Here is a 72089-nt window from a genome sequence, read left to right as displayed (position 1 = left end):
TAATTGATTCACATATCATCGTTGCCATCAAGATTCGTATCCGATCTTGACATGGATATCCATCTATCGTAGTCGTCTCAGATTAGAAAATAAGATCGACTCAGATCTTGGCATAGAATCAATTCAATATCATATAATATCGTAATCATATCGACTCAAACTCAAAGATCCACTACCTGATATGGATCGAAAACATCAAAATCAAATCGAAAAGATAAACAAGTATGTGATTTTGGCGGGACAACTCAAGAAGCCTTATTCTCGAGTTTCAAATCCGTGACTCGCCATGTCGTCATTATACCTTCATATTTCTTCGGTTTTGAACGCTTCAAATCTAAAACATAGCATCAAGACATTCATATCAAACTTCATTCTATTCAATCATTTCAGAATCGAGTTAAAATCATCAATATATCTTCAATCAAAATCATTTCAAACCTCACTTCCTCTTCTTCGGTTCGAATTCGGAGTCTTGAGTCGTTAGCCTTCAAAACTAGTCTGAAACTGAGGAATAAAATTGTTATATCATCATTAACAGCTAAATTAATATCTCATCTCAATCATAGACTATCAAAACGGCTTCAAAACATTAATCGATGGCGAAGCGATTGAAAATCGATAACCGACAAAATATCGAATTTGAATCTAACTTATTTAACTTCATGAACGTGTGATATATCAGCACTATAATCTCATAAACCAGCATATCCAACACAATCAGCTGCTATAACTCTCGATATACATGCTGAAAATCATAACAAATTTATACCATAATCAATATTCGATCTGGTTTCGAATATATAAGCGATAACATGTAAAGAACATGATCAACCATAAGAATCTGATCTCTGGCCACATACTAATTTCGAAACCTATGAGAAACATACTTAAATCAAATCGAAGTCCTCGTTGCAAGGATTCCAGAACACTTTTTGGAATTGAAATCGGACAATCGGATCAAAAGTTACGGCAATTTAAAAATGGAAAATCAAATAAAAACGAGGAAGGTTTCGACCTCTGCTTCATGATTGCTGAATGGAATATGATATTTACACATATACTTGTTGATAAATCTGATTACAATCGGATATGTGTTGCATAATTGCATTTTAGTCCCTGAACTTCATAAATTGCAATTCAGTCCTCGGCCTTCTTTTAATTCAATTTCAATCCTAAATAATTTAAGAATATTATAATTTAAATCGAAACTCTAAATATTTCCAAATTAAATATACTCGTATTAAAATGAAATAAATTCGGATTAAATTACATAATCCCGGCCTTTTGCACTTTAGCCCTTGCAACTTCGATATTCTCAAATCAACCCCTGATCCGATTTTATTTTCAAATTAAATCATAATAATTCTCAAAACTTGGAATTTAATCTTAAATTCCATAAATATTCAAATCGAATATTTATTCTTTTAATTTTATGAATTCCCGGAATTTAATTCTCAAAATCCGTAAATTCTCAAATTAAATATTTTCGGCTCGAAAATTAAATCTATAATTTCCATCACTTCTCAAATCAATATTTGCCCAAAATATGGAATTTAATTCTCAAATTCCGTAATTAATAATTTGATATTTTCGGGCCTTACAATTCCTCCCCTCTAAGGAATGATTTCGTCCTCGAAATCGTATTCAATCGAACTATTCAATCTGATAGACTGAATGATTATCTGAAGTAATTATCACTTCAATCATCCAACTCTGATCTTCGTATCTCATCTCTTCATTTCTTATCAGACTATTTCTTCAAATCTGCTTCTATTTTCTTGTACTTTAATTAACTGAAAAGAATTCTTTCTGAGTTGTTTCTTTCCTCAATCAAGGATCTGTCAAATATTCAATTTAACTCATAATCTCGTCAATATCTCTGATTAAAGTACATAGAAAACAATCGAACTGATATTTCCTTATCTTAGATATGTGGAATGAATCGGATCCATCATATCAAACTGAAAAAAAAAATAAATCGTTCAATCAAATCATCAATTCTATCTGACATCTCAATCAGTGAAATTCAGCTTCAGTGACGACTTGTTTCTTTCTCTATATCATTCTATGCTTTGCATAGAAGATATATCAAGTCTACACTGTCATTATGTTCATCGCTTCACGATCAGTATCCAACATTATATTCTGAATTTGTAATTCATATACCACTCTTTCTCTATTCTGAATCGAAAGATGTTTCACGAATAACTTCTTCGCTGACCAATCAGTTCCAGATTTGACAAGTGATATCTATCATTCAATTGCTAACTCTATTTCTTCTTCTCTGTTCTCATTTTGTACATATTCATATTCGCATTCTCTATGTTTCTCAAATCAGGTCAGATCTGATGTCGGATATTTCTGAAATATCATTTCAACAAAAAGAAATCTGATTTCTTTCTCATCATATTATCACTGCATTATCTCAATATCAACTCGATAGATGTTACAAGAATCATCATAATCAAGTGGCAATACATCAATTCAGTTAATACCGAATCAGGTATTAAAGTTCTGAGAATATTCTCAAAATCTGGAAAATCAACTCAGATAATCCATCGATCAGATAATGGTATAATGTAATCACATAGAACCAAACACTCAGAACATCAATCAATCAATGCCACAATCTATCAAAGAAATCTAAAGTCTCTATCTTGACTATAGATTTCAATCATTCCTGTAATCTCATCATATCATTAACTCTTAACAGCTATCTATTCATATCTGTATCACCTCTCATTTCTAAAGCATCTGATTAGTCTGTTTGGACTATTCATTAATCAGAGAATAATATGTTGTATTTACAGATTTCAAAGTACTCAGAGCTTTTGATAATCTATATCATGTCCGATATAGTTTCTTCTTGAAATCCAATTTATCTGCCCTGCCTATCCTTCAATTCAAGGATAATATGTTGTACTCTCACATCAAAGAGTAATCAGAGTTTCAGATACTCTGAATCATAATTCAATAGTAACCTACTGTCTCAATATGAAACAATAATCCTTGGCTTACTATGTAATCTCACAACAATTTTGGTCACCAATCAGTGATCTGGTCATGATTATAGATCATCTTATTCAGTAATTTCAATCAATCTGATCATAAGTCATATCATAGTCTTCAGTAATTCAAATCAATTCAATCATCACTACCACAGTTTACATCATGCATACTGCTTCATCTTGGTAGTTTAGTAACGTAATCTATCAAATCATGACTTCACTCCAATTCTGGAGTCTCTAAACTGTCACTGAACCCATCTGGTCAATGCTTTTCAACTTTAATTGAAACTCTCTCTATACGTTTAGCTTCTAAAACGTACAAATTTTGTTACATCTGTTTGCTTTATCCGAGGATAAAAAAAATTATTGGATGAATATTGAATTCATGGTTATGCATTTCTTTCTCTGCGATATCTCAATCTGACATTATTTACGGAATTCTAATCATTTTGATTTACTTTTTGTGTTTCTTTCATCTTCTTAACAAATCTGGTTCATTTCCAATCGAAAATCATTCTGATTGGTTATGCATTCGTCTGAATATATTCAAACCAGAATACACAGAATCTGAAATTAATCGATCAAATGCCTATTTCATTTCTCATTTTTATTTCCAAATTACTGACAAATCATACAATCACTCCAAAATATGGATAGTAATCAAATCTTTCTATAAGTTACAAGCCAAAAATCTTAAAATATGCTGAAATATCCATCAATGGATCAATAATTCTCAAAATCAAAAGAATAAATCAAGATTGAGAAAATTTCTCAATCAAGGTCATCCAAAATCAAATTTTTTTGGATAACAAACTCTGCAAAGTGAAAACAACTCACTTGCATTTCATAACTCAGAATGAGTAAATCAACTAAGGCTCTATGAACAAAACAAGGAGAGCCACTCAATATCAAACATTTCAAGAATTATATCTCCAATTGATGTAATCGATTCAGCATAATTAAAGATGTGAGACCCCGTTTCTAATCTACTATTCTCGAATAATTAAACAAAATCAAACACGATGAGCCGCGAAAAAATGAATCAAAATTTTTTTTTTTTTAAGGAACTCACGCGCGCCCGCGCTTGCGCATGCCCCTCGGCCACCATGCGCGCCCGCGCGGTAAAACTCGCGCGCCCGCGCATAACCCTCGGGCAGAAAACCAAAATTTATGCACAATGAGGCGCGCCCGCTTGTCAAGTCGCGCGCCCACGCATACTACTCGGTCGGCCACGCGCGCCCGCGCGACATTGATGCGCGCCCGCGCGTAGTCCTCGGGTTGCTGAATCCTGGGCAAGAAAATATTGACTCTACAAGATCAAAATGATAATCTAAACAACCAAGGTTCCAATCAAAGCTTAAACATAAAATAAGACGTTCGAAACACCAACAGAACGATGTCTAACAATACAAGTTCGACGGTAGTAATCGTTCGACTAAACAAAATAGAATACAAGTCCAAAAGCAACCCTACGACACACGAAGTCTCACTCCTATCATCTCACCCCGAGCTAACCCAAACGACTAGGTCCAGCTCCTGATGCTCCTGATGCCAAGTACACATAAAAACAAAAACAACAGCCGGATAAACCGGTTAGAAATATAATTTCTAAGTAAAAGAGACAGGCATACAATATCGGTTAATCATCTCATATCGAAATGTAACAATCATCAATAACTCAAAATAAAGTGAATGTATGCATGGCTTCAAAGCTCGGGACTATCAAGTCAGATAATCGAAGTATCAATCGGTATTCGGTTGGGATCCCGGGGCCAAGTCTCCACAACAACTCACCGACACACCCATTCGGAGTGAAAGTCGTTCAACTCAACCCTAGACTTTAGAGCAACTATAAGAAGTATTCTGGCACTTGGAAAATCTCGAAATCCAAGACCACTTCAATATAGCTCCCTAAACCGTCTATTTCAAAACAAATCGAATATTCGGCTCAATATGAATGCAAGTGCAAATAAAATAATCAATCAAGTTCATATAAGCAAATAACATGCAGTATGTGATTTTCGGTGCTCGAGAATCAATCGAACTCGAGTATTCAACCCCATTCAATTCAAAGTCATCTTTTACCTTTCGAGTTCGTCGAGGATTCAAATCTGAAAATAACAACGAACTCAAATAAAAATCAATCGAATCACAACATTTCAAAACAAAGAAATTCAATCAATATACCGTCTTCAACTCTCGATTCGATTCAACTTCCAAGTTCGATTCAAACCCGAAACTCCAATCCAAAATCTGAAAATGAAGATCATACGGATTCGGTGTCAATCCAACTACTCAAACAAACCCGAAAATGAACCGAACAAACAAACGATAATCCAAAACTCGATTTCGACGGTATAACAGCTATAACCGGTCAAACCAAAAATCTCCAATAACAATAAACAACTCCAATCAACTCAAATCAACTTCTCAACTAACCAATCAATCAAAATTCCAACCAAAACCAAGACCCCATTCTCGAATTAATGCCTCAAAAATCATATAAAATCTAAAATTCGTTCTTTTTCCAAATCGACTTCGAATACACGATCTATACTAGCTCAAGAACGACATACTCCAAGATTATCAAATTCTGACAACTCAACAAAATCGAAGTTCAAGAGATCGTAGCAAAACTTACGTCTAAATGAAGTCCTCGTTGCGGTTATCGTGAATCTCAACTCGGAATGAAAATCTAACGGTCGGATCGAGCGAATCGGACGGATGAAAAGCTTGAGAAATGTGTCGGCTATGGCTTCGCTTCAGTACGTATGAAGATGGAGAAGAAAGGAGGAGGAGAGAAATGATGTGAAGTGATGGAGGGATTGGTCAACTTGCATAAGATAATATATTAAATCCAATTTTTGCATTTCAATCCTTTATTTATCCAAAGTTGCAAAGTAACCCCCTGCTAAATATTAAAACGATCCTCAATCACTAAAAATTATGATTATCTCGATTAAACTCAATAATAATAAAATTGGGGCATTACAATTCTCCCCCTCTAAGATCTGATTTCGTCCTTGAAATCTGACAGATCACAGACTGAACAAGAACGAAACAAACTGAAGACGAACTCACCTCAATCGAATAACTCTGGAAATCGCTGCCTCATATCGGATTCGGTCTCCCAGGTTGCTTCTTCAACTCCGTGATGACTCCACTAAATCTTCACTAATGGAATCGACTTGTTTCTGAGTTGTTTCTCTTTTTTGTCAAGAATCTGAATCGGTCGTTCGAAGTAACTCAGATTCTCATCAAGTTCGGCCTCGTCTGGTTGAAGAACATGGGACGGATCCGGATGATATTTCCGCAACATCGAGACGTGAAACACATCGTGGATACCTGAAAGAGACGGAGGAAGAGCAATCTTATAGGCAATATCGTCTATCTTCTCCAGAATTTCATACGGACCAAGGAATCTCGAAGACAATTTCCCTCTCTTTCCAAATCTGACAGTACCTCGGAACGGAGAAATCTTCAAAAATACACGGTCTCCCTGATCAAAAGACAGTGGTCTGCGTCGGACATTCGCATACTTGGCCTGTCAATCCTGGGTTGTCTTCATTCTGACTCTAATCAACTTCACCTGCTCTGCCATATCACGAATCATATCTGGACCCAACTCAACTGATTCTGAAATCTCATCCCAGAACAACGGAGATCTGCACTTCTTCCCGTATAAAGCTTCCAAAAGGTGCCATTCCAATGCTCGCCTGGAAGCTGTTATTGTACGAAAACTCCACTAGAGGCAAGGAATCTTGCCAACCTGAGCCAAAATCAAGCACTACAGCCCGAACCATATCCTCCAAAGTCTGGATCGTACGCTCGGACTGACCGTAGGTCTGAGGGTGATACGCTGTGCTCAAGTGCAAACGAGTACCCAAGGCCTCCTGTAGACTGTGCCAAAAGTGAGAAGTGAACCTCGGATCTCTATCTGATACTATCGACTTCGGCACGCCGTGCAATCTCAAAACCTCTCTGACATACAACTCGGCCATCTGATCGTGACGGTATGTCATACGGTAAGGAATGAAACAAGCAGATTTCGTCAACCGGTCAATCACTACCCAAATCGCATCACAACATCTGACTGAACGCGGTAGCTTCGTGACAAAATCCATTGAGATATGATCCCATTTCCATTCCGGGACAGGAAAACTGTGCAATAATCCTCCGGGCTTCTTCCTCTCAGCTTTCACCTGTTGACAATTCAGACAACAAGATACAAACCTCGTGACGTCTCCTTTCAACTGCTTCCACCAGAATTGAGTCTTCAAGTCATTATACATCTTCCGGCCTCCAGGATGAACACTGAACCGACTGCAATGCGCCTGTCGAAGAATACGCTGTCTCAACTCAGAAACATCGGGCACAACAATACGGCTATTCACAAATAACACATCATCTCTGACCTGAAACTCTGACTGGTGACCTGATCTGACCTTCTCTATCAAACTCTGAATGCTCGGATCAGATCTCTGAGCCTTTCTGATCGATTGAAACAACTCTGGCTCGGCCTGAATCGCAAAAACTCATATGGATCTCCTATCGGTCTCAAACTCCAAACCAAAAGTACAACAGTCTTCAATCAATCGAGAGACACCAATCGTAGAAAGAGACAAAGAACAAAGCTTTCGACTAAGAGCGTCTGCAGCTGCATTTGACTTTCCAGGATAATACTTGATCTCGCAGTCGAAGTCCTTAATAAAATCCATCCATCTCCTTTGCCTCATATTTAGCTCGGACTGAGAAAACAAGTATTTCAGGCTCTTGTGGTCAGAAAATATCTCAAACGACTCGCCATAAAGGTAATGGCGCCAAGTCTTCAAAGCAAAAACGATTGCAGCTAGCTCGAGATCATGGATCGGATAGCGAGTCTCGTGAGGCTTCAGCTTCCTCGAAGCATAAGCTATGACGTGCTTCCTCTGCATAAGAATACACCCGAGACCATGGTGTGAAGCATCGCAGTACACAGAGAAACCTCTAGTACCTGATGGAATATCGGAGCGCTCGTTAATCTCTTCTTCAACTCAATGAAACTGGCCTCACATTGCTCGGACCAAACAAATGGTGCATTCTTCTGGGTCAACTGAGTAATCGGCTTTGCAATTGAAGAGAAACCCTCGATAAATCTGCTATAGTACCCCGCTAAACCCATGAAGCTTCGGATTTCTGGCACTGATTTCGGTCTCTTCCAATTCATAACTGCCTCGATCTTACTGGGGTCCACAGATATTCCATCTCCTGATACAATGTGGCATAAGAAAACCACTCGGTCCAACCAAAACTCGCACTTCGATAGCTTAGCATACAACTGTTGGGTTCGCAAAGTTTGCAATACGATTCTCAAATGCTCGGCATGATCAGAACGGTTCTTCGAATAGATCAAAATGTCGTCGATGAAGATGATGACGAACTCATCTAGATACCGCTGAAAGATACGATTCATCAGATCCATAAAAACTGCTGGAGCATTGGTCAAACCAAACGGCATGACTATGAATTCGAAATGCCCATATCTGGTTCTGAAAGCTGTCTTCGGCATATCATCATTGCGAACTCTCAGCTAATGATACCCTGATCGTAGATCTATCTTCGAATACACTGAAGAACCTTGCAGTTGATCAAAAAGATCGTCAATTCTTGGTAGAGGATACTTGTTCTTGACCGTCGCTTGATTCAACTGGCGGTAGTCGATGAAAAGTCGCATAGAACCGTCTTTCTTCCTCACAAAAAGTACTGGTGCACCCCAAGGCGATACGCTAGGTCGGATGTATCCCTTGACAATCAAATCTTCTAATTGTTCCTTCAACTCTTTCAACTCTAACGGAGCCATACGGTAAGGTGCTTTCAAAATAGGCTGAGTACCTGGTGCAAGTTCAATGCTAAATTCGATGTCTCGAATAGGCGGTAAACCAGGAATCTCGTCTGGAAAAACATCAGGAAACTCGCTAACCACCGGTATCTCAGACAACTCAGGGCTAAACTTCTGAACATCCATTGCATAAATCAAGAATCCCTCTGCTCCTTTCTGTAGCAAACGTGACATGGATAACACATAAATCAACGGAATTTTGGATCGAGAACCCTTACCGAAAACTTCCAATCGTCTGCCATCTCAGGTCTGAATCGAACCACTTTCTGAAAGCAATCTACTGTCGCCCTATACTTGGTCAGAGCATCAATCCCGACAATATAGTCAAAATCAGATAATCCAAGTACGATGCAGTCAATCTCAATCGAATTCCCTTCGAATTCTATTACACAATTTCGGACCATTCTCACCGAAACAATTCCTCCACCCAAAGGTGAAGTAATAGAAACAACATCAGATAATGGCTCAACAAATAAATCATGCATCACGACAAATCTTTCAGAAATAAAACAGTGAGAAGCACCCGTATCAATCAACACAAACGTAGGATAACCAAAAATCGAACAGTTACCTGCTATCACGTCATTCGGGGCTGCATTGGCTTGATCCTCTGTCAAGGCAAACACCCTCGCCCGCTGTCGAGGAGGTTGGTTCTGGTTTTGGTTACCCCCCTGACGATTTTGTTGCTGAGTCTGAAAGGAATGGACTGCAAAAGCTGATCTCTCGGGCTGAGCTGGCGGTCGAGAAGAACTGCCGCTCTGAGCTCTATCGGTTCCTCGCTGAGGACAGACTCTAGCAAAGTGACCCGGCTGTTGGCAGATGTTGCAACTACCAAACACGCCTCGACACTGATCACTCGGATGATGTCCTCCACACTTGCTGCACGAAGCTCCAGAAAACCCTGAACTCTGCCCAGAATTGAACTGTCTAGAGCCACTGGAACTCGATGAACTGTTACCAGACTTCTTGAAATTCTTCCCCTTCGGCCGATACTGATCTCGCCTATTTCTGCCACTGTTGCCTCCCTCAAACCTCTGAGGCTGATTCGACTGCTGAGAAGGTTGGAACTGATACTGAGACTGTTGAGGCTGAAACTGAACAGGCTGGTTCTAAAAAGATCTCTGTTGCTGCTGAGGAGCTACCTGATTACCTCATTGCATCAAGAATCCGGCTTCGGCTCCCTTTGCTTGATCCATAGCATCTGTGAAGTTGTTGAGTCTTCCGGTATTGACCAAGGTAAATATCTCAGGGTTCAAGCCATTGATGAAATGGTCGGCCTTGGCTTCCTCGTTATCTGCAACGTGAGGTGCAAACCTCAAGAGACTGTCAAATTTGCTCACATAGTCCTCAATGCTCAAGTTCCCTTGTTTTAGATTCGCAAATTCGGCACCCTTTTCCTTTCGATACGAGACAGGAAAGAAACGCTTGTAGAATTCAGTCTTGAACAAATTCCAAGTGATGGCGGTGCCTCGATTCTCATTTGCTCTCTTGGTTGTGGTCCACCAATTCTTAGCAACACCCTGAAACTGATGACTGACTAACCTGATTATGCGGTCATCGGTATAGTCGAGGAAATCGAAGAGCTCATCCATTTCATCTAGCCAACTTTCACAAGCAACGGAGTTCTCGGTACCCATTAAAGTAGGCGGTCGAAAAGATCGAAATCTCTTCAAAAGATATTGTACTATCCTGATCGTTCTGAGGAGTTATCACTGGCGGCGGATTCTCAGTAGAAGGAGGAGTCAAAGGTGGTTGATTCCTTCTCAAAGATCGTCGAGGTGCCAATATCTCAAATTTATTCTTAATCTCATAACCTCGGTGTCCAAAACTCTGCTCTGAGTACTCATGAATCTCAATGATATACGAGGACAGATAATAGCACAAGGACAAATATATATCACGTAATTCATTCTTTATAAATCAAATCACTACTCATGTAATTCAATTAATTCAAGAATCAATAAAGCATGCTCGCACGTATTTAAAAATAATCATTTACATAAATCAATCACATGCGAGAGTTCAATTCATGCGGACTCGATCTACCCCACTCACTCTAGTTCGACTCCAAGAACCTTATCGCTTTGATACCACTTAATGTGAGACCCCGTTTCTAATCTACTATTCTCGAATAATTAAACAAAATCAAACACGATGAGCCGCGAAAAAACGAATCAAAATTTTTTTTTTTTTAAAGGAACTCACGCTCGCCCGCGCATGCCCCTCGGCCACCATGCGCGCCCGCGCGGTAAAACTTGTGCACCCGCGCATTGCCCTCGGGCAGAAAACCAAAATTTTTGCACAATAAGGCGCGCCCGCTCATCAAGTCGCGTGCCCGCGCATACTACTCGGCCGCCCACGCGCGCCCGCGCATAGTCCTCGGGTTGCTGAATCCTGGGCAAGAAAATATTGACTCTACAAGCTCAAATGATAATCTAAACAACCAAGGTTCCAATCAAAGCTTAAACATGAAATAAGGCGTTTGAAACACCAACAGAACGATATTTAACAATACAAGTTCGACGGTAGTAATCGTTCGACTAAACAAAATAGAATACAAGTCCAAAAGCAACCCTACGACACATGAAGTCTCACTCCTATCATCTCACCCCGAGCTAACCCAAATGACTAGGTCCAGCTCCTGATTCTCCTGATGCCAAGTACACATACAAACAAAAACAACAGCCGGATAAACCGGTTAGGAATATAATTTCTAAGTAAAAGAGACAGGCATACAATATCGGTTAATCATCTCATATCAAAATGTAACAATCATCAATAACTCAAAAGAAAGTGAATGTATGCATGGCTTCAAAGCTCGGGACTATCAAGTCAGATAATCGAAGTATCAATTGGTATTCGGTTGGGATCCCGGGGCCAAGTCTTCACAACAACTCACCGACACATCCATTCGGGGTGGAAGTCGTTCAACTCAACCCCTAGACTTTAGAGCAACTATAAGAAGTATTCTGGCACTTGGAAAATCTCGAAATCCAAGACCACTTCAATATAGCTCCCTAAACCGTCTATTTCAAAACAAATCAAATATTCGGCTCAATATGAATGCAAGTGCAAATAAAATAATCAATCAAGTTCATATAAGCAAATAACATGCAGTATGTGATTTTCGGGGCTCGAGAATCAATCGAACTCGAGTATTCAACCCCATTCAATTCAAAGTCATCTTTTACCTTTCGAGTCCGTCGAGGATTCAAATCTGAAAATAACAACGAACTCAAATAAAAATCAATCGAATCACAACAATTCAAAACAAAAAAATTCAATCAATATACCGTCTTCAACTCTCGATTCGATTCAAATTCCAAGTTCGATTCAAACCCGAAACTCCAATCCAAAATCTGAAAATGAAGATCATACGGATTCGGTGTCAATCCAACTACTCAAACAAACCCGGAAATGAACCGAACAAACAAACGATAATCCAAAACTCGATTTCGACGGCATAACGTCTATAACCGATCAAACCAAAAATCTCCAATAACAATAAACAACTCCAATTAACTCAAATCAACTTCTCAACTAACCAATCAATCAAAATTCCAACCAAAACCAAGACCCCATTCTCGAATTAATGCCTCAAAAATCATATAAAATCCAAAATGAAAGAGTGGGTGCCCGGTGAACCAACTTGTGGATAAGGGCTTTGATGACTCTTTGTATAAACAATCTTTTGTTTAATATTATTTACACTTTTATTAATGGCAATGACTTTATCTTTCTTTATATTGTTATATTGTGATATACTATTGTTGTTTTGATAAAGACCTTGAATATACTATAGTGTATGTAAGATGTGGTAGAACATGGAGATGTCTATCATGAAACACGTCTTATAGTCACTGTATATTTTAAACTGTTCCTAGTCGATTGAGCCGTCCGATAATAAGGATAAGGATCGCTCGAGTTTGAGACTAGCATTTGCGATGCAGAGTACCACGTTTCATTGGTAAGGAACATAGAGATGTTCGAAGCATGCAAATGGATATTCATACGATGAATGATCGAACTACCCTATCCGGACTTTCCAAGTGGTTATCACTTATCGAGTGGATATAGTCCGCGGTTTTGGTTGTACACCATTAGTCCTTACTACTTGAAACATCATTGAGACTCTATATGCTAGTACTGTGCTTTGACTCGTTTACCGACTCTATTGGGGTCATCAGGTGTCGGGATTGGGTACAGTTACAACACATATAGGAGTCGATGCTTTGTTGTCAAGGATTCACCACATACTTGCGAGTGTGGATATCCTATGCGATCTGAGGAGATATTAGTGTGACGAATCTCTGGCCAGAGTACATGATGTGATTTAAGAAATGGTTTCTTAGTAGCACATGCGATGTCACTATTTGATCTTCAAGATGTATTGCATAGTTATCGAATCTCGAACGACTCTCGATATACCAATGGTTGTTGATTCGATCGGGATATTTGGATGAAGGGACCGTACTGTACGCTAACTAAAATCTATTGGTTCTTGTAGGCACTATCAGTGATACCTAGGGAATCATGGGGCGATGTTTCTAGGCGCTCTTACCATGATTCGATGGGCAAGTCGGAAATTGTTGTTCCGAGTCACAAGGAGTTGTGAGCCCACGGCTAGCTGTATCCCTGAACCATTGAGGGTCACACAGTGTAATGGATTTTTAATCCCCGTTGAGATAGTTAAATTTAAAGAGTTAAATTTAATGAACAAAGAAGTTGGACTTCTTAATTAAGAGTAGAGGAGTAAGATTTCCTAAAATGACATAGGGATGGACATTTTTGGAAATCACTGAATTCGGATTCAGAAAAAATTATCTTGACTTTAAAAGGTGCAGAAATGGTTTCTGTGCACATTGGTGAAATCGGTTTATCAATCGGAGTCACGATGAATTTTATATTAATTTCTTAACATGCGGGCTTTGCTTGTCGGGCTTGAACTTATGACTAATGGGCCCTAAGCTGTTAGTGGCCTACATTATAAATAAGTTATTGCAGTACAGAAATTACATACAACAGGTCACAATTTTCGAAAACCTAAGTATTTTCTATCAATAGTGGCCGCCCCCCCCCCACCCCCCTCCCTCTCTACTCGGTAAAATCCAGCCTGTGATTTTGAATTACAGTCTGGTTTAACGGATCAAATTCGTTAATCTCTTCGTAGAAACTTCTGATAGATTTTCTAGTGCAATCTATCAGAGGGATTAATTATCCGTTCGTGGTCCTGATTGAAGAACAGTACGTCCATCAGTTCCAGAGATATACAACAAGAGCAGAGAAATCTGTTGGTGTCCAAAATCTCGATTCGAGATTAAAGGTAAAAATTTTATAATCGTTATTTAATTTTTACACACACAATTTAATCGTAAGGTTGATACCCATTATGGAATCGTTCCATATAAAAATTTTAAACTTCCGCTGCACCGGGTATCAATCCTAATTGATCTGATCGCCGCGTTCTTCAACAGTGGTATCAGAGCCAGGTTGCTCAGATCAAGCGATTAAATTAATCGATTGTACAAAAATTTTTTAAGCCTCGGTTTTTGAAAAAAAATAAATATTTAAAAATAAAAAAAATTTTTTTGTTCGGGCAAAAACCCGGGCAGCGATTGGATCGCTGCCCGGGGCAGGGGCAGCGATCGTCGCTGCCCCAGGCAGCGCTGGGCGCTGCACAGGGCGGCGCACGGCGCTGCCCGGCCCGAGCCCTACGGGGCGCGGGCAGCCCGGGAATGTCCCGGGCGGCCCGCGGGAAAAATTATTTTTTTTAATTTTTAAATTAAATTTTAATATGTTAAAATTCTATTTTTGGTCCGATCGAAAATTGTTTTTGATTGGTCCACGAGGCGTCGGATCGAATTGTTCGAGTCCAAAAATTTTAAAATTGATTTTTGGATAAATTTGAATTTTTGGAAAATTTAAATATTTTATCCGTTAAATTGAATTTTGAAATTAATTATTTTGGTACAATTGATGATAAGATATGATCTTATGGATATATTGAGTAAAATATGATTTTATGTATAAAATTGGATTTTATAGATAAAATATGATTTTATTTGATAAAAAGATAAAATATGATTTTGTATGTAAAATAAGATTTTATATATGAAATATGATTTTATCCTTTTAAATTTAAATTGCCATGGCCACACCTACTTCATTACCTTTACTGATGATTATTCGAGGTATGGGTATTTATATTTAATGAAATATAAGTCTGAAGCGTTTGAAAAGTTCAAAGAAATCAAGGCTGAAGTAGAAAACAAGCTAGGTAAAAGTATTAAAGCACTTCGATCGGATCGAGGTGGAGAATACTTAAGTACCGAGTTTTTGGACTATCTAAAAGAGAATGAGATTCTCTCTCAGTGGACTCCTCCTATGACACCACAGATTAATGGTGTATCGGAGCGTCGTAATCGAACTTTGTTGGACATGGTTCGGTCCATGATGAGCTTCACTGAGCTTCCACCTTCGTTTTGGGGCTATGCGCTTGAAACGGTGGTATTGTTGTTGAACAACGTCCACACTAAAGTAGTGGACAAAACACCATACGAGTTATGGAATGGCAAAGCTTCTAAGTATTCGTACTTGAGGATTTGGGGATGTCCTGCTTACGTGAAGCGGACAGTAGGAGATAAGTTGGATAGTCGATCCAGCTTATGTTATTTTGTAGGGTATCCGAAGAATTCAATCGGATATTTTTTCTATTATCCTGCTGAAACAAAGGTATTTGTTTCAAGGAATGCCACCTTCTTGGAGAAGGAGTTCTTATTGGATAAGAAAGGCAAGATGATGGAACTCGGAGAAATTCGAGAAGAACCCGAAATACAAAATAACGATCCTACACCTCAGGAACCATTGCTGGACACGCCTATACCTAGAAGATCCGAGAGGACTTCTAGACTTCCTATTAGATATGGTCTTCTTCTTGAAGGGGATCAAGATGAACCCGATGTTGGATGTGATCCAAGAAACTTCAAGGAAGCAATTTCTGATGCGGATTCAAATTTATGGCTTGAAGCTATGCAGTCGGAAATAGATTCGATGCATACAAACCAAGTTTGGTCTTTAGTAGATCCTCCCGATGGAATTGTTCCAATAGGGTGTAAATGGATCTACAAGAGAAAGCTTGGGCCTGATGGTAAGGTATTGACCTACAAGGCGCGATTGGTGGCAAAAGGTTATACTCAAAGACAAGGAGTTGACTATGATGAAACTTTTTCACCAGTTGCAATGTTCAAGTCCATAAGAATCCTTATTGCCATAGCTGCATGGTATGACTATGAGATATGGCAAATGGATGTGAAGACTGCTTTTCTTAATGGAGACATTAAGGAAGAAATCTATATGAAGCAGCCTGAGGGGTACACATCCATGGGAAGCGAGCATAAGGTATGCAAACTTCAGAGATCAATTTATGGTCTAAAACAAGCATCAAGAAGTTGGAACCAGAAATTTGATGAAACAATAAAAGATTTTGGTTTCATCAAGAATCCGGAGGAACCATGCGTGTACAAGAAAGTAGTTAAGGATGCTGTGACATTCTTAGTACTTTATGTTGATGACATCCTACTCATTGGGAATGACGTAGGGATGTTGCAGTCAACAAAGATATGGTTATCAGGTAGATTCTCGATGAAGGATTTGGGTGAGGCATCCTATATTCTAGGGATACAGATCTATAGAGATAGATCTAAGAGAATGATAGGACTCACTCAGTCAACCTACATCGACACCATATTGAAACAGTTTTCAATGGATGGGTCCAAGAGAGGACATCTACCCATGTGTCATGGAGTTTCTCTATCCAAGTCTATGTGTCCCAAGACAGATGAAGAGATAGAGAAAATGACACATGTACCATATGCGTCAGCCATAGGTAGTATCATGTATGGGATGATATCTACCAGACCGGATGTAGCATTTGCTCTGAGTGTCACGAGCAGATATCAAGCTAATCTCGGTCAAATGCATTGGAAAGCCGTGAAGGACATTCTTAAGTACTTACGAAGGACTAAGAATATGTTCATGGTATATGGAGGAAGAGAACTAAAATTGGAAGGCTATACCGACTCTAGCTTCCAAAGTGACGTGGATGACTCGAAGTCAACCTCTGGATTTGTGTTCATGCTCAATGGCGGTGCTGTCTCTTGGAAAAGTTCCAAGCAGGACACCACAGCGGATTCCACCACTGAAGCAGAATACATTGCAGCATCAGCTGCTGCTAAAGAGGCCGTTTGGATGAGGAATTTCGTCCAAGAGTTGGGCGTCATTTCTGAAGTTGTTGGTCCAGTCCCGGTGTACTGTGACAACACGGGTGCCGTTGCTCAGGAAAAGGAACCAAGGTCTCATCAAAGATCCAAACACGTACTGAGGAAATACCACATCATCCGGGAGATTGTGGAAAGAGGAGACATCACTGTCGAAAGAGTGGCCTCTACAGACAATATCGCTGATCCACTTACTAAGCCCTTGCCAGGACCATTATTTGACAAACATCGCGAAGCAATGGGTCTACGTAGTATGACTAGTTGGCTATAGGGCAAGTGGGAGATTGAAAGAGTGGGTGCCCGGTGAGCCAACTTGTGGCTAAGGGCTTTGATGACTCTTTGTATAAACAATCTTTTGTTTAATATTATTTACACTTTTATTAATGGCAATGACTTTATCTTTCTTCATATTGTTATATTGTGATATACTATTGTTGTTTTGATAAAGACCTTGAATATACTATAGTGTATGTAAGATGTGGTAGAACATGGAGATGTCTATCATGAAACACGTCTTATAGTCACTGTATATTTTAAACTGTTCCTAGTCGATTGAGCCGTCCGATAATAAGGATAAGGATCGCTCGAGTTTGAGACTAGCATTTGCGATGCAGAGTACCACGTTTCATTGGTAAGGAACATAGAGATGTTCGAAGCATGCAAATGGATATTCATACGATGAATGATCGAACTACCCTATCCGGACTTTCCAAGTGGTTATCACTTATCGAGTGGATATAGTCCGCGGTTTTGGTTGTACACCATTAGTCCTTACTACTTGAAACATCATTGAGACTCTATATGCTAGTACTGTGCTTTGACTCGTTTACCGACTCTATTGGGGTCATCAGGTGTCGGGATTGGGTACAGTTACAACACATATAGGAGTCGATGCTTTGTTGTCAAGGATTCACCACATACTTGCGAGTTTGGATATCCTATGCGATCTGAGGAGATATTAGTGTGACGAATCTCTGGCCAGAGTACATGATGTGATTTAAGAAATGGTTTCTTAGTAGCACATGCGATATCACTATTTGATCTTCAAGATGTATTGCATAGTTATCGAATCTCGAACGACTCTCGATATACCAATGGTTGTTGATTCGATCGGGATATTTGGATGAAGGGACCGTACTGTACGCTAACCAAAATCTATTGGTTCTTGTAGGCACTATCAGTGATACCTAGGGAATCATGGGGCGATGTTTCTAGGCGCTCTTACCATGATTCGATGGGCAAGTCGGAAATTGTTGTTCCGAGTCACAAGGAGTTGTGAGCCCACGGCTAGCTGTATCCCTGAACCATTGAGGGTCACACAGTGTAATGGATTTTTAATCCCCGTTGAGATAGTTAAATTTAAAGAGTTAAATTTAATGAACAAAGAAGTTGGACTTCTTAATTAAGAGTAGAGGAGTAAGATTTCCTAAAATGACATAGGGATGGACATTTTTGGAAATCACTGAATTCGGATTCAGAAAAATTTATCTTGACTTTAAAAGGTGCAGAAATGGTTTCTGTGCACATTGGTGAAATCGGTTTATTAATCGGAGTCACGATGAATTTTATATTAATTTCTTAACATGCGGGCTTTGCTTGTCGGGCTTGAACTTATGACTAATGGGCCCTAAGCTGTTAGTGGCCTACATTATAAATAAGTTATTGCAGTACAGAAATTACATACAACAGGTCACAATTTTCGAAAACCTAAGTATTTTCTATCAATAGTGGCCGCCCCCCCTCCCTCTCTACTCGGTAAAATCCAGCCTGTGATTTTGAATTACAGTCTGGTTTAACGGATCAAATTCGTTAATCTCTTCGTAGAAACTTCTGATAGATTTTCTAGTGCAATCTATCAGAGGGATTAATTATCCGTTCGTGGACCTGATTGAAGAACAGTTCGTCCATCAGTTCCAGGGATATACAACAAGAGCAGAGAAATCTGTTGGTGTCCAAAATCTCGATTCGAGATTAAAGGTAAAAATTTTATAATCGTTATTTAATTTTTACACACACAATTTAATCGTAAGGTTGATACCCATTATGGAATCGTTCCATATAAAAATTTTAAACTTCCGCTGCACCGGGTATCAATCCTAATTGATCTGATCGCCGCGTTCTTCAACACAAAATTCGTTCTTTTTCCAAACCGACTTCGAATACACGATCTATACTAGCTCAAGAACGACATACTTCAAGATTATCAAATTCTGACAACTCAACAAAATCGAAGTTCAAGAGATCGTAGCAAAACTTACGTCTAAATGAAGCCCTCGTTGCGGTGATCGTGAATCTCAACTCGGAATGAAAATCTAACGGTCGGATCGAGCGAATCGGACGGATGAAAAGCTTGAGAAATGTGTCGGCTATGGCTTCGCTTCAGTAAGTATGAAGATGGAGAGGAAAGGAGGAGGAGAGAAATGATGTGAAGTGATGGAGGGATGGGTCAACTTGCATAAGATAATATATTAAATCCAATTTTTGTATTTCAGTCCTTTATTTATCCAAAGTTGCAATGTAACCCCCTGCTAAATATCAAAACAATCCTCAATCACTAAAAATTATGATTATCTCGATTAAACTCAATAATAATAAAATCGGGGCATTACAAAAGAAAAGATTCAACTGTAACTGATTGTCATCTCATCATCTATTTACCTCAAAAGAAGTATTCAATTCATAAATTCATCAATTCGCTATTGAATTTCAGTTCACAACTTAAACTAAAGTTGAACTCTTACTGGAACATATTTGCAATCTCTACTCATTGACATATCTACCAATGCTGGTTTAGATCGTGAACATATCTAGTGCATAGAATATACTTATGTCGGAAAATATTTGTAATCAACACAATATACACTAATCCGAAATCAAAGAATCTTAATTCTAGATTCCATACGATATCATCATATTCATATGCACATTATGTTCTTGTTGATCTAATTCAGTCGTTTCTTATCATCAATCTTCTGTTATTCATCAATTCTATTTCAGTCCTCCTTTGATCACACTATTCATACATTCTCAATAACTCGTGTTCTGATCAAGAACTAGTTCTACTTTAGTGTCACGTAATACATGCTTCCACTCAACTCAGATATTCATGTACTTGGTAAAGCATAAAGCATGCTGATTATTTAAATCACAAAATCAAGTGATTCAATAATCTGAAAACATCACTAATCAGCACTTGGTTATAGCATCATCATCTATCATGCAACGTAACCAAATTTCTCAAGTATGAACAAAATCATGTTCAGTTTCATTTCATCGAAGCAGTAGTTCCATTTTTCAGTTCAATTCACAATTCTCTTTTCTAAGACAGAGGTAGAAATATCATAAGCTTTCAGTTATCATATATCTCTTGCCCCAATAACATACCCAGGTTAAAACAAAATAAATCTGTTACCTGCAATCTCATTTTCGGGTGCACTTTCATTATGATCCTCTGTATATTTCTGGAACTGTTCTTTATTCAAATTTTCTCAAAATCTGATTTGCTTCAAACATATTCTAGCACATATGTTTGAAATATCTTTGCATTGATTGCTAAGATATCCTCCTCCACAATAAGTGCAATAAGCTCTAACATACTCTACATTCAGACCCAGACTAATCTATCTTGGTTCGCTAGAGTTAGAGAGCTACTTTCATATCGTTCACTTCATATGTGTTCTGGAAGGAAATTGTAGTTGAAGTGGTGATTATCTCACAACACCGTGGCATATCTACAATTACATTCCTTCTGCCTCATCATTCAGTTTCAATTCTTTTAGCCATGTCTATGTGTTTCATCAAATGTTTCAGTCGTCACCATTTATTCAGACATAATCTTCAAATTCAAGACATTCCTCATCATTCCCAATTCAAAGAATCGTGGTAGGCTTGAACATCTAGCAATACATTAATATATTCTATTTTCTGGCTATTCTTCTTTCTTGCCATAACCTGCCTTCTCATCTTTTCTATCTGCTGTGGTAAAGAACCGTTAATCAAACTCTGTTCTAAGCACTTAGCAACAAAACAATATACCTCTTTTCTTTCAGCATTTGTTCGTCACAATCTATCAGCTGGTTGCTAGGTCTCGGAGTTGGTATACAATCAATCTGATACGACATTCATCTGTATCTTTCAAGTAGTTAAACAACTGATCAAGTTCTTCAAGCCAACTTCTACCTGCAATATCAACTATTCATTCGCTGATATACTGTTATGTTTAATCAGAGATACTTCTTTCAGCTGAGCAATACAATTCTGTTTAGTCTGACCATACAATTCTGTTCAATCTGGGGTGCTTACGTCACCCAAATAACACCATTCTATTCAATTCTGGGTGCTTACATCACCCGAGGAAATCTTATAACAAATCAGTACGAAATTCAAAAATTTACAAATCAGTAAATAACGCAGTTTAGTTTCAATAGTAGATTATATTCGCAAGAAATTTATCAAATCAAGTAAAGCATAATAATGCAATACTATAAATGCATGCGACTCAATCTACCCCGCTCATCTTTTATCTAAGTCCAAGAAACTTATGCTCTGATACCACCTGTTGTGGGAACCTCGGGTTTTTAATCTCGTCTTAAGGGCAATTAACGATTCATCACAATTAGTCATACAATTAAAGAATAAACTAAAACAAGAGCAAAGTTTTTTTAAAAAAAAATCAGCACCTCGCTCGGTCGGTAAAATCCTACCGATCGAGCGGGCAAAAATTTGCTATTCTCGGGTTCCAACCAAAACAGGCCTCGCTCGATCGGTCAAATCCTACCGATCGAGCGGGCATGCTCTGTTCGAAAAATCAGCAAACCAGCTCTTGTTCTGTTGCTGTCCAATCCAGATCATTCAATCCAAATCAGTTCAATATCAACTCAAATCATTTTATAAATTCTAAAACATGCATATCAACATGTATAAAGTTTCAATCATCAAATCATGTGCTTAATACATCAATCGAATAACGTAAAAGCATGAAACGATAAGCTACACTACGTCTCAAAAGTGAGCTTCTAAATCTATAAGTTTTTATCAAGTTTGATGCTTTCTAACTACCATTATTCAGCTTAAACCCTAGTCCACACTTGCTAAATCTCGCTCCCGAGCTATCAATGTCCTCTCAATTCAGCTCCTGCCCCATTTGTTGCAATGCACACATACAAAACAAATCAACAGCCGGATAAACTCTAGTGAGAAAACATTCTCAGTATAATCGACATATAAATGCGTTAAATAAATCATATCAACTCTAATCATAAACGACTCAACAATAGAGTAAATAACGCATATCTCGATTAATAATTGATTCATATATCATTGTTTCCATCATGATTCATATCCGATCTTGACATGGATATCCATCTATCGTAGTCGTCTCAGACTAGAAAATAAGATCGCCTCAGATCTTGGCATAGAATCAATTCAATGTCATATAATATCGTAATCATATCGACTCAAACTCAAAGATCCACTACCTGATATGGATCGAACACATCAAAATCAAATCGAAAAGATAAACAAGTATGTGATTTTGGCGGGACAACTCAAGAAGCCTTATTCTCGAGTTTCAAATCCCTGACTCGCCATGTCGTCATTATACCTTCATATTTCTTCGGTTTTGAACGCTTCAAATCTGAAACATAGCATCAATACATTCATATCAAACTTCATTCTATTCAATCATTTCAGAATCGAGTTAAAATCATCAATATATCTTCAATCAAAATCATTTCAAACCTCAATTCCTCTTCTTCGGTTCGAATTCGGAGTCTTGAGTCGTTAGCCTTCAAAACTAGTCTGAAACTGAGGAATAAAATTGTTATATCATCAATAACGGCTAAACCAATATCTCATCTCAATCATAGACTATCAAAACGGCTTCAAAAAATTAATTAACGGCGTAGTGATTGAAAATCGGTAACCGACAAAATATTGAATTCGAATCTAACTTATTTAACTTCATGAACGTGTGATATATCAGCACTATAATCTCATAAACCAACATATCCAACACAATCAGCTGCTATAACTCTCGATATACATTCTGGAAATCATAACAAATTTATACCATAATCAATCTTCGATCTGGCTTCGAATACATAAGCGATAACATGTAAAGAACATGATCAACCATAAGAATCTGATCTCTGGCCACATACTGATTTCGAAACCTATGAGATACCTCAAAATACTTACATCAAATCGAAGTCCTCTTCGCAAGGATTCCAGAAAACTTTTTGGAATTGAAATCGGACGATCGGATCAAAAGTTACGGCAATTTGAAAATCGGAAATCAAATAACAACGAAGAATGTTTCGGCCTCTGCTTCATGATTTCTGAATGGAATATGATAATTACACGTATACTTGTTGATAAATCTGATTACAATCGGATATGTGTTGCATAATTGCAATTTAGTCCCTTAAACTTCATAAATTGCAATTCAGTCCTCGGCCTTCTTTTAATTGAATTTCAATCCTAAATAATTAAAAATATTAGAATTTAAATCGAAACTCTAAATATTAGCAAATTAAATAAACTCGGATTAAAATGAAATAAATTCGGATTAAATTACATAATCCCGGCCTTTTGCACTTTAGCCCTTGCAACTTAGATATTCTCAAAATCAACCCCTGATCCGGTTTTATTTTCAAATTAAATCATAATAATTCTCAAAACTTGGAATCTAATCTTAAATTCCATAAATATTCAAATCGAATATTTATTCTTTTAATTTTAAGAATTCCCGGAATTTAATTCTCAAAATCCGTAAATTCTCAAATTAAATATTTTCAGCTCAAAAATTAAATCTATAATTTACATCACTTCTCAAATCAATATTTGCCCAAAATATGGAATTTAATTCTCAAATCCCGTAATTAATAATTTAATATTTTTTGGGCTTACAACTAATATATTGGACAACTGTGACTCGGTCAATAGGACTTAATAACTTATAATGTAAGGCCTGGATCATGGCTACAAACGAAAGATAACAATTCAAAGAAGGGAGTAAGTTGCGAATGTTCTTCAAATTTCATCTCCTCATCTTTTCTCACTTCAATTTCTTCTCCATAGTCAACACATTTCGTGTTGTTTTATTTTCTTTTCTCTTTTTTTTCATTTTTTTTTCATTTTTCATCCCTTTCTCATCACCACATTCTACCCATCAATTTTTTTCATTCATCTTTCTTTCCACCGAGTAGTATTTATAAAAGTTTTACAATTCAAAACTCACTCCTTTTAGGGTAGTAGGTTGTGTTTAGGCTATTCATTTGGAAGACAATGTGGGATTTTGAAAAGATGTTGAATGGGGTTCAATCATACGCTTTCACGTATGTCATTCATTTTCAATAAGGCTCAAAGAGGGCTAGGGATAAAACATATTAAAAGGTAGCTTGAAAGGCTCAAACGATTCATAGAAAAATTTCCTAAATCACAGTATACTTGTATTTCGCATCAAAGGGTGTCCGAACAAGTTCTAGAAAAATATCAATTCACAATCAAATCATATGAACTAATCAGTGCAAGAACAAATAATCATCAAAAGTAATCGATGATTCCCAAAAATTTTAAAAAATGTACCAAATGTACTCATATAACTTCATGTAAGCTCAACAGGGCAACTAGGGCTAAACCTTACTCAATGAAAGCAGGCCCAAACAACAAACAATGCCGCAATCATCTCTATGTTTGCATGTCTTTAGCTTAGAATCAAGTGAACATCACAGAGTATATAAAAAAATCATTCATTCAATTAGCTTCCCCAGTCTTGAAATGGTCATACAGGCAGATAATCATGGACATCAATTAAGGCAAAAATTTTCATCATTGGCCACGCTTTTCCATTTCTTTCTTGACTCAAATAACTATTCAGCTCAACCTAAACACAAACACCCTAAGCACATACGAAACAAGGAAAATTACTTCACAACACACAACAACCTTAACAATAACCTTAACACTAAACGAACTCAAAATCAATGACACCACACTCATATCATTTATATGCATCCTTCACAGAACTAGTCACATAAAACCAATCGCAACAACATGTCAAACAATAGCAAAAATCATTTTTTTCAAAAAAAATGAGCTACCCCCCAAACTTAGGTACAATCATTGTCCCTAATGATTGAAATAAGAAAAACCAAGGACATGTACCTCGAGCAACGACCGTCAGTGGTCTCCGTCGTCCTTGTCATCAAACGCAAAGGGATGCTCAGGAGAACCAACATTGGGAGGCCATTGTGGATGGGGAGGAATGGGTGGGAGGAACTCGCAGCATCTGGAAATTGATGGGCCAACGCCGCAGTAAAATCCATCATAAAGTTCATGAAATCCCCCGAAGTCTGCTGAAATGTCTACAGCACTTGCCGTTGCTAACACACCTCCTCTTCCAGATAGGTCATGCGATCGGTCATATTACGAGGAGCAGCAGGACGTGGTGGGGAGACTCTCCGGGCATCCGCTCGTTCATTGAATTTTTGCCTATCTGTTCGTTCACGTTGTTCAAACTCCGGGATCATTTGGAATGGAGTCAAACAACTAATAGCGGCTCGGGGCTTCAACACTTCTTCACTCACACTCCATTCAACTCCAGCCTCAGCACAAAGGTCAAGATAAGAGCAGGTAAGGCAAGACCACCGCTCGTATGGCCTGATACCACATTATAAATCGTCTCCTGACAAAAATTTGGCCCAGATCTATCGTTTTTCCAACAATAATGAAATATACCAAAATAGTCCTTTCTCTCGTAACCTTGTGATCGTGATCCGTGGGCTTCAACCGAGCACAAAAAAAAAGAGTACCACTGCTTTGCCTCGGGGTATCAAATCAGTTTTCTTCAATAGAAAAGGTACATTGTCCTGGCCCAAACGCCACTCAGCCCCAGCGATGCATAATCGCCTCAGGATTGCATCATAGTCCACTTCTTCTGCTTTGTATTTCACATACTCATCATGCATTAAGGGTGGAAGGTCAAACAGTGTGTTGATGAAATGAGAGTCGAAGACCACCAACTTACCATGTAACACCCCACTGTATCAAGACGGGTCTTTTCAGCGTGCTTATGTCCTCACTCACACGCACCCTGGAAAACTTCCCAGGGGGTCACCCATCCTATAATTGTCCCAAGTCAAGCACGCTTAACTTTGGAATTCTTATGTGATGAGCTTCCGAAAAGAAGATGCACCTTCTTGATATGAATAGTATATATGAAATCTTTTAAGCCCTCCTCAACCATGTAGTCCCATACCTACACAGTCTCAGAATCCCTCTCATTCCGGCATGGGATCAGTTCATTCATGTCTCCCTCCACCTAGAAGCCTACCAGGAGCCGCTCATTGTCCATGCAACCTCTTGGCACCGACGATCACTCCCTGCCTCTTCAGCCCCGGGCGTCACATGCCCACCAGCTTCCGCTTGGTTCGTCCCCGAACCATACCGTACTAAGAGAGGTCGGATCTGATACCATTTGTAACACCCCACTGTATCAAGACGGGTCTTTTCAGCGTGCTTATGTCCTCACTCACACGCACCCTGGAAAACTTCCCAGGGGGTCACCCATCCTATAATTGTCCCAAGTCAAGCACGCTTAACTTTGGAGTTCTTATGTGATGAGCTTCCGAAAAGAAGATGCACCTTCTTGATATGAATAGTACATATGAAATCTTTTAAGCCCTCCTCAACTATGTAGTCTCATACCTACACAGTCTCAGAATCCCTCTCATTTCGGCATGGGATCGGTTCATTCATGTCTCCCTCCGCCTAGAAGCCTACCAGGAGCCGCTCATTGTCCGTGCAACCTCTTGGCACCAGCAATCACTCCCTGCCTCTTCAGCCCCGGGCGTCACATACCACGCACCAACACTCTCAGCTGAGTATGCTTGACCTTCAAATTAGCATAAAATTCCCTCACAAGGGACACTGCGGAAACCATGGGCGACTTAATAAATTTTTCTCAATGTCGAGCTACAACCACACGGCCAACCACACTCATCGGAAATGAAGGATCAAAACCTAACGACATATCAAAGCCACGCTCCAACAGTATACTCTTAGACAATAACGTTTGATAATTCGCCGCCGCCGCCTCATCCCAAAATCGATGGGTGTCATATGAAGATGATGATGATGATGATGCTCCTTGTTTTTGCTTTTTCTTTGGGGCCAATGGACAAACACCTTATATGCACTCTAAGCAACAAAGACTCTTTGCAATATAACTTTTGATATTGCTCACCCAAACTTAAAATTCACACACAACAACAATATAAATGGCTACAAACTCCACATGTATTCACCACCCCGAAATTGAAATTACACCAACATGCCACACAACCAACTTCAAAAAAACTTCAACACGCTCGATCAATAAAAGACTTGTAGCTCGATTTCACCGCCAAGATATATAATTATCACATAAACGTGAGAGAGACTTGACAACAAAGAGCAACAAACTCCGCACCCTCAGAAATCCCGATAGACCCTGTGTAAACCGTAAAGTTGAGAAACAAAATTTAGATGAGAAGAAAGAAGATTTATGGGTGAAGATGGTACTAGGATAAAATTTTGTGGGATAGTTGTGGGATGAGAGGGATATAGATCGATATAGAAATATAGATGTATGGGAGAAAGGATTTGAGAGAGGGTTGAGAATAGAAGAGAATGAAGGATAAGAGACCGAGGTGGGTTATAATAAGCAGGGGCGCGGGTGCGCATGAGGGAGCGGGCGCGCATGCAGATCGCTCTTCAGATTTTGAATGCTGCACAGACTCGCGCGGGCGCGCATGGGCTTCGCTCTTGGCTAATATCTCGGGCAGTGGCGGAGCTACATGGTCCCGAAAAGATGCGACCCTCCCCCCCCCCCCCCCCCAAATTTTAAAAAAAATAGTACTATATATATAGATAGTGTTTGAAAGAGATTTTGGGAAACACTTCTCAGCTTTTCATTAACAAAATTTTCAAAAGATCTCCCAAACACTACCATAATATATTTTTAAAATATAAATTTTAATTGTGCAATCTCCTCCTCAATAACAAAAGAGTCACCTCCATTTTGACTATCATGATTAACTTTGAATAAATAGTAGTAAAGACAGATTTGGAGATCACGACAAAATACTGAAAAAAAAGGATCATCTTAACTATTATCGTTTTGAAAGATTATATGAAGTGACATAATTTCAGAGATTTAAACAATCGCTTTAACTGTGTGTACACAAATTTGCTCTTATGTATAACATGTTTTGATCCATCAAATTCATTTTTTTACTTATGATAAGAAAAGTCACTTTGATTTGCTCAGTTTTATCATCTGATTTCACTTTATAGAGTTAGCGCATCTTGAGCGCCAACATCATACCTTTATTAGAGATATGAAGTAGCAATTAATTTTTTGATGTTGCAGAAATTAGCAAGATTACTAAAAAGATCGTCTAATAGAAAAAAAACATCAATATTTTATTTGATATAATTTACTTTGGAAATTAATATTGTTATATATCCGTTGTAACTGCAGTAGAGAGCTTTTTTTGAGTAATGAAATTTATTAAAACATCACTTTGTAATCACAGAAAAATGATTAAATAATTATTTGGTACCTTATGTAGTATTTTCAAAGCATGAAATTTGGAAAAATGTATTGTAAAAAATATATAAAGTTAATATATTATATTTATTGTATATTTTTTAAAATATATTGAATTCGCCCTCTCTGATCGAAAATTCTGGGTACGCCCCAGACTTGGGGCACAACAGCGCTTGCGCACCTATGGACGTGCGCGGGCACACATGCAGTTCGAGTTTGAGATTCCAAAGCCTGAAAAAAAAAATCAAATATTTGAGAAAATTAGTCTAGAAAATTCGCAAGTGTGCACCATGAACTAGCTAAGGAACAATAATTAAAGAATGACTAAAGCAAAAACATAATAAAATAAAATAAACAAAAATTTGGGTTGTCTTCCAAAAAGCGCTTGGTTTAGAGTCATCAGGCCGAATTTCACCCGTCTTAGGCAGTTGTCACTTTGGTTGGGACCTCCCCTTTCTCTTTCACCCTCCAAATATACTCCACAAACCGCTTTTTAAATTTCGCTTTCTTTTTCTGATTTTTCTTCTTTGGTACGCTTGGCTCTTTCTCTTTTGACAATTCTACCTCATTAATAGCTTTGTGAGGGCATTCCAGCTTCTTGACTCGCTCAATCATGCACAATTCCTCGATCGGTGAATTAATTGCCTTCTAGAATATGTTAAAAATGACTTTTTCACCTTCCATACCCATCGTCAGTTCAACGTTCTTGACATCTATTTTGACATCAGCAGTAGCCAAAAATGATCTTCCAAAAATCAATGGAGCGACATGATCTTCTTCCATGTCCATAATCCCAAAATCAGCCGAAAAGATAAATTTATCCACCTTGACCAGCACATCTTCTACAATACCACGTGGATATGTGATACTTCTATCCGCCAACTGTAGCGTGATCGAGGTCGGTTTCATCTCTCTAAAATCCAGGGCCCTGTAAATAGACAATGACATCAAATTAATAATGGCCCCTAAATCACATAAAACACTACTAATATGAGATCCACCAATTGAACAAGGTATAGTAAAACTCCCTGGATTTTTTGAACTTTTTTGGCATCTTCTTTTGGAGAACGGCACTGCATTCTTTAGTAAAGTTAACTACTTCGTTCTCATGCAACCTTATTTTTTTGGACATCACCTCATTAATAAATTTTGTATAGTTCAACATTTGCTCCAAAGCATCATCAAAGGAGATGTTGATGTGTATCTTCTTGAAAATATCCAAGAATTTTGTGAATTGCTCATCCAATGCTTTTTTCTTGAACCTCTGTGGGTATGGAAGTTGTGGTTTATACATCGATTTCGGCTCAGGTTCACTATTTTCTCCTCCACTTTATTCTCAATTTTATTCTCAATTTCAGAACTTTCGACCTTCTTTTCCTCTACTGAATTTTCGGCCCCTTCATATTTGTTGCTCTCAGATTTACTTCTTTCAACCCTTATTTGTTTCCCACTCTGCAATTCTATATCCTTGCAATGTTCTATGGGATTCAGCTCAGTATTACTTGGGAAGTGGCCTCGGTTGTTATCTTTCAATGCATTCGCTAGTTGCCCAATTTGAGTCTCCATAGATTTCATCATAGCGTCCATGTTGACCACATGCATCTCCAAGCTATCAAGACAATTTTCAGTTCTCGCCATCCTCTTACCAGATTCAGCAACAAAAGTGCTCACCACATCCTCCAACGAAGGCTTTCCCTCACCCTTGTTGTATTGAACCCCGAAGGAGGATTCAACACATTTTTATTGTTGGCATACGAAAAGTTATCATGATTACACAAGCCTGAGTGATAAGTGTTAGGAACCGAGTTACCTCGATAGCCTCCATAACCTCTGGGGTTGATGTACTCAGCTTCTTCTGGGGGATGAGACTCCTCGATGGCTACCGGTACACCTTCTGAATTCGCTATGCTCACCTTGTTCAATGCAGCCACTTGTGTATTCAAAGCAGATAATTGAGCAGATATAGATGTGAGAGGATCAACTGCGTACACTCCAATAGACTTCTTGACTCCCATTCTTTCAGACGGCCATTGAAAACTATTAATAGTCATCTGCTCCAGCATATCATAGGCCTGAATAGGGTCCTTAGAAAAGATGGTACCTCCAGCAGCAGAATCCACGGACATCCGTGTAGGCGTATTCAACCCATTATAGAACAACTCAATTTCTTATCAATCTGCAAAATTATGATTAGGACAACGCCTCAGAAAATCCTTGTATCTCTCTCATGATTCATATAATCATTCTGAATCATGCTGCCTGAAAGTACTAATCTCGATCTTCAGCTGGGTAGGCTTGGCAGGTGGAAAATACTTCGCTAAAAATTTGGCAGTCATGTCTTCCCAAGTGGTTATGCTTCCCAACAGCAGTGATTGCAACTAACTTCTCGTCTGATCCCTGAGAGAAAAAGGAAACAAACGCAAACGCAAACGAATAATATCCTCAGAAACACTATTCATCTTTACCGTATTAGTGATCTCCAAGAATGTCCTCAGGTGCAGATGAGGGTCAGCAGTAGCACTCCCATTAAACTGGTTCTGTTGAACCATGTTGATTAATTTGGCTTCAGCTCGAAATTATTGGCATTTATGGTTCCTCGAGCAATTCCTGAGTAATGAGCTTGAACAGTGGGCCGAAAGTGATCGCGAATTGGCACCAAGGGAGGTGGATTTTTTTCAGCCATCCTATTTAGTTCTTCTCTCCTTAACCTTTGCAAAGCTTGTGCAGTTCATTCGATCTCCGGATCAAAAAGTAGAGAATTAGCGCTATGAGATCTTCGCATACACTGCACTCAAGAAGAATTAAAATAAATCAGTACTAAAAATAAAATAAAGAAAAACTCTAAATTAAAATCTAGACTAATTGATAACAAGACTAAAATAAAATCAACAAATTACTCCCAGGCAGCGGCGCCAAAAACTTGTTGTGTAATTTTGTGTCCGCAAGTGCACGGTGTCAAATTTTAATAAAAAGTGAGTAAAATATCATTCCCACGAGGAGTAGTGTGAAAATTATTTAGTACTTGTAATTAAAATAGTCCAAACTTTATCTAGAAAATTAAATAAAGAGTTTTAGTTTTCAAACTTAAATAAATAATAAATTTTAGCAAGCCAAGAAACAATTTTAGATATTAAATCAATGAGAGAAAATGGTCTAGAGGTTTTGATTTCACCTGGTTTCGACAAAAAATACTCCTAATTAAATTATTTTCATGAATTTTATTCAATTAATGGACAAGAACACTTAGATTTTTCTATTTCTCTCTTCCGAGCAACAAATAGAGTGTATCAATTAAACTTCGATTCTAATATCCCTATTAAAAATTTAGGCTTAATGATATATGAAAATCGATGTTCTTCCTAAAGCTCCGTTAACGTTATATACTCTCTCGATCTATATAAACAATTAGCGGTGTAATTTCTATTGTCCTATTCAAAATCCCCTCTCCCGAGCAACGATTTTAAATAAATATAGCAATTCAATTTATGGCCAGTAAAGTAAAAGGGCAATCAATACTAGAAAAAATAATTAATCTAGGAGAATTCAATTCAGAACCTAGAAGTAAACATGGGATCTCGATCGCTGACTATGCTCACAGGCACTCCGTGCAATCGAACAATCTTCTGGATGTACAAACATGTCATCCTATCAAAACTGTAGTTCCGGTTATAAGGAATTAAATGTGCATACTTGGTGAGTCGGTTCACCACAGCCCAGATAGCATCACAATTCCTCGAGGACACCGGTAAATGGGTCACGAAGTCCATCATGATCAACTCTCATTTCCACTCAAGAATGGTTTTTGTTTTCTTTTTAATAATTAATCGTTGTCTTTGAGCGTGATTTTTAACAACAAGGTCTTCAACAACAGTTTTAAACCCCCTACGACAACGGTAAAAAAATCGTTGTCTTTAGCATTTTTTCTTGTAATGGATGTTGATTACACTTTTAGTTCACCACTAAAATATTTTTGTCCCTAAAATTTTCAAAAATATTACATAGTTAGACATCACCATTATTTTTGTAGTCATCCTTCCTAAAAACTAGAATACCAAAAATTTTAGTTAAATTACCAAATTTAAAAAAAAAATAAACGAATTGATTGAATAAAAGAGAGGAATCTCTTTCCTACATAAGTGAAATACAGTTTCGATTTATCATATGATTGTACTTGTAGTTTCTGTTATGCTTTAAACGCATACAAATCTCGTGTTATGAGATTAATGTTTTTAATGCATTAACAAGTCTCATAATATTATGTTTTGATGATTATAAAACTCGATTAATTGTTATTAACTATTTAAAGTGATATTTTGCATATTAGATTTATTGACAAATAAATTATTGGAAGTTATTTTGAAGCTATCAATGTATTCATGAAGTCTCATATTGCTCGTATAATGGACACAATGTTTTGTGGATGCCATGAAACATTGTTATGAAGATGTGAAGAAAAGGACAAGAAGAAGGCAAAGTATGGAGCAGCAACTTCCAAAAATTACTGGAAATTTTCTATGCATTGAAATCCGATCTCCACCAATCATAATATAGATGAGGAAGTTTTAAATCTTCTGTCCAAAATTGAGAGAAATACAACGAATATATTGAGATATATGATTTTTTTCAAATATGTTGCACAGTACCTACTCCTGCAAGGAACGAAACCATGAAGATTCAAATTCAGAAAATAACTGGGAATTATTGAGACAATAAAATCAAATCTCCACCAATCAGATTAAAGTGATGTTATACAACTTATGTCCAAATTTCAGATCCATCCAACGGATGGATTGGAAGATATGAATTTTTCAAATGTGCCGTGCAGAACAAGATGTGAAAACATCATGAAGCGACTTCCGAAAATTACTGGAAATGTTTGATCCGTTCAAATAAAATAGCCACTATTCAGATTGAATATCAAGATGTTTTAAAGCTTCAGTCAAAATTTCAGATCAATCCAACGGTTAGATTGTGAGATATTATTTTTCCATAAAATTCGCTCAGTGCTGGGTAAAAGCAGGTAGCGGCGCCGAACAATTTTTTGCGTACTTCTTGACTTTCCAACACACGCTCCATGCACTCAAATCATATTCAAATCCTTGCCAACTATAAATAGAGGCTTTCCAAGGTCATTTGGAGACATCCCAACTCATTTCTTCTCTCATTTGCAAGTTTCTTCTCTCATTCAAGTGATATATTTGAGAGTTGTTTATAAAAATAGTTTGTGAGTTAGTTGTGCACTTGTGCTATTGTTGTAAACACTTGAGTGTGAAGCCAAGTGTGTTGTAATATCGTTGTAAACACTCGAGTATGAAGCCGAGTGTATTGTTCGATTGTTGAGGTTATCCTTGGAGCCCTTAAGGCCAAGTGTTTGAATAGTATCAGCGCGGTGATCGTGTTGAGTTGTACGGCTTTCCTTGGAGCCATCAAGGCCAAGACGTTCGAAGTGCTAGTGGATCCTTGGTTAATCGATCTTAACTAATAAGGGGAGACGTAGAAAATTTATTGTCGAACTTCCATAAACATCTCTTATTCATTTTACTGTTTTATTTATATTACGCATTTATTTAATGCATTTATTATTGATTGCTTTAAATCTTTCGCTTGCGTACTAGCATAATCGCTTTAAATTGTTAAGGTTGCCAATAGAACCTAAATCCTCCCCCCCCCCCCTCCCATTAGGTTCTAACAAGTGGTATCAGAGCCACCTTTTTACAAAATATTTTCAAAAAGGCTCTATGGCAAATCTAGCTAGCGATTATACTCAAGGGCAATCTACCAATCGTCCTCCTCTTTTCAACGGAATAAACTACGGATATTGGAAAAATCGAATGTCCCTATATATCCAATCCGTAGACTATGACCTTTGGAAAGTAACTGTGAAAGGTCCCTATATACCTATGAAAGAGGTTGAGGGAGTCAAAATTCCTAAGGGAATATACGACTTTTCAAATGAGGATATAAAATTGATATCACAAAATGCTAAAGCTATGAATATTTTGCATTGTTCCCTAGATATGAATGAGTACAACCGGATCTCTATGTGCTCCTCCGCAAAAGAGATTTGGGACAAATTGGATATATGCCACGAAAGAACCAACCAAGTCAAAAAGACAAAGATAGATCTTCTACAACTCAAATACGAGACATTTGAGATCCATCAATGAAGACGTAGATACAATGTTCTGAAGACTTTTTCAAATCATCAATGAGCTAGCCCAACTTGGAGAACAATATCCAACCAAGCAAGTATGGAGGAGAGCTCTACGTGCCCTACCCAAGGAGTAGGATGCAAAGAGGATGGCCATCATCGAATCCAACAAAGGCGACACCACATCTTATGATCTTGATCAACTTCATGGGACCCTTAAAACCCATGAGTTAGAAGTGCCTACAAGGAAAGAATCAAAGAGGGAGGATGAAAAGACCAAGGCAAAGGGGATTTCCTTATCCACTCAAGTCGAATAAGATGATGATGATGATATGACACTCTTCGCAAGAAAGTTCAAAAGATTTATGCGAGAAAACAACTTCAAGAAGATGACAGACAAGGAAGTAACACGCTACAACTGTCAACAACAAAGCCACTATGCAAATGAGTGTCCCCTCAAGAAGAAGGTTGACAAAGGCTAGAAGAAAGCCCTAATAGCGACATGGAGCGACAGCGATGATGACATCGTTTCTGACGACGATTATGAGGTACCTTCCTATGATGAATTACTACATGCATATAAACATATATTTGATATGGCTAAATCACTTAGAAAGAAAATTAGAAACCTCAAATGAATTAGAGACTAAGGAGCATGAAAACCTAAGATTAAAGGATGACATAGCTCACTTAGAAAAATCATTTGATAAATTCAATGTTAGTAGTACTAAATTGAATAATTTACTAAGCATGCAGAAATGTAGTTTTGATAAGGGTGGAATAGGGTATGGTAAGAAATCAATAGACTTTACTAGTCTTATTGCTAAAGCTAAAATGAGATCACCCCCTACATGCTCTTACTGTTGTAAAATAGGTCATGCTAGACATAAATGTAGAACTTTGAAATATAAATATGATCAAAAGAGCTATATGAAATGGAGGCCTAAGAGTACTTAACAACTCATCAGTTGACATTATGAGATCATGATCTAAGGGAGTTTATCATAGACCAGTTTAAACTGTCTTGACTTGCGACTGGTCTTCCTGATGAACGCTGCTCTGTACAAGGAAATAGGTTTTTAAAGAGGTCATAGCCCTACCTACTACTGGGAGCACTCTTGGAAAGTGGAGATGATGTTGCTATGAGAGACTGAAATCTTAGAAGTCCATTTTGTATCTCTCTTTTCTAACACTGTGGATCCAAAAGAACTAAAGGATACCAAAATCAATTCTTGTAGGGAAATAGGAAAGCTGTTCTTCCTAGTATATGGTATCTAGATAGTGGATGTTCTAGACATATGACGGGGAACAAAGAGCTACTCCAATCGATCAAACCAAAGGAGAAAGGAACTGTCACCTTTGGAGACAACAGCAAAGGAGTTATCGAAGGAATCGGCTAAATAGGTATTTCTAAATCATGCTTGATTGATGATGTACTCCTAGTGAAAGGACTTAAGCATAACCTACTAAGCATAAGTCAATTGTGCGATAGAGGTTATAAAGTCAAATTCACTCCCCAACACTGCACTATATCACTCACATCTGACAAATCCATAAATTTCAAAGGATATAGAAGTGAAAATGTATACAAGGTTTTTTTAAATAATTTAACTTTATCAAATATCAAAAGCCTTGTATCTTTGAATGTTGATGATAACATTCTTTGGCATAGACGACTAGGTCATGTTGGTCCTAGTACCATAGAAAAACTTTTTAAACTTGATTTAGTTGTTGGTATGCCAAAACTCAATTTAAAATTAGATTATGTTTGTGATGTGTGTCAACTTGGCAAACACACAAGGGAATCTTTTAAAAGCAAAATTTTGTATCAACTTCTATGCCCCTTGAACTTCTTCACCTAGATCTATGTGGTCCCTCGAGGAATGCTAGCCTAGGAGGGAAGCTTTATGCATTTGTCATTGTGGATGATTTCTTACGTTACACATGGACATTGTTTTTAGCCCAGAAAAATGATGTCTTTGATTATTTTAAAACTTTTGTCAAACGAGTTGAGAATGAGAAAAATCTTTCAATAAAACAGATTTGTAGTGACCACGGAACTGAATTTTAAAATGAGAGTTTTACAAATTTTTGTGAAGAGAAAGGCATCGGTCACAATTTTTCTTGTCCTAGGACTCCTTAACAAAATGGGGTCGTTGAGAGGAAAAATAGGACACTTGTGGAGATTGCGAGGACCATGATATGTGAGCATTCTCTACCAAAATAATTTTGGACTGAAGCAATGAACACTGCCTGTTACATCATTAATCGTGTATCAATAAGACATATTCTCAAGAAAACTCCATATGAATTATGGAGAGGGAGAAAGCCTAACATTTCATACTTTCGAGCTTTCGGTTCAAAATGCTACATTCATAATAATGGTAAGGATAATCTCGGTAAGTTTGATGCCAAGTCTGACAAAGGTATCTTTTTCGGATATTCTACCTCAAGTAAGGCTTTTAGAGTATTTAATAAACGTACTTTATTAGTTGAAGAATCTATTCATATTGTATTTAATGAATCTATGTATGTAGTTTCTCGTAACATTAACGATGATGTAGAATTACTTGAAGAAGAGATGGTCTCCTCAAGCTTAAATGATATAGATGATTCTGTTGAGGAAACACCACTTCCGAAGGATTGGACACTTCACAAATATCATCCTATGGATCTTATCATTGAAAGTCCTTCGAAGGGAGTAACCACTCGATCTTCTCTTAATAATATTTGCAATCATCTTGCTTTTGTTTCGCATGTTGAACCTAAGTGCATTGATGATGCTTTATTAGATGATTCTTGGATAATTGTTATGCAAGATGAATTAAATGAATTCAAACGTAATGATGTTTGGTGTCTTGTTCCTAGGCCGCATGATAGATCTATTATTGGTACTAAATGGGTCTTTAGGAATAAACTTGATGAGCATGGTACTATCACTAGAAATAAAGCTAGACTTGTAGCGAAAGGATATAGTCAAGAAAAAGGCATTGATTATGATGAGACATATGCACTTGTTGCCCGACTTAAATCTATTCGCATGTTGCTTGCATTTGCCTGCTCTAGAAATTTCAAGTTATTTCAAATGGATGTTAAGAGTGTCTTTCTTAATGGTGAACTAAAAGAGAAAGTTTACATTGAACAACCTGATGGCTTTGTTGATGCATTATTGTCTGATCATGTGTTTAGACTTAACAAAGCATTGTATGGTTTAAAACAAGCTCCTCGAGCTTGGTATGAAAAACTATCAACTTTCCTTCTCTCAAATGGTTTTTTGAGAGGAAAGATTGACATTACTTTATTTACCAAAAATGTCAAAGATGACTTATTGATTGTGCAAATTTATGTTGATGACATAAATTTTGGTTCTACTAATGAAACTCTCTGTCAAGAATTCTCCAAGCTTATGCAGGATCACTTCGAGATAAGCATGATGGGGGAACTTAATTATTTCTCGGATTGCAAATCAAACAGTACAAGGATGGGTTCTTTGTGAACCAAAGCAAATACATCAAGGAGATTCTGAAGAAGTTTGGGATGGAGAATACAAAATCATCATCTACACCGATGAGCACAGCAATCAGACTCGACAAGGATGAAAATGGTAAATCTGTAGATCAATCTTCCTTTCGTAGTATGATTGGCTCCTTATTATATGATACTGCTAGTAGACCGGACATTATGTTTAGTGTTTGCTTGTGTGCACGATTTCAATCATGTCCAAAGGAATCACATTTGTTCGCCTTAAAATGCATTTTCAAATACTCCAAATCTCGGCTTGTGGTATTCAAAAAATTCTTTCTTTGATTTAAAAGCTTATTGTGATGCCGAATTTGGTGGATATAAGGTGGACAGGAAAAGCACTAGTGGAACTTGTTTCTTTTTAGAAAACTGTTTAGTCTCTTGGTTTTCCAAAAAGCAAAACTGTGTTGCGTTGTCAACGACCGAAGCCGAATATATGGCTACTGGTAGTTGTTGTGCGCAAATTCTTTGGATGAAGCATCAATTGCTCGACTATGGCGTCTCTTTTTCAAAAATTCCTATTTTTTGTGACAACACTAGCGCCATATGTCTAACAAAGAATCTGATTCAACATTCGCGCACCAAACATATTGACATTCGTCATCATTTTATTCGTGGCCACATCGAACGAAATGAAATTGAACTTCAATATGTTGACACTAAAAATAAAATTGCCGATATTTTGACAAAACCACTAGATGAAAATACTTTTATTCGTTTGTGTAGTGAACTTGGCATGATTGAGTTGTAATCACTTGTGGACATAAATAAATTTAATGTTATATTAAGGGGGAGTTTAATATTAAATTCGAGCAATTTAATGTTGGATAATACAAATTAATTGTATTTATTCAAAGTTATAAAGCTCACATTTTATGTGAAATTTATGTGTTGCATTTTAGAAATCGTATTTCAATTCTCTTGTTTTGCATTTACTTTTTCAGTCTTTTTGATTATCACAAAAAGGGGGAGAATTAGTTTGGTTAAATACTTTAACTAAGGGGGAGAGTTAGTTCGGTTAAATGCATGGAGAATAAAATTGGTTATTTGATAAACAAATTTTTAATTCTCTTCTTAGCTAATTGTTTAATTTAGGGAGAGTTTTATTCATGCAATTATATTGTGCAAATTTAAATTGTTTATTTAATATTGTACATTTATTTCTCCCATTTAACCACGTTTTGTGATCATCAAAAAGGGAAGATTGTTACGCCTTAAACGCATACAAATCTCGTGTTATGAGATTAATGTTTTTAATGCATTAACAAGTCTCATAATATTATATTTTGATGATTACAAAACTCGGTTAATTGTTATTAACCATTTAAAGTGAGATTTTGTAGATTATATTTATTGACAAATAAATTATTGGAAATTATTTTGAAGCTATCAATGTATTCATAAAGTCTCATATTGCTCATATAATGGACACAATATTTTGTGGATGCCATGAAACATGGTTATGAAGATATGAAGAAAAGGACAAGAAGAAGCCAAAGTATAGAGCAGCAACTTTCGAAAATTATTGGGAATATTTTTATGCTTTGAAATCCGATCTCCACCGATCATAATCCAGATGAGGAAGTGTTAAATCGTCTGTCCAAATTTGAGAGAAATCCAATGGCTATATTGAGAGATATGATTTTTTCAAATATGTTGCACAGTACCTACTCCTGCAAGGAACGAAACCATGAAGATTCAACTTCAAAAAATAACTGGGAATGATTGAGACATTCAAATCAAATCTCCACCAATCAGATTAAATTGTAGGATGTTATACAACATATGTCCAAATTTCAGATCCATCCAACAGATGGATTGGGAGATATGAATTTTTGAAATGTGTCACGCAAAACAAGATGCGAAAACATGATGAAGCGACTTCCGAAAATTACTGAAAATGTTTGACTCGTTCAAATCAAATCTCCACTTCAGAATGAAGATCAAGATGTTTTAAAGATTCAGTCAAAATTTCAGATCAATCCAACGGTTAGATTGTGAGATATGATTTTTCCACAAAATCCGCTCAATGTTGGGTAAAAGCAGGTAGCGGCGCCGAACACTTTTTTGCCTACTTCTTGACTTTCCAACACACGCTTCATGCACTCAAATCAGATTCAAATCATTGCCAACTATAAATAGAGGCTCTTCAAGGTAATTTGGAGACATCCCAACTCATTTCTTCTCTCCTTTGCAAGTTTATTCAAGTGATATATTTGAGAGTAGTTTATAAAAATAGTTTGTGAGTTGGTTGTGCACTTGTGCTATTGTTGTAAACACTTGAGTGTGAAGCCAAGTGTGTTGTACTATCGTTGTAAACACTCGAGTGTGAAGCCGAGTGTATTGTTCGATTGTTGAGGCTATCCTTGAAGTCCCTAAGGCCAAGTGTTCGAGTTGTATCGGCGTGGTGATCGTGTTGAGTTGTACGGCTATCCTTGGAGCCATCAAGGTCAAGACGTTCGAAGTGCTAGTGGATCCTTGGTTAATCGATCTTAACCAAGAAGGGGAGACGTAGACGATTTATCGTCGAACTTTCATAAACATCTTTTATCTCTTTTACTGTTTTATTTACATTACGCATTTATTTACTGCATTTATTATTTGTTGTTTTAAGTCTTCCGCTTGCGTACTAGCATAATCGCTTTAAATTGTAAAAGTTGCCAATAGAACCTAAATCCCCCCATTAGGATCTAACAGTTTCTTTGTCTCGAGACAAACAAATCTCGAGTCCATGCTCATGTCCTGTCCGTAGTACGAACCGTTATATTATATATTTGTAATCTAAATCGAAATTGTACTTGTACTAAAAAAAAAAAAAACAATCGTCGTCCAAGCAGGAATTATATTACACAAGGGAGTGGAAAAAATCACTATGTACCATATCGAAATAATGTTTTCCTTTGATTCAAAAAAAAAAAAATAATAATAATAATAATAATAATAATAATAATGTTTTCCTTTGTAACAGTCATCGAATAAAATGTTGACAAATTTATCAAGTCCCTTTATATTACGGTGATGTCGTTGACAAATTTATCAAGTCCCTTTATATTACGGTGATGTATATTCAGGTGATATAATAGACCGTTTCTTTCCAATCATTTCTAACAAAATTAACCTAATTCTAATTGTGCAGCCAGCATGCATATATACAAATACACAATGCCCGATTTATTAATCCTTAGTTCCATCTTTTAGCATTCTTTAATCCTTTGGATTTCTGTTTAGCAGCTTGAAATGCCTGCATTTTCTGTTTCTTCCTCACTTCCTTTTCCGCCTACAAGACAAGAGACACCTATTCTGTTGGAACAATTTTCAAAGTGCCCAAAGATACTAAGCTTCACTAATGTCATTCACCTTGGACATCTTGGATTTGGCTTTTGCTTTTGGTGACTTGTCCTCGATCTCTGCCTCTCTTTCAAGCTCCCTTTCTCTAGCTTCAAGATTCTTCTCTAAATAGTACTGTCATGCTCAAACAATATCATGTCACCAGAATTCATAATGTGGATAAAACCGCACATAAAAGAACGTCAAAATCCAAAACGTTGAAGTACCACATTCAGATCGAACTCAAATATAGTTTCTTTCTACCAGTTTAAACTAACACATGATCCATGGAAACCCAATGCAATGCCTAAATTTAGAGTATTCTGGAAACTATTAGGCAACCAATGAAATATAATCTGAATATTTATTAAATAAATTTTCATATTAAAGCTAGGACTTACATTGTAGTCTCCAGCATAGTCCTGTAGCATCCCATCTTGCACTTCCAAAACTCTATTAACTATTTGTTTTATGAAGTATCTGTCATGAGATACTGTGATAACAGTTCCCTGGTACTCGTTTATAGCCTCCTGACACGTGACATCAAGTAAATGAAAAGAGAGATACTCCTGAGTTGTATTAATGTCACACACGAGAAAAGTAGGGAAAGAAACTATCAGATGTCGAACCTCGAGCATCTCTTTCGTAGGTATGTCTAAATGATTTGTCGGCTCATCCAAAACAAGAAGAGTTGAAGGTTGAACCATGAACTTGCAAAAGGCGAGCCGAGCCTGCACAAGGAAGAACATTATTTTATTTTTCAAGAAATGAAATGTATAAGTACTCGATAGAAGAAAACAACTCAGTTTTAGTAGTTTTTGGCAAAACATGATCATGATATCTTCAAATTGCAAGCATGTACCTTCTCACCACCACTTAGAAAGGAAACCTTCTGGTCAAGCATATCTGCCTTGAAGTTATAACGACCTAGGAGACCCTTTATGTCATCAAGTCTCCACTCTTGTGCAACTTCAGCGACACTTTCCAGCACCGTTTTGTCCAAATTCAGAGCCTCTGCCTGAAGAAAAAGGAAAAAGAAAAAAAGTATTTTCAATCACAAAAGGAATAAACAATCACAAAACCTTCCAGACCATTGGACCAATATATTAGAATCAGAAGGAAACCAGCACTGGCAATGGCCAACCTGATTCTGCTCAAAATAGTTTGGCAGTACATTGTGATCCCCAAGTAAAACTTCTCCACTAGTTGGATTTTCCATGCCCATAATCAGTTTAAGTAATGTACTTTTCCCACACCCATTTGGACCAAGGATGGCGATTTTCTCTCCTCTTTCGATGGTCAAATTTGCATTCTTAAACAGAACCTGAAAAAAAAAAAGGAAAAAAAAAAAAGAAAGTAATAATGTTGGATGTGCTAGACAGGAAAAAGAAGATGAAATTTCATTATTTTGATAGGAAAAAAATTATGCCATGCTTTGACTGCTCATCTGTAAAACCAGATTTTGCAATAGGTAAAATTAATAAAATTAACCACACGAATGCCCTAAAAAATCCTGGTACAAGACCATCCTCTTTACATGACTAAATCATGCAATATGAAATTTAGATGGGGTATAGAAAGTCGATTACCATGTTCTCATAACCAAATACAAGGTTCTTTATTCTCACAACAGATCGGCCACTTTGTCCACGTTCTGGAAACCTGATCTTCATTTGCTTCCGAATGAAGGGTTTCTCAACTTGTTCGTCGTCCTGGAGCTTTTCCAGCTTCTGCTCCAACCAGAATTTGATAAAGAAATCCAAAGGCAAAGAAAAAATCGTAAGTACAACTTCAAGAGAGTCCAGCAGCCCAAACATAGGGAAAAATTTAGGTAATTTATCATCACGAAGGTAGAAAAGAAGTGAAGTAACCTAAATTGACCCTTCTGTAGCAGCAGGAAGATGACTCACCATTGGACATAAAATTTAACAAAGAAAAGCTAAATAGTGTTCAAATAACAGCCAAATCAAGTGTGACAGCTGATAAAAGTCTAAAGCTCAATAGGAGTGAGCAAGCAAGCCTTGGGGCACCATGGAAGCAGCACGACTGGCCAATTTGGATATAGAAATGCTAAATAATTTTTTTAAAAAAAATTTACGAAGCAAAACCCTTGAAGTGTTCTTCACAAAAAGTAGTGGTACTTTGTGTCTGGATAAAACTACAGTTTCCCACCAGCAAAATACATTCAGGTATCTGTGGAATACTTCAGAATTTATCTTCCATCCAAAAAAAGCTGAAATCACGAGGACTGCCAAAAACCATTAGGCAAGAATTATACTGCAGTGGCTCCAGGGAGAACATAGAGCAAGAAAGAAAATGGATCAAATAGGACAACTCCTAGATGTTATTTTGGCGAATAAAACAAAACACGCACAGACACACACACAATGTAATGTGTGTTATCCCGTATCAAGTGACCAATGCATGAATAGTACTTACTAACAAGATTATTCAAGTAAAACTAAAATAGAAAAACAAGCAACAACAATAAACCAAGGCTGCATCATTTTTTCAGGTCCAGCAACATAGAAGCACAATATCAATCACTACTATTGGGAATCACGAAGGATAGTTCATCCCACTACACCGTTTAAGACTTAAATTGAGTTCCTAAAAGATCTAGTAGAGGCTTGAGTCTTATTTGTACCCTTCTTTTTTCTAGAAGAACAACATAACAATGAACAAATAAAAGTTTCAAGGCAAGGTTAGGTTCTAGAATATTTCCAGCTCCTGCTGTAAGCTTTCCTTCAGAAACCACAAAAGGAAATGAAAATGTGGGAGGCAAAGACTAAACGCAAACCTGGTTATGATCTGACATGAGGTCATATCAATCAATAGAAATTATTTATTTTTCGGATTTGGGCAGGGGATTTGTTACACAATTAAACAGATTTGAGCAGATAAAAACTTGGGAAAATTTCAAGCGTGCAAGAGCTAATTTTTTTTCATTTCTCAAAAAAGGGCTATAAGAGAGCACACCCACACTTCTAAGGACAAAATGAGGTCAAATTTATGAAATCCTTGGAGAAGTTGAAGAATAAAAAATTTTAAACATAAGCCTTAAATCTCCTGAAAATTTAATGGGAGCCACAGTGTTCTTGAATCTGAACAAAGATAATCATGAAATGACAATGTAGAAGTATGTTAAAAAGGATTTTAAAAAATACCAAACTTTTTTCAACACAAGATTAAATTTATTTAATGAATGTTGGATGGATGGACAGACGATAGATAAAAGAGAGATTGGATAACTAAATTTATACCTTTTCGGCAGAAGAAGCACGGCCAGTATTTGCTCCACCACTTAACCTGATTATAAGGTCCCTAGTCTGCTCAATCTCTTTCTGTTGCTTTTCCCATGCTGCAAACTGAGTTTCAATCCACGCCGCCTTTCCAATGACATAATCAGAGTAATTTCCTTCATAAGTTCTTGAAACACCCATATCGGTTTCCACAATTTTTGTGCACAGTTGATCGAGAAAAGCCCTGTCATGTGATATGATGACCATTGGCACGTCCTGCTTATTCAGATAACCCTCAAGCCACTCGATGGTATCAAGATCAAGATGATTTGTGGGTTCATCCAAAAGCAATAAATCAGGATCCTGCAAATAATTTCATACGCATATGATAATTAAACAGCACAAATAACATAACACAATCGAGTAATCATAATCTGCATCAAAATTGTCATATGTTTGACATCATCACATGAAGGTCATTATTCAAACCAGCAATTCAGGAAAAAGAAAACGTATAAAAAACTACTAAGAGTAAGTAACGTCGGGCTATCATCATAGTTTAACAATAACAAGCCGCATTCCAGACCAAAAGTCATTCAGTCACGACTGGGAACAAAAATCACTACCCCTGAAAATAGCTGAAAACTAATTAACACGACTCTCAAATCTATTTTCGTAAGCTATCAACTCCAAACAATCATGTACGCGATTAACTTTTACCTGCAATAGAATCTTCCCGAGTGACATCCTCATTTGCCACCCTCCACTAAATGATGCAACGAGTCTATCCGCATCCTCGGGCACAAACCCAAGCTCAGGCATCAACTTGCTGATCTTAACATCTACCTCATCTAAGTCTACAGCTTGCGCCCTCCTCTGAAGCAAATCAAACTCATCCAACAGCCTCCCCATCAGCTCCAAATCATCCACTGATTTCTCAATCGCCTTCTGCACTTTCTCCAGCCTCCCTGCAACCTCCATTTCCTCCTTAAAAGCGCTCAAGAATTCTTCTTTCACCGTCCTAGTAGACAAAACCTCGAATTCTTGGTTCAAAAACGCAATTTTCATGTTACTTTTTGCCTTGATTACATTCCCCGAGTCAGGTTGCTCAAGACCGGATATAATTCTCATCTGGGTTGTTTTTCCTGCGCCGTTTACACCCACTAACCCAACTTTTTCTCCTTTCTTCACTTCCCAGCTGATGTTTTTCAGTACGGTGGCTCCTTTGTAACTCTTACTCACATTTTCTAACCTCACACCAGATGAAATGGTGGACGCGCCAGTGGAACCCTTATTAGATCGTTTGAAGCCAACCTGGGAAGGTTCAGAATTATAATCGGAGAAAAGGGCCTCTATATCTTCATCCTCTTCTTGAAAAACAGTGGTGGAGGCAGAAGTTTCAGTGGCCACGGATTGTAGCTTGGAAAAAATTGGGGGAGGTGTTTTAAGGAGAGGACTGTGGATGGCGGAGGTGGAGGCAGCAGCGACAAAGCGGCGACGGATAGGGCGGTTGGTGGTGGAAATTGGAGAGGCCCCGGAAAGAAAAGAGGATCGAAGGTGCATGTGATGTAATTTTGATGCCAAATCCATTTTTTTCTTCGTTCTGGTTAAGCCGGAGAGAGAGAGATTCTCAGAGAGAATGGGTTACTCAAAGGAGACGTAGTGAGAGTCTCCTCTCTTGTTTCCCTCGGTCTCAGCTCACCAAAGAACGAAAGAAAAAAGGAAGAGAAGGATCAAAACAATTGCTTGTGCTCCAGTCATATATATATTTTTAAATAGAGGAAGAAGATTTTTTTTTTTGTTTTAGAACGATAATCATTGATTTTTACGAATAATTAAAAAAAATTAAAAAAATATATATTTAGATTGATATTATTAATTTACTGAGACAGAGATATATATAGAATTATAGATAAAGAGCCCGTTTGGATTTTGTAAAGATTTTTTAAAATAAATGTTTTTAAAAGCTATAATTTTTAGCTTTTGAAAAAACTCTAATTTTGACTCAAAAAAGTGCTTATTTAAGCATTTTTTTGGTCAACTAAACACTTAGTTAATTGAAAAGTACTTAAAAAAAAAAAAAATTTGCCACACTTTTGAAACCAAACGGGGCGAGTGCCAAAATCAATTTGTGTGGTGCACTCTCTTTTCCATTCACCTTCCACTCATCTTGTGTCACGTACACAAAATAATTCAATATGCTAACATCAACCACACATTTTGTTAGATTGATTGATTCTATTCTTCTACAATTTTACCACTTTATCTTTAATAAATTAATACCATAACTACAGTCTATTTGTATATATTTTTTATCCTATAAAGCCTTCATTAAATATAATTAAAATGAGAATTTTTTTTATAAACTTTATCTTTCAAATAATCTTTCGAAAATATATACAAAACTAAATTTAGTTAGTAAGAGGAAGTTAATATTTGTTTTAGGGAAAAATAAATGTAGTTGGGCTCTAAACATTATTATCAGGCCTTAGACCATTTGGGCTTTTGATAAGCCCTCATGGCAATACTGTAATTATCCCCAACAACACTTTCAACCAGTCAACCCAACCATTTATCAGAAGTGTGTTTTTAAACTAACTAGTATTTTACCCGTGGGATACACGGATTATATCTCGAGTGTAGTATGATTAAATTGATAAATAGTGTGAAAAATTTTGACTATAAAATTAAAATGTAAAAAACTTTAATTTTACAATGACTAATAAAAATAACGTGGAAAAAATTTTAAAACTATAAAAGACAATCTTTAAATAAAACATATATTGTGTGTGTTGTAAGTGATGTAATTTTATACAATTAATTATTAAAAATTGTATGAATGAACATTTGAACAAATACATGAAATTTAAATTAGCTAAATGGATTATATATCATATAATTGAAAAAACAAACAAATTATCTTATAAATTCTGGAAAACTTCCTTAAAAACAACGTTTGTTGTTGAATTTTTTTGTTTGGTTTTGCTATCAAAGATCAAGATTTTGAGACCCCTTATGATTGGTAACCCTAGACAAAGCAACATACAACTGACCATAACTAAACACGAGATTCCTTAGAAAAAGTCCTACATGAGACAATGATTGACCCTGAATTTTGTTGATTTTCATTGCATATGATACAATCAAAGGATATTGTCTTCTTTGAAATTTAAAAGGAAGTCTTGGATCAAAAGGTGTCAAAAAAAAGACATTTTTGGAATAAGCACTTTGTGACTCGCATTACTTCCAGTCAGAATTTGTCCTTCCAAAACATGGTTTTTGAGCCTCGTCACTATCAATCTAGTGTCATTGCATAAACCAAGAGAATGATCTATGTTCCGCAGCAACATAACCGGAGTTCCAACTTTCAAGTTCAATTCGTGATTTGGTACTCCAGAACATTTTATCTCATTCAAGTATTCGGGGGTATGGACATCATGCAATAAACCAATGCTTTTATCCGAGTGGCATGCTGTATCAGAACTTAAATACAATCTTCTCTCAGAATGATTAAGAGATATCATGTATTCATTTATGGATTGAACGACATCAAGAGTCGGTGCCAAAATAGCTCTCTGCTGAAAATATGCAGTATTACTAATAGAAATGCCCGATGATGAAAATGTACACTCGACTATCGATACACTAGGATCATTACAATATTTCAGCAAAAGATCATCAGGAATATCGATTGTCGCATAACCATTATTTTATTCTCCTATTTTTCCATCTCCTATGTTAGCAATCCAATCAGAAAATTCCTTTTTTTTAGCACATTCTTAATCAGAACATAAAGTTTGTAGTCGCATGTTTTTTTGTCAATCTCAAAATCGTGCAGTGCCTCCAGATATACGAAGAATTGATGGTCGCGAGAACAATATCTTGCCTACTACCTCTTGGAATAACAGGCAATATTTGACAAAAATCGCCACCCAATATCTCATATTTTTTTTTACATAATGTCTTTCTTTGTCAGATCTATAATGTTTTTCAGCATTTCACACTATTATGGATTTCATAAAAAGTTTCGTTGTTCCAAGTTTAGCTTACATTAATTAATATAATCATCTGCACATGTAGTAAAAAGTATTATTTATTTATTCTCAAAAGTTAAGTAGACTATAGTAGATCATGCATTTTTTTTTCGAATTTCTTGAGAAGCATCTACAGTATTTTAAGCTAATGTTTATACATCTATATATATTTCAGATGCATCTAACGAAAGAAGATAAATCACAGCATGCAGTGTAAATAAAATTGTGACGACATGTTCAAATGATTTGAATCAAATAAGATATGTATAACTACAAAACTCAATCCCAAAAGTTATTAAATATGAAGAATGAGTTGAAGAATTACCTAGTGTTTGATTGTTACTTTTCTGTCTCTTGGGGCCTATAACTGTATATCTGTCAGTCGCTTCATTGTTTTTTGGAGCCTTTAAATTCGGCAATCTTTCTCTCTTTGAAGTCTTATAATCTTTGTTTTCTCATTGTTTTCGCAGACTCAAGGTCGAGCTTTACTAATTTTATGAAAAATGAGTATGTGCTACTTGGTTTGATGATATGTGAGATTAGATTTGAGATTTGGTTTTGAATAGTTTTGGAAGAAAATGAGATAAGAATAAGGCAAATTACGATGGTTGTTTAACAGAAGATGAGAGAAAAATGAGTATTACAATATTATTATAAAGATTGTGAGGCTATATATTTGTATATCATAAATTATTATGGTATGATCCCAAAATAGGGCAAACTAGAGATAAATCCCTAATCAAAACACCAACTTCATGATCAGTCCCTTTGTCATAAAATTGTATTCTGCACTCCCTGATTCCCCCAAAGTCTTTCTCAAAACTCCCTATTTCACATTTTATATCATTTTATAATTAAATATTATTTTATTCCCTTAAAACTTTATTTCCTGTGAGAGAACTCTTCAACCTTTCCTTTTATTCTTCTTTTTCCCCTCTCTCTTCTTCACCATTTCTCTCGGCACTAACCAAAAATCCCAATCAGAAAAATTGAAAACCAGCGAGGCACCTCCTCAACTCTGCCCCTTATTCTCCTCCTTTATCTTCTTCTTCACCACTCGTTTTCGCTCGACGGAAAAAACCACCCATCTACAAAATCCCAGAGTAAGATCTATAAATTAAGGAAATCAAGCGATGGACAATCAATGTGTCCGAAAGAGTAAGCTCTTTTTTTCTTTGGCAAATGACATATACAAGTTTTGTGGCATTTGTTTATTTTAACGTTTTTATCGGTGGAGAAGGAGACAAACAAAGAGTTTATTTGATGTTCCATATATGCTTGCAGTTGTTGTGGTTGCTACAATACTTTCAATTAATATTTTCCTCGAAAAGTGTTATTAAAAATCATGTTTAAATTTTCAATAATCATAAAACAATTTTTATATTCTTTTTGACAAATTATTAACTACGTTGGTTGAAAGAATCAAAATTGAACTCTCATTCTAGTCAATCAATATGCCTTAAACCATTATACGTATATTCAAAAAAAATGTGATGTAATTAGTATTAAGTACAAAATGAGAAATTTAGAATGTGACCATCATAATAGTGTTCAAAATCACATTTAATGGAAGAAAACGCACACTTTTATAGTAAGAAATATATAGAAGACACGATATCTGGCTTATTTTCCCTTGTAGTGGTAATTGGTAATTAAATGAGAGATGGTCAAACAAAACAAATGTATATGTAGATGTCATGAATGTAGAGGATATTTTAGCTTGTGTACGTATATTGCCTTCAAAAACGTAGGAAAAAAAAACATAGTAAAACAGAGGAAAATGAAGGTAAAATAGGATAGACAAAAAAAAAAATCGTAGAAGGCCTGTAAGGTTTATTGCATTCAATTAAGCTGTGAATTTTTTTTTGATTTCTCATCTGCTGCTAGATTTGTTGATAGGAGTTATTGAAATTCTTAGCTACGACATCGAAAAAGATTGGTCATTGTACTCCCTTAAATTTCTTCTTTGGGTTCAAGAATATTTAAAATAGCTTCTTACGCGATTATTTTCAAAAAGTTAAATTGATTTAGTAAAAAAAAAAAATAGACTGCAAATTTCTTATTTTAACTGTGTGTGCTTATTATTTGAAAATCAATGACTAAAGGACGATGTGATCCCGAGAAATCCATGTGACTGAACATTGATGAGTTTTGATGAAACGTGTAATCCTTGTCTTCAATTAGTTCCGAAAGTCTTGATTACAATAATGATACTTCTTAGTTAATTCTAAACATTTTGACTTTGTTGCAATGACAATCCGGTGTGTTTGAACACACACCCCATGGGGTTACTGTTGTTTTTGTGTGTAGATATGGCAGGTAGCTAGAGTCATCAGGAGCCCAAAAATGGTACTTCTAGAGATAGTAATAGCTCGAGTTGATGTCTGAGTTTTGTCTATACAAGTATATATATCAACAAGTATACAAGGGCGTGTCCGGGGGTTTTTGGTTTGTATTTTTTTTCTTGTTTATTTATATGTGAGATTGTTTTATACCATGATGTGTGTAAACGTGATTTATGTTATTGTATATATTATAATTCTACTCAATTTTCCGCTGGTATTTTGTTACTGAATTTTCACATTTTTCGTTGGTTTTAAGTTTGTCATAGTTGATTTCATATTATTTTTTGCTTCATTCTTTTTGTTGATCTCAATTTCTTATTGATTTCATTGCCGAATGGATTCTCTCAAAGTTTGAGGTTTGATTTGCTTCTTGATTGGTGTTGATTGTTTTTAAATGTTGGTTCGGATTATATTTCTTAAATTTTGGTTCCATACGAAGGAACATAACATATGCACATTCAAAGAAGGGGTTTAAGATTATGATTTCTGATAATATGTAACACATGCATTTAATGTTTTAATTTTTATTCTTGTTTGCAACTTTTTATTTATAATGTTCGTTTCTTGGCAGGAGTCAAAGGATGTATGATACATTGGCAGGAACCTCATTTCAGAAGCATGGATGTACATCTAGTATTTGGATAATGAAATTAGTCTTGTATTTGATGATCAAATTATCTTGGTGACTCAAATATGTAGTAATAGTAGTAGTTTGTTTTGTTTTGCAAATTGCATTGATATACTGATTTAATTTTTTGGTGTTGGTGTTATTTGGTTTTATCTTAACGTTGGTGTTTTTTGGTTCAACCCCATGTAGTACTAATATATTCTAGAAGTAGCATTATTTTGATCATGATATTAGTACCAGGTGCACGTAACTGTAGTAGTATTATTGATACCTGGTATTAGTATCGAGTGCACGAATACAACTCATACATGTGTCCATTGTACCGTGTTTGGATATTATTGATATCACAATTAAGCTATTGTATACCACAAATCAAGACATAAGTACTACATAGTATGTGAGACCTCGGTTCTAAACAACTATTCTCGGGATTAAACAACAATTAGACATACAATATCCAAGATTAAAAGAAAAGAAAGAAAAAAAAAATTTTGAATGAATAGTGCTCCGCTCGATCGCAGCGAACTCGTGCGATCGATCGAAGCCCAAAAGTGCAAAGTTCTGCCCGGGGAAAAATAAAAGCTTCGCTCGATCGCAGCGAACTCGTGCGATCGAGCGCACGCAAAAATTCAAGGTTGCTGCCCAGAACAAGAAAACAGAACCAAAGGCTAGGCAATCCAATACCATTCAAGCCATTCAAGTTAATCAATGCTTCAAAACATAAACATGCATTACAACTCAAAACCTCCAACTAATACATAAAATTCTGGAGTTCAACAACTGTTCAATAGTAAAGTACAAGCAACAATAACATAAGAACGAAGTTCGATATCTAAACATATTCTAACATATCTAGGTTGACATGCTGAAATCGACTTCTAAACCGAGTCTCACTTCTACAACTTTTTCTCGAAGCTAACCATGCTTCTTCTGAATTGTTCCTGCCCCACCTGTTGCCAAGTACACATACAAAACAAAGCAACAGCCGGATAACCGGTGAGAACGACATTCCCAATAAAAGCAACATAACAAGTAATGAATCAATAGACATGCTTTCAAGACAACACTTAATCAATATTAACGTAAAGAAATGCATGTCTTTAAAACGGGATATCAATTTTGATAAACGAGGGATTGCTGCTGTGCTTTTGGGATCCCGAGGATGAGATCACATAACGACTCACCGACTCTCCCAATCGAGGCGGTGTCACGTATCCCACTCCTCTAGACTTTGAGCAACCATAATGAGTATGCTAGCACTAGGCGAAACGACTACGACCTAGGCCACTCAATCATAGTTCTCAAACGTCTAAACAAAAAGGGCGGTTCTGCTTGCTGAAATCAATGTAGGCTCAAGATGAATGCATAATCAGAAACATAAACATAAGCCACATAATCAAAAGCAAAATCAATCAACAAGACACAAGTTCCTCATGCTAGAACAAGTGTAGATGAAATATGTGATTTGAAAGGAAAACTCGAGAACCAACTGTCTCGAGTATGCTATCCCGCTACGATGACTGCTTTTACCTTTCGATGCAGTAGATCCAACTCCGGATAAGCTACAACAAAAGATTGTATCAAAGACTATACCAACTAAACAACAACTACGGTTCAAGGTAATTCTCTTTACCGTTCTTCGTCCATTCTCTTGACGATCAAAAGCTGTTAACACCAGACTTGACAACTCCAAACGAATCTGTTCAGATATAAAAATTGAACAACAACGACGATCAATACACAAGCCCAAACACAACAACTCCAACGGTTCAAAACTCCAAAAACTCAAACCGGCGGCATAACGGCTAAAACTGACGTAACACCCCATTTTTATCTTAAATAATTTTATTTGAGTTAATCAGAGATTACAGAGTTCACGAGCCGACTTGATTTTGATCAGGGTCCTTTTTGCAAATTTTGGAAATTTCAGGGACTAAAACGCAAATTTTGGATTTTATATATTATCTACACTTGTATTGACTTTTCTCATCATCCTCCTTCCTCCTCCCAACCGAGATACTCCATTAGAGACACCCCATATCTTGCTCAAGCTTCCAGATTTCAGTCCGAGCTCGATCCAGCCGTTGGAAATTATTTCTGAAGGCAGATTAGTGATCACTGCAGTGAGAGCTCCGTTATACCGTAAGTATTTCTCCGATCGAATATGTTTCATTTTTCGGAGGTTGTTAAAATCGATTTAGATTCTAGTATGTTGTTCTTGGCGGAGTTCTGATCGTTTATTATCTGTCGGTTTTGAAATAGAGCGACGTTCGGAATTGTTATGATTTTTGGAAACCATTTTCGAAAATGTGGGTTTTGAGATTTGTTGGGATTGACTTGTTGTTGTTGTATTAGCATTGAATTGAGTTGTTATCGGTAATGAACTGCTGTCTGCGTTTCCGGTTTGTTTAGTTTTTAGCCGTTATGCCGTCGGTTTGAGTTTTGGGATTTCGAACCGTTTTTGAGTTGTTGAACTTGGCTTGTAAGTTGATCATGGTTATTGATCTTTGATTTGTATCTGAACAGATTCGTTTGGAGTTTGGCAAGCCCAGAGTTAACAGCATTTGTTCGTTTCAGAGATTTGGACGAAGAACGGTATAGAGAATTACCTTGAGCCTTTTTGTTGTTTAGATTGGTTAGACTTTGATACAATCTTTTGTTGTAGCTTCCCAGAAGTTGGAACTACTGCCTTGAAAGGTAAAAGCAGTCATCGATAGCGGGATAGCATACTCGGGACAGTTGGTTCTCGAGTTTCCCTTAAAAGCACATACTTGCATCTACACTTGTTCTAGCATGAGAAACTTGTGTCTTGTTGATTTGCTTGAGCTTTTATTATATGGATATGTTTTATGTTTTGTTATGCATTTATCTTGAGCCAACTTTGATTTCAGCGGGCAGAATAGCCCTTTTTGTTTAGACGTTTGGAAACTATAATTGAGTGGCCTAGGTCGTAGTCATTTCGCCTAGTGCTAGCATACTCATTATAGTTGCTCAAAGTCTAGAGGAGTGGGATATGTGGCACCACCTCGATTGGGAGAGTCAGTGAGTCGTTACGTGATCTCATCCTTGGGATCCCAAAAGCACAGCAGCAATCCCTCGTTTATCAGATTTGATATCCCGGTTTAAAGACATGCATTTCATTACATTGCTATTGATTACGTTGTTGTCTTGAAAGCATGTTTATTGTTGTATTACTTGATATGTTGTTTTTACTGGGATTATCATTCTTACCGGTTATCCGGCTGTTGCTTTGTTTTATATGTATACTTGGCAACAGGTGGGTCAGGAACAAGTCAGAAGAGACATGGTTAGCTTCGAGGGAAAGATGTAGAAGTGAGACTCGGTTTAGAAGTCGATTTCAGCATGCCAATCTAGTTTATGTTAGAACATGTTTAGTTATCGAACTTCATCGTTATATTGTTGTTGCATGTTCTCGACTTTGGTTTGGTTGTTGAACTCCAGAACTCATGTTTTAATTTGAGGAATCAAGTTTGTAACGCATGTTTATGTTTTGAAATATTGTATGGCTTGATGTTCTTGATTTTGGTAATTTCTAGCACCGGAGCAGCCAGGGAGGCGCGCCCGCACGCCTGCGCCCCTTTCCGGGCAGGGCGTCATGCGCGCCCGCGCCTCGGAAGGGCACGGCCGCGCATGAGCCAGGGCGCCGTGCGCGCCCGATGAGGCACGGGCACGCGGTCCCTTTTATAAAAAAAAATGCGTTGGTGTAAGGCCCGAAAATATTAAGTTCTTAATTATGGGATTTAATATTTAAATTTCGAATAAAAGTGAAAAGATGAATTTAAGAATTTATGAAAATTAGAGATTTCAATTTCGGGTCAGAAATATTTAATTTGAGGATTTTTGGATTTTAAGATTTTAATATCCGGAATTCTTAAATTAAAAGATTAAAAATATTTGAATTGATAGTTATGGAATTTAAGATGTGAATTCTAAGATGATAAATATCAAAGATTGACTTTGAGGATGAAATCCGAGCAAGGACCCATTTGCAATTATTGAGTAGTTCAAGGACTAAAGTGCGATAAGGTCCGAAATGATTTCATTTTAATCCGAGAATATTTAATTGGAGAATATTTAGAGTTTAGACTTGAATTCTAATATTCTTAAATTGTTTAGGATTGAAATTGAATTAAATCGCTTGTCCAGGGACTGAATTGCAATTAGGTCAAAGTTCAGGGACCAAAATGCAATTCCCTTGCAACTTGCAATGTATAAACGTGTAAGGGAAGAAAAGATATCAGATTCCCAGCCAAGAAACGAGAGAATGGGGAGAAAGGGTTCCAAGCCAATTTTTGTCCCTTCAAGTCCCGATTAAAATCAATCCGCTCGGTAGAATTTCCGATTGAACATATATTTGCGATCACAGCTCCGAGTGCTACGTTTTGACGTAAGTTTTATGAAGTTCTACCATGTTTGAATTTTATAATGTTGTTAGAATTAAGATTTGATTGTATAAACATGTTCTAGCATATACGACGATAGCATATCTAAGACGGCTCGAGAAAAGATCGTCATTTGAACATGATTTCGATTTTTGTAAGAATTGTCAAAAATCTGGATTTTTGGGGGCTGTCATTCACGTGTTATGCTGCTGGAATTGATGATGTTATATTGTTAAGATGATGATCATATTGATGTTTAAGCTTTTAGAAAGACCGAAATCGTACCGTTATGCCGCCGGTTCAAGAGTTTGAATTGATAGACATGATGAATGTCTAGAGCTGATATTTAAGCTTCTTGTGGATGAATTGAATATAAGATTATGTGGAGAATGAAGATATAATGATATTTGAATCGAAAGATTTATCGGACTCGAATAGTTGCGACGTCGGTTTGAATTTCGATTGTATTAGCAAGATTTGAACTATATAAGCTTTAAATCAACATCGATTCAGATTGAAAATTGATGTTTAGATATGTTATAATCTATTTCATATTTGAATTGAAGATTATCGAAGTTGAATCGACGAGTTCAAGTTCGAATGACTTGAAGTGTTTGAAGTGGAATCAAAAACACCTTCAAGTAGCACTGATTGAAATGAACAACATTGTATGGCAACAGATTCAAGATGTTTGAATCGCGATGAAAGGTATGAATCGGCATTATTCTGCCAGGTAGAACAACTCGAGAACGTGGTGGTTTTTGAGTTATCCTGAAATCACATACTTAGTTGTTTAAGTGCTCTTATGTGATTTACTTTCTTTTGTTGCTATGAATATTGACTTATGTGTTCAAGATGTTTATCAATATTTATTTGATTAATGCATACAGATTATGTTGCATTCATCTTGAACCCTACCTTGAATAGCACAGAGGGCAGAATAGCCTAGAGTGCATATGACGTTTGGAGAACTGTAGTTGAGTGGCATGGAATGTAGATTTACTTCCAGAGTCAGATGACTCATGACACGGAATATAGATTTATATCCAGAGCTAGATGACTCACTATAGTTGCACCAAAGTCAGGGGAATTGAGATATTTAACACCACCTCGATTGGGAGAGTCGGTGGTTAGTTAAAGATTTTATTCCCCGAGATCCCAAGAGCTAAGCTTATTGGTATCAGATTTGATAGCCTTTTCCTTGGCACATGCATTGCATTTATGCATTAACCTAGAGTTTTCTATGGTTTAGATTATGCAGTTATAAATGCTAGCATGTTGTGATACACTATTCTAGATATGAATGTGTGCTATTGCTTTAGATGAATCACTATGTGTTAAGAGTTTAAGCGTTGATGATGATTCTATGATCTACATGTTATTACATGTTTTATGATTTTAGAGTTTTATGGCATATAGATTCCATATGCGTTAATGATGTATATGCATGTCTTTTATACTGAGATTTATTCTCACCGGAGTTATCCGGCTGTTGCTTTGTTTGTATGTGTGCATTGCATCAGGTTGGGGCATGATCAAGCTAGAGTTGGCTTGGATAGCTTGAGAAGAGAGATAACATGTGGTCATTCGGGTTTTAATCAGCTGATATGTATTGTATATAAACATGTTAGAAGACAAGGAATCTTGTACATGTGTCTGTAAATCCTAGTTTATATTCATGAGTTGATGTATTTAGATGCTAGGATTTATTTATCAATGCATGTTTATTGTTTTAGCAGCATGTTAAAGATTGAAGGGCACTAAGAAAGCAGCAAATTCAGAAGTTGAACAGCTGCAGTTTTGGAGCAGGGTATGCCCGCTCGATCGGTAGAATGTAACCGATCGAGCGAGGCCCATTTTGTCCAAAATAGAGAAGTTGATTTTTCTGCCCGCTCGATCGGTAGAGTTTAACCGATCGAGCGAGGCCATATGTTTGCAGACCCGAGGGTTTATGCTTTGTGCTCGCTCGATCGATAAGGTTTACCCGATCGAGCAAGGGGCCTTCTTTAAAAAAAAAATATTTTTTAGCTCTTGGTTTGAACAATCTTTTATTACATGATTAATTGTTAATGAATCATTTATTGTCCTAAGATGAGATTAGCAACCCGGGTCCCCACAACAGGTGGTATCAAAGCGTAAAGTGTTGGAGCGTAAAGTCTTGGACTAAGATAGAAGTTGAGCGGGGTAGATTGAGTCGCATGCATTTATAGTATTGCATGATTATGCTTTACTTGCTTTACAGAATTGTATGCGACGATGATTGTTTGATTGAACACTGCTTGCTTTGTCGATATGCGAATTACATGCTTATATGCTGATATGTATGCATGATTTCTTGAATTCATTAGAATAAATGAATTCGTTGCAAGCATGTATTATGTGAAAAGCATGAGAATTTGCAAGCATGTGTTCTATTCAGAAGCATGAGATTCTATGTATGTTATACTTAACCTGTATGTTATAATCTCTACCATATCGATTGCTTCTGTTATCGAATAAGACAGCTTATGCAGATAGCATGAGAACCTCAGACAAAACAGAATCGCAGACAGAACAGAACAATGTTGAGGTAAGTTTTTGAGCCGATTGCACTGAGGAGTATGTTAGTTGAACAACTCCAAAGCTATGAATCATCAACTTAGAAAGATACAGAATATGCTATGTCTAGAAAGGAGTTTATTTGAAGAGATGGATCAGTTGTTCAAGAGAAGAATATTCAGATGAACATAGAATCAGCTTGATTTTATATCACCTCCAGGACTTAGCAAGAAGTTGGTGAAGTTGCCAGAAGACGTACTGAAATTGTTTGGCAGGTAAGTAAACTGAATTGTTTCTTTCCATATATGCTAAAGAAGATAGAACAGTAGACTTTGCAGAATAGAAGCATAAGTTGATTTCAAGCCAGTAATAAAAAAACGAAATCATGAACCGGTAGTACGAGGCAGAGTTAAATTTTTATTCATGCCTCTGTAATTGTGGAAACACTATGATCATCACCTTCACTATAACTTTCATAGCAGTATAGCTATGAAGCAAGCGATAGTGACAATAACAACAAAGATTGATTTAGTCTAAACGCCAACAGATGAAGACATGTAAGCATAATTTCCCCAGCTGAAACAGATCAAGAGAAAATTTGAATGACAGATAATGTCATAAGCAATAAGCAAGTACAGAAAATGAGGCTCAAGTTGTATCAGATAAGAATAGTACAGGTAAGTGATTTTATTCTAATTAACCGCTTATATATTGATTGCATAGCATGAAAGAGTGGGTGCCCGGTGAGCCAACTTGTGGCTAAGGGCTTTGATGACTCTTTGTATAAACAATCTTTTGTTTAATATAATTTACACTTTTATTAATGGCAATGAATTTATCTTTCTTCATATTGTTATATTGTGATATACTATTGTTGTTTTGATAAAGACCTTGAATATACTATAGTGTATGTAAGATGTGGTAGAACATGGGGATGTCTAAAATGAAACACATCTTATAGTCACTGTATATTCTAAATGGTTCCTAGTCGATTGAGCCGTCCGTTAATAAGGATAAGGATCGCTCGAGATTGAGACTAGCATTTGCGATGCCGAGTACCACGTTTCATTGGTAAGGAACATAGAGATGTTCGAAGCATGCAAATGGATATTCATACGATGAATGATCGAACTACCCTATCCGGACTTTCCAAGTGGTTATCACTTATCGAGTGGATAAAGTCCGCGGTTTTGGTTGTACACCATTAGTCCTTACTACTTGAAACATCATTGAGACTCTATATGCTAGTACTGTACTTTGACTCGTTTACCGACTCTATTGGGGTCATCAGGTGTCATGATTGGGTACAGTTACAACACATATAGGAGTCGATGCTTTGTTGTCAAGGATTCACCACATACTTGCGAGTGTGGATATCCTATGCAATCTGAGGAGATATTAGTGTGACGAATCTCTGGCCAGAGTACATGATGTGTTTTAAGAAATGGTTTCTTAGTAGCACATGCGATGTCACTATTTGATCTTCAAGATGCATTGCATAGTTATCGAATCTTGAACGACTCTCGATTTACCAATGGTTGTTGATTCGATCGGGATATATGGATGAAGGGACCGTACTGTACGCTAACCAAAATCTATTGGTTCTTGCAGGCACTATCAGTGATACCTAGGGAATCATGGGGCGATGTTGCTAGGCGCTCTTACCATGATTCGATGGGAAAGTCGGAAATTGTTGTTCCGAGTCACAAGGAGTTGTGAGCCCACGGCTAGCTGTATCCCTGAACCATTGAGGGTCACACAGAGTAATGGATTTTTAATCCCCGTTGAGATAGTTAAATTTAAAGAGTTAAATTTAATGAACAAAGAAGTGGGACTTCTTATTTAAGAGTAGAGGAGTAAGATTTCTTAAAATGACATAGGGATGGGCATTTTTGGAAACCACTGAATTCAGATTCAGAAAATTTATCTTGACTCTAAAAGATGCAGAAATGGTTTCTGTGAACATTGGTGAAATTGGTTTATCAATCTGAGTCACGATGAATTTTATATTAATTTCTGAACATGCGGGCTTTGCTTGTCAGGCTTGAACTTATGACTAATGGGCCCTAAGCTGTTAGCAGCCCACATTATAAATAAGTTATTGCAGTACAGAAATTACACAACAGAGACTCACAATTTTCGAAAACCCTAGTTGTTTTTCTCTCAAAAGTGGCCGCCCCCTCCCTCTGTGCTCGGGAAAATCCAGCCTGTGAATTTTGAATTTGCAGTCTGGTTTAACGGATCAAATTCGTTAATTTTCTTCGTAGAAACTTCTGAGATTTTCTAGTGCAATCTATCAGAGGGATTAAATCTCTGTTCGTGGACCTGATTGAAGAACAGTTCGTCCATCAGTTCCTGGGATATACAACAAGAGCAGAGTAATCTGTTTGTTTCCATAATCTCGATTCGAGATTGGAGGTAAAAATTTATAATTGTTATTTAATTTTTACACACACAATTTAATCGTAAAGTTTTGATACCCATTATGAAATCGTTCCATATAAAAATTTTAAACTTTCGCTGCACCGGGTATCAATTCTTGATTGATCTGATCACCGTTCTCCAACAGTGGTATCAGAGACAGGTTGCTCAGATCAAGTGATTAAATTAATCGATTGTATAAAAATTTTTTAAACCTCGGTTTTTGAAACAAAATAAATTTTTTTTGAAAAAATAAAAAAAATTTTTTTTTTCGGGCAAAACACGGGCAGCGATTGGATCGCTGCCCAGCGCAGCGCACGGCGCTGCCCATGGGCGGCGACGGGCTGCCCGGCCCGAGCCCCTTTGGGGCGCGGGCAGCCCGGGAGCGTCCCGGGCGGCCCGCGAAAATTAATTTTTTTTTATTTTAAATTAAAATTTTAATATGTTAAAATTCTATTTTTGGTCCGATCGAAAATTGTTTTTGATTGGTCCACGAGGCGTCGGATCGAATTGTTCGAGTCCGAAAATTTTAAAATTGATTTTTGGATAAATTTGAATTTTTGGAAAATTTATAGATTTTATCCGTTAAATCAGATTTTATGAAATTAATTATTTTGGTACAATTGATGATAAGATATGATCTTATGAAAATATTGAGTAAAATATGATTTTATGTATAAAATTGGATTTTATATGTAAAATATGATTTTACTTGATAAAAAGATAAAATATGATTTTGTATGTAAAATAAGATTTTATATATGGAATATGATTTTATCCTTTTAATTTAAATTGTCATTACATGTTATCCAATAAATTAATTTTGAATTAAATATTATTGAATAAGGATGATCGATTGCCATGACCAATTTTGTAGGTGTATGTTAGGAATTTACATTTGTTTTTATTGTTGTTGGATTTATTAATGGGTCTGGTTTATGGCCCAATATGAATTGTCATATGTAATAAAAGTGGGCCTGGTTTATGGCCCGTTCCCACCCCTTAAAATGTATCCCCTACTTGTCATGGTTATTTATTGTAAATACATTAGACTTAGTGGGAGATGAAGATTTGAAGACGGAGGTGGGCCCAGCAGACAATAAAGACTGAAGAAATGTAAATTGGAAGCTCAATGTAATATGATTGCATTGCATACCTGCATATTACCTAGGATTGGACTTAGACTCGTGATTGGCAACCACGGGTCGATTAGAAATGGAATCGATCATCCTATATAATATATGATATTATAGTTGTATGCATGTTTTAGACAAAATTGTATGAATCCCGCAAGCATACAAATTTTAAAATGATGAGACAAATTTTCAAAATTAAAATCCCTCATTTTAAATATGATTTAAAATTGATGTCAAGATAAATAAAGGAAATTTAAATATTGTTTAAATGTTCCTACCTTCCATCAACGATCAATGTATGAGATGCTACCCGCGGATACGGTCCGGCTCATATTATTGGGGGGGCCCGTTCGTCGAAAAGCTGTACATTGGATCGACACATGTTGTAAGTTGGGTGGAACTCCCATGGGATCGGCTCATATTATTGGGGGATCCACATGGCGACCGTCCATCACAACTTAATATTGATGGGTCATCTTGACATGTCACAATAAACGGCGTCATATTATTGGGCCCTTATTGGACATGAGGTAAAAACGTGGAGGTTGCTTTGGAAGCAATTGGGCTCTACCTTTTGAAAATTATGGTTGGCTGATATTATTCGGGACCATAGTTTGTCAATTGGACTCCATGTTTCCACTAAGAAAAATAGTTTCCCGTTTTCACTAGAGGGTAGTGAAATCGTTAAAATAGTGGGAGTGAGATTCATAAAATAAATTTCGCCTATTTTATGTCTTAGTAAATTAATTAAACAATCACTGATAATTGTCTGTTTCTTTTCAGTATTTCATAAAGATGAATTCGCGCAATCCACTATTCTCTATTCTCGAACAAAATAAACTGACTGGCGCAAACTATACGGAATGGTTCCGTAAGTTGAAGATTGTCTTAACCTCGGAGAAGATGCTCTACGTGTTAGAAAAATCTCCTCCGAAGGAAGCACCAGCTGACATAAGTCCGGAAGAGTTGGCCAAACTTGATACATGGTGAGACCATGATATCAAGGCCAAATGTTATATGCAAGCCTCGATGTCTGATGAACTCCAGAGGCGATTTGAGGATACCGTGAATGCTGCTGACATTCACGTACAACTCAAGGAACTTTTTGGGGCTCAATCGAGAGCTGAAAGGTTCGCTACTGTAAAAGAGCTAATGACGTGTCGCATGCGTGAAGGAACTTCGGTCCGTGATCATGGGATACGAGTGATTTGGCTCATACAGAAGTTGGTAACGCTTGATTTGGTGTTGGAGCATGAACTCAACGTGGACTTATTACTTCTATCTCTTCCTTCTTCGTTTGACGGATTTGTGGTGAATTTCAATATGAACAAGATAGAGGCCTCCCTTGAAGAGATGGTCAATATTCTTGTAACATATGAATCCACTTTAAAGAAGGATAAACCGGCTTTCTTGGTGGGCTCCTCTTCTTCTGCTAAGAAGGGGCCAAGTACAAAGGGTAAGAAATGTTCTGCCCCACCCAAGAAAACCGAACCCGAGAAGAAGTACAAGACAAAGGCTTCAAACATGGAAAAATCCAAGGATGTTTGCCATTACTGCAAGAAACCCGATCATTGGAAACGTAACTGCAAGGAATATCTAGAGCAGTTGCGAACTGCGAAGGGTATGTTCTATATTGAAATAAATGTTTCACTTAATACTACTTCTTGGGTATTGGATACCGGATGTGGATCTCATATTTGCAATGATTTGCAGGTGATGACAAGAAGTCGCAAGCTTAGAATGGGTGAGACCCAGCTGAGGCTCGGAAATGGTTCCAGAGTTGAAGCTAAAGCTGTGGGAGATGTTTATTTAATTTTGCAGAACGATTTTAAGTTACTTTTAAGAGATGTTTTATTTGTTCCAGATTTGATTAAAAACATTATTTCTGTTTTTATGCTTGATAGAGATGGTTATTCTTGCAATTTTGTGAATGAGATTTGCAATATTTACAAGAATGAATGTTTGATTGGAAATGGACAACTTGAAAACGATCTATATAACTTAAAATTAAAAGACATTCCAATAAATTATGTTGATAAACCGGTAACAACAAACAAAAGGAAAATCGATAGTCAAAACCCGGCAAACCTTTGGCATGCTAGGCTAGGTCATATTTCCTCAAGGAGGATGAACAAGCTAGTGGGAGAGGGCATGTTTGATATGTCTGATATTAACTCTCTACCTACTTGTGAATCCTGCCTGAAAGGAAAAATGACTAAATCTCCTTTTAAGGGGAAACCTGAGCGTAGTCAAAATCTGTTGGATTTGATTCATACAGATGTTTGTGGTCCATTTAGAATTGGTACTCAATATGGCCACACCTACTTCATTACCTTTACTGATGATTATTCTAGGTATGGGTATTTATATTTAATGAAATATAAGTCTGAAGCATTTGAAAAGTTCAAAGAATTCAAGGCTGAAGTAGAAAACAAGCTAGGTAAAAGTATTAAAGCACTTCGATCGGATCGAGGTGGAGAATACTTAAGTACCGAGTTTTTGGACTATCTGAAAGAGAATGGGATTCTCTCTCAGTGGACTCCTCCTATGACACCACAGCTGAATGGTGTATCGGAGCGTCATAATCGAACTTTGTTGGACATGGTTCGATCCATGATGAGCTTCACTGAGCTTCCACCTTTGTTTTGGGGCTATGCGCTTGAAACGGCGGTATTGTTGTTGAACAACGTCCACACTAAAGCAGTGGATAAAACACCATACGAGTTATGGAATGGCAAAGCTCCTAAGTATTCGTACTTGAGGATTTGGGGATGTCCTGCTTACGTGAAGCAGACAGTGGGAGATAAGTTGGATAGTCGATCCACCTTATGTTATTTTGTAGGGTATCCGAAGAATTCAATCGGATATTATTTCTATCATCCTGCTGAAACAAAGGTGTTTGTTTCAAGGAATGCCACCTTCTTGGAGAAGGAGTTCTTATTGGATAAGAAAGGCGAGATGATGGAACTCGAAGAAATTTGAGAAGAACCCGAAATACAAAATAATGATCCTACACCTCAGGAACCATTGATAGACACGCCTATACCTAGAAGATCCGAGAGGACTTCTAGACCTCCTATTCGATATGGTCTTCTTCTTGAAGGGGATCAAGATGAACCCGATGTTGGATGTGATCCAAGAAACTTCAAGGAAGCAATTTCTGATGCGGATTCAAATTTATGGCTTGAAGCTATGCAGTCGGAAATAGATTCGATGCATACAAACCAAGTTTGGTCTTTAGTAGATCCTCCCGATGGAATTGTTCCAATAGGGTGTAAATGGATCTACAAGAGAAAGCTTGGGCCTGATGGTAAGGTATTGACCTACAAGGCGCGATTGGTGGCGAAAGGTTATACTCAAAGACAAGGAGTTGACTATGATGAAACCTTTTCACCAGTTGCAATGTTCAAGTCCATAAGAATCCTTATTGCCATAGCTGCTTGGTATGACTATGAGATATGACAAATGGATGTGAAGACTGCATTTCTTAATGGAAACATTAAGGAAGATATCTATATGACGCAGCCTGAGGGATACACATCCATGGAAAGCGAGCATAAGATATGCAAGCTTCAGAGATCGATCTATGGTCTCAAACAAGCATCAAGAAGTTGGAACCAGAAATTTGATTAAACAATAAAGGATTTTGGTTTCATCAAGAACCCGGAGGAACCATGCGTGTAAGAAAGTAGTTAAGGATGTTGTGACATTCTTAGTACTTTATGTTGATGACATCCTACTCATTGGGAATGATGTAGGGATGTTGCAGTCAACAAAGATATGGTTATCAGGTAGATTCTCGATGAAGGATTTGGGTGAGGCCTCCTATATTCTAGGGATACAGATCTATAGAGATAGATCTAAGAGAATGATAGGACTCACTCAAGCAACCTACATCGACACCATATTGAAAAGGTTTTCAATGGATGGGTCCAAGAGAGGACATCTACCCATGTGTCATGGAGTTTCTCTATCCAAGTCTATGTGTCCCAAGACTGATGAAGAGATAGAGAAAATGACACATGTACCATATGCGTCAGCCATAGGTAGTATCATGTATGGGATTATATCTACCGGACCGGATGTAGCATTTGCTCTGAGTGTCACGAGCAGATATCAAGCTAATCCCGGTCAAATGTATTGGAAAGCCGTGAAGGACATTCTTAAGTACTTACGAAGGACTAAGAATATGTTCATGGTATATGGAGGAAGAGAACTGAAATTGGAAGGCTATACCGACTCTAGCTTCCAAAGTGACGTGGATGACTCGAAGTCAACCTCTGGATTTGTGTTCATGCTCAATGGCGGTGCTGTCTCTTGGAAGAGTTCCAAGCAGGACACCACAGCGGATTCCACCACTGAGGCAGAATACATTGCAGCATCAGCTGCTGCTAAAGAGGCCGTTTGGATGAGGAATTTCGTCCAAGAGTTGGGCGTTATTCCTGAAGTTGTTGGTCCAGTCCCGGTGTACTGTGACAACACGGGTGCCATTGCTCAGGCAAAGGAACCAAGGTCTCATCAAATATCCAAACACGTACTGAGGAAATACCACATCATTCGGGAGATTGTGGAAAGAGGAGACATCACTGTCGAGAGAGTGGCCTCTGCAGACAATATCGCTGATCCACTTACTAAGCCCTTGCCAGGACCATTATTTGACAAACATCGCGAAGCAATGGGTCTACGTAGTATGACTAGTTGGCTTTAGGGCAAGTGGGAGATTGAAAGAGTGGGTGCCCGGTGAGCCAACTTGTGGCTAAGGACTTTGATGACTCTTTGTATAAACAATCTTTTGTTTAATATAATTTACACTTTTATTAATGGCAATGACTTTATCTTTCTTCATATTGTTATATTGTGATATACTATTGTTGTTTTGATAAAGACCTTGAATATACTATAGTGTATGTAAGATGTGGTAGAACATGGGGATGTCTATCATGAAACACATCTTATAGTCACTGTATATTCTAAATGGTTCCTAGTCGATTGAGCCGTCTGTTAATAAGGATAAGGATCGCTCGAGATTGAGACTAGCATTTGCGATGCCGAGTACCACGTTTCATTGGTAAGGAACATAGAGATGTTCGAAGCATGCAAATGGATATTCATACGATGAATGATCGAACTACCCTATCCGGACTTTCCAAGTGGTTATCACTTATCGAGTGGATAAAGTCCGCGGTTTTGGTTGTACACCATTAGTCCTTACTACTTGAAACATCATTGAGACTCTATATACTAGTACTGTACTTTGACTCGTTTACCGACTCTATTAGGGTCATCAGGTGTCGGGATTGGGTACAGTTACAACACATATAGGAGTCGATGCTTTGTTGTCAAGGATTCACCACATACTTGCGAGTGTGGATATCCTATGCAATCTGAGGAGATATTAGTGTGACGAATCTCTGGCCAGAGTACATGATGTGTTTTAAGAAATGGTTTCTTAGTAGCACATGCGATGTCACTATTTGATCTTCAAGATGCATTGCATAGTTATCGAATCTCGAACGACTCTCGATTTACCAATGGTTGTTGATTCGATCGGGATATATGGATGAAGGGACCGTACTGTACGCTAACCAAAATCTATTGGTTCTTGCAGGCACTATCAGTGATACCTAGGAAATCATGGGGCGATGTTGCTAGGCGCTCTTACCATGATTCGATGGGCAAGTCAGAAATTGTTGTTCCGAGTCACAAGGAGTTGTGAGCCCACGGCTAGCTGTATCCCTGAACCATTGAGGGTCACACAGAGTAATAGATTTTTAATCCCCGTTGAGATAGTTAAATTTAAAGAGTTAAATTTAATGAACAAAGAAGTGGGACTTCTTATTTAAGAGTAGAGGAGTAAGATTTCCTAAAATGACATAGGGATGGGAATTTTTGGAAACCACTGAATTCAGATTCAAAAAATTTATCTTGACTCTAAAAGATGCAGAAATGGTTTCTGTGAACATTGGTGAAATTGGTTTATCAATCTGAGTCACGATGAATTTTATATTAATTTCTGAACATGCGGGCTTTGCTTGTCAGGCTTGAACTTATGACTAATGAGCCCTAAGCTGTTAGCAGCCCACATTATAAATAAGTTATTGCAGTACAGAAATTACACAACAAAGGCTCACAATTTTCGAAAACCCTAGTTGTTTTTCTCTCAAAAGTGGCCGCCCCCTCCCTCTGTGCTCGGGAAAATCCAGCCTGTGAATTTTGAATTTGCAGTCTGGTTTAACGGATAAAATTCGTTAATTCTCTTCGTAGAAACTTCTGATAGATTTTCTAGTGCAATCTATCAGAGGGATTAAATCTCTGTTCGTGGACCTGATTGAAGAACAGTTCGTCCATCAGTTCCTGGGATATACAACAAGAGCAGAGTAATCTGTTGGTGTCCATAATCTCGATTCGAGATTGGAGGTAAAAATTTATAATTGTTATTTAATTTTTACACACACAATTTAATCATAAAGTTTTGATACCCATTATGGAATCGTTCCATATAAAAATTTTAAACTTCCGCTGCACCGGGTATCAATTCTTGATTGATCTGATCACCGTTCTCCAACATAGCATACATTCATAGATTAGTGAGTTGTTATGCTATAATTCGTATTTGATGAGCCTTTATTCATCGTATTTGCTGAGATGTTTCCTTTGAGTAGATGGAACACATATATAAGATTCTATCAAATACAGAATTGAGAAAATAAGATTGAATGTGCTGATATCAGGTGTGAACTATTAAGCTAGAATGCATTATAGATATTAATGCAATAACTGAGTATCAGATAAGAATTGATTGATTCTGTGCAGTGATTAAGTTAGATCAGCAATAGCAATGAGTAGAGATCTATTTGATATGAGTTGCAGAAATAAATTTCTATTATGTCGGTACTGGTTATATCACGATGACCATGGAAGAATGTCATTAGAAGTCTAGTCGATATATTGAACTAGTACAGAATTAACCTAGAATTGACAGCTATGTCAGTGGTTAGCATGTACAGACATAGTTCAATGACATATTTCGACCTTTCTACGACATGAATGTAGTTCTATATAGAGTGGTGTCTAGTACGAAAGTATTATGGCAACTCGTATAGAAGAGCATTACTTGAAATGAAGAACTTCAGAAATAGCTAGCAGATTGCGTAGAAAAGAGTTATGTAGTACCGAAATGATGATTAATTCTATGACAATAAGTTACGTCAAAAAGATTATATTCGATTATTGTTAGTTAAGAATTAATAAATGAACTCATATCAATAGAGAATAAGAAAAATCAGTTACAGTTGAGCTTTATCTTCAATTTTTGCTGAAGCTATAACATCATAGAAATCATGATTCTTGAATTTCTTGATATCGATTCAGAGGTTGTGTTATTTGACCTCGATTGATGTTGATTGACTCTTATTCTTTGCTAGAGTCTACTTTGATTCACTCGCTGTCATTCAGAATATTTGATTTTGACTGACATTTCCTTGAGCGAGTTCCTTTGATTTGAAATTTGAGAATTATTGATTATTTGATGTGTTTATTCAGTGTATCTTGATGTATTTGGCTCGTAACTGATAGAAATGCAGATTCAGACTAGAAACAAGATTTATGGGTCTTAGATAAGTGATAGATTTATTGGGTACAGATCTGTACTTATTGAATATTTGTGCTTGACAGATACTTAAACGATCAGAATTGTTGCAATCCAAGCTAAACTCGATTGGTTTGGAAAGATAAAAACAACATTGATCTTAGATCAAGCAATAGAATATTGATTGAAAACGCTAGATTAAGAGAAGAGATAAGACAGCAGAGCAGAACAGATGAATTTTTGCGGTGAATAATCGTTTGATTATGCCAGATATTCTAGATATGGAATATCAGATTCTGAAAGAGGCATATGACAATAGATTGAATATTCATTTAGTTGTCTAAACATGTATGACTTACATGTAGTATTTACTTGGAATCAGTATTGATGAAAAAAATGAAAGTAGATACGACAGAATTACCATTACCAATACTAAAATTCCAGTAAAAGAAGTCGAAAAGAAGAACTCAAGTGGTTTCTGTAACAGATTAGTTACATAAAAGTTGAAATCAGATCAACTTTGTAAACGACTTTAGTTCTAATCTACTTGAATCGTCATGCTTTTGCAATGTAGATTGTGGTAGATTTCGACAGATTCACGAATATGTTGTATTAGATATGATACAAACATAAAGCAATACTGGTTATGCATTTAGCAAGATGATCAGATTACAGGAATTCTTGAAATCTATTGTCGAGATAGAGACTTTAGATTTGTTTTCTAGATTGTGGCATTGATTGTCAGATGTTCTGAGTGTTTGGTTGTATGAGATTTCATTATACCATCCTCTGATTAGTGGATTATCAGATGTGATTATCCAGATTTTCGAGGATATTCTCAGAACGATAGTACTAGATTCGGTACTAGTTGATTGATTATTTGCCACGTGATTACTATGATTCCTGTGACAGCTATTTGATAGATATAAAGACAGTATTTTGATGATTGATTGATCAGAAACACAGAATTGTCTTTATATTGAAACAATCTTACAGAAATATCAGCTATCAGACCAGATATGAGTCAAAAAAACGATAGAGAATGTGAAGATTGCTTCGAACAGAATAAGAATAGAACAGCATTAACGGAGCTAGTAGATGAGTAACAGATAGAGATTTTAAACCTGAACAGAATGATCAGAAAAGAAATTTTTTCCCAAGCATCATTCGGTTCAGAAAGAGATTTTAGAAGCTATGAGTATTTGATCTAGCTAGTTGATGAATACTCAATAGTGAATTGTCAGATAGATGAATTGTTATCCATATGTATTGGCTGAAGAATATCAGCTAGAATATGTATGTGCATTCAATTCAGATACAACAGAAATAGATAAGATGTTAAGCAAGACAGATTAACTGATGCAGAATTCGATCACAAGAAAGAGCAACTTAGATATAAGTTGACTCAGTGATTATATGTTTTGCAGAAGTAATCAGAAAGAAGATTAAGATACGATAGAAGAGAAGATATCAGAATAGATATTGAAAGCTCAGAGACTTGAAGTCAGTATTACTTCAGTCAGCTATACAGCTTACGAGAATCAGCAGTAAGATCGAATGCGATTTCGAGGACGAAATCATTCCTTAGAGGGGAGGAATTGTAAGGCCCGAAAATATTAAGTTCTTAATTACGGGATTTAAGATTTAAATTCCGAATAAAAGTGAAAAGATAAATTTAAGAATTTATGAAAATTAGAGATTTCAATTTCGGGTCAGAAATATTTAATTTGAGGATTATTTTTGATTGAACATATATTTGCGATCACAGCTCCGAGTTCTACGTTTTGACGTACGTTTTATGAAGTTCTACCATGTTTGAATTTTATAATGTTGTTAGAATTAAGATTTTATTGTATAAACATGTTCTAGCATATACGACGATAGCATATCTAAGATGACTCGAGAAAAAATCGTCGTTTGAACATGATTTCGATTTTTGTAAGAATTGTCGAAAATCTGGATTTTTGGGGGCTGTCATTCACGTGTTATGCTGCTGGAA

General features: G+C 36.9%; 1 protein-coding gene and 1 non-coding gene across 2 annotated transcripts; one reads left to right on the top strand and one right to left on the bottom strand.

The window, feature by feature from the left end:
* The first annotated feature begins 30936 nt into the window (after window positions 1-30936).
* Window positions 30937-31042, top strand: LOC140894124 (small nucleolar RNA R71). The gene has a single exon (XR_012153673.1). It is a non-coding gene; the product is annotated as a small nucleolar RNA R71 (small nucleolar RNA).
* Window positions 31043-41457: 10415 nt separating this feature from the next.
* Window positions 41458-46728, bottom strand: LOC140890441 (ABC transporter F family member 5). The gene is made up of 9 exons (XM_073298223.1): window positions 45718-46728; window positions 45019-45360; window positions 43345-43485; window positions 42900-43079; window positions 42618-42773; window positions 42385-42486; window positions 42157-42285; window positions 41786-41890; window positions 41458-41705 (listed from the first exon to the last, which is right to left on the bottom strand). Exons 1-9 carry the CDS (start codon window positions 46585-46587, stop codon window positions 41610-41612), a joined length of 2121 nt encoding a protein of 706 aa, XP_073154324.1. The 5' UTR covers window positions 46588-46728; the 3' UTR covers window positions 41458-41609.
* Window positions 46729-72089: the final 25361 nt, after the last annotated feature.

The sequence above is a fragment of the Henckelia pumila genome, chromosome 3 (assembly GCF_033568475.1).
Source record: "Henckelia pumila isolate YLH828 chromosome 3, ASM3356847v2, whole genome shotgun sequence".
Classification (NCBI taxonomy): Eukaryota; Viridiplantae; Streptophyta; class Magnoliopsida; order Lamiales; family Gesneriaceae; genus Henckelia; species Henckelia pumila.
This window is presented reverse-complemented; position numbering and strand designations above follow the sequence as displayed.

Excerpts from the sequence above, each read along its gene's own strand:
- LOC140890441 (XM_073298223.1), bottom strand. The coding sequence starts at position 46,587 with ATGGATTTGGCATCAAAATTACATCACATGCACCTTCGATCCTCTTTT. Across the intron at positions 45,361-45,717 it reads TCGGGAAGATTCTATTGCAG|GATCCTGATTTATTGCTTTT; the intron begins GTAAAAGTTAAT and ends AATTATTTGCAG. Across the intron at positions 41,706-41,785 it reads CCAAATCCAAGATGTCCAAG|GCGGAAAAGGAAGTGAGGAA; the intron begins GTGAATGACATT and ends CTTGTCTTGTAG.